Source organism: Triticum aestivum, chromosome 4A, assembly GCF_018294505.1.
Source record: "Triticum aestivum cultivar Chinese Spring chromosome 4A, IWGSC CS RefSeq v2.1, whole genome shotgun sequence".
Classification (NCBI taxonomy): domain Eukaryota; kingdom Viridiplantae; phylum Streptophyta; class Magnoliopsida; order Poales; family Poaceae; genus Triticum; species Triticum aestivum.
In genome coordinates, this window is record NC_057803.1 from 535827705 (window position 1) to 535896749 (window position 69045).

A 69045-nucleotide genomic window follows, 5' to 3' on the forward strand; every position below is an offset into this window, starting at 1 on the left:
GCAGATTGAAAACTACGCCCCTGGCCATCAGGTCAGGTTTGGAAGCTTAAGCTACACGTCCGATATCCGCGGAGACTTGATCTCCGACGGATTCGAGCCTCTGCCTTGTGCGTCACGCAGTCATGATGAGTATGATTTAGCTCTACCATCTGACAGTGTTCAGGAGATCGCACCGGCAGCCGCTCCGACCCTCAATTCGGAGCCAGTCACGTTGTCCATGGACGGGTGGATGGACCCCGCCACGGAGGCCTTACCCCCATCGGCGATCGAGCCGAACATCGACCTTACTCTGCACGAGAGCCGTGTTGACAAACTACCGGATCTCTCTCCGGCCACGGACTCCGAACCACCTGTGCCCGTTCCTAGCGAATCCAATTGGGCGCCAATCATGGAGTTTACCTCCGCAGATATTTTTCAGCACTCGCCCCTTGGCGACATACTTAACTCATTAAGGTCTCTCTCCTTGTCAGGAGAATCCTGGCTAAACTATGTCCGGCAGGATTGGGATGCAGATGGCGTCAAAATTCACCGCCCACCCACCACCCACTTAGTAGCCACTGTCGATGACCTAACCGACATGCTCGACTTCGACTCCGAAGACATCGACGGTATGGACAACGATGCAGGAGACGAACAGGAACCACTGCCCACAGGGCACTGGACGCCCACTTCATCACATGACGTATACATGGTGGACACACCAAAAGAAAATGACCACGAGGAACAGAAGGACGCAATGAAGGGTTGTCCCCTCGAGAAGCAGTCAAAGCGGCGGCGTAAGCGCCGCTCCAAATCCCGCCTCGGCAGAAACAACGATCATACAGACCCAGTGTTAGAGCAGGGTGAACCATCGCCGGACCAGGCAACCCGGAGAATCAAACCGAACAACCTGATTCTGTCAAAGATAACAGTCCGGATGACATCACACCGGACAGACACCCGGAGCAACAGAATGCCCGTCAAAGGCTCGTTGCCACCGCGAGGAGTCTAAAAAAGCAGAAGCAAAGGCTCAAGGCTGCGCAAGACACACTTAAAATCAGATGGAGTAAAGTACTCAATACAACAGCGAAGTACGATGGTAATTGCCCCACCAAGAGCTACCCGAAGCGGAAGTTGCTACCTGAATTCGATGAGGAGGCCTTAGATCCCCCACAACCAAAAATTAAAATGGCCACCTGGACGGATAGACGACCTCACGGCCAACATAGAGCGGCAAACAACGCCGCACATAAGCCAATACGCGATCCACGCGAGGGCTCACATCAAAAGGACGGCGCAACTAGATCCATCTATGGACCACGCAAGCGCGCTCCAGCATACGATGCAACACAACAAACATCCGAACAACACGATAAACCCAGATACAGGGGTGCCGCACACCCCCTATGTTTCACCGATGAGGTGCTGGACCATGAATTTCCAGAGGGATTCAAACCCGTAAACATAGAGGCATACGACGGAACAACAGACCCCAGGGTCTGGATTGAGGACTATATCCTCCATATCCATATGGCTCAAGGAGATGATCTCCACGCCATCAAGTACTTACCCCTCAAGCTCAAAGGGCCAGCTCGGCACTGACTTAAAAGCCTCCCCGAAAACTCCATTGGAAGATGGGAAGAGCTCGAAGATGCTTTTCGGGCAAATTTTCAAGGGACTTATGTCCGACCTCCGGATGCGGATGATTTGAGTCATATAACTCAACAGCCCGGAGAGTCAGCCTGAAAGCTTTGGAACAGGTTTGTTACTAAAAAGAACCAAATAGTTGACTATCCGGACGCCGAAGCCTTGACAGCTTTTAAGTATAGCGTCCGCGACGAATGGCTTGCCAGGCACCTCAGCCAAGAAAAGCCGAGAAAAATGGCAGTATTAACAAGCCTCATGACCCGCTTTTGTGCGGGTGAGGATAGCTGGCTAGCCAGATGCAGCACCAGCGACCCAAGTACATCCGAAGTTAGAGATGAAAACAGGAAATCACGATGCAGCAAAAATAGTAAACGCCGGATTCAGAAGCTCTCGGCCCGGTCAGCAAAAGCTGCCCCCTAAAGGCGCCAGAGATGAACTATCCAGCCTGAACAAAATTCTGGACCAAATATGTCAGATCCATAGCACCCTTGGTAAACCCGCTAATCATACCCACAGAGAATGTTGGGTATTCAAGCAGTCCGGCAAGCTGAACGCCGTACACAAGGGGGAGGATACACCAAGCGAAGACGAGGATGAGCCTCTCAAGCAAGACACTGGGGAACAAAAGAAATTTCCACCAGAAGTCAAAACAGTAAACGTGTTACACGTGATCAAGGGGAGAAATAAAGCGGCACTCCCAGAGAAATATGCCCAAGTGCCTATCACCGTGGAGTCCTGCCACTGGTCGGCTCAACCGATCACTTTCGACCATCGGGATTACTCAACAAATATCCAGCATGCAGGATGGGATGCCTTGGTATTAGACCCAATAATTGACGGATACCATTTCACACGAGTCCTGATGGACGGTGGCAGCAGTCTAAACCTGATATATCAGGACACAATCCGCAAAATGGCGATAGACCCAACGCAAATTTGCCACAACAATACTACCTTTAAAGGAGTAACGCCAGGCCCAGGGGCTCACTGCACGGGCTCCCTGCTACTAGAAGTTATATTCGGCTTCCCCGATAACTTCCGTAGCGAAAATTTAACCTTCCACATTGCTCCGTTCCAAAGTGGATATCAAGCACTACTTGGACGCGAAGCTTTCGCTTGCTTTAACGCAATACCGCACTACGCTTCCCTCACACTTAAGATGCCCGGTCCACGTGGCATCATTACAGTAAATGGAAATATGGAGCGATCCCTACACGCTGAAGAGAATGTGGCTGCCTGGGCAGCCGCACACTAAAACGGCCTCACCAACTAAAGTATTCGATAGGTCGTCAAGACCACGGACATGGTTAGACGAGTCCGGTGCAGCTGTATGTAATTCGTACAGGTTTGATGGCCACACCCCTATCACAAATACAAGGGGCTCAACGCGCGCAGACAAATGGCAACTTTTACTCATCTTGAATTATACATGGTTTTTTTGAAAAACCTACCTTTTTGCACGACAACTTTTCACCTAAGTTCCTCTCTTTTACAGATGACCACCGTGCTACACCCGTCCAGGATACGGCACAACGGAGATACAGGCGCAGACGTGCAGCAGGGACTCGTTCCAAGGATTCTTTTTAGATTAAGACCCTGCGTCAACCTTTTTTACTCTCTCTTGTTGATACACATCCCTCGGATTCTCAGTACAATTGAGAAGGATGCTGGCGTCTTGGCATGTGGCCACGTCAGAATAATGCATGTACCTGAACACCAGGGGCTTCTTACAAAGGGCACTGATTAGGCCTGGTTCATACCATAAAGACCGAATACCTTAGGGAGTGTTCGGCGTCGCGAGTTTGGCCCTATATGCATCAGCTCCGAATCATGTCTTTGGTCAAATGTTGGGTTTGCCCGGCTCCTATGTTTTGGTACCTTACGTTCCACTCTATCGGCTAAGGTAGCACTAGGAGAACTACTGCGATTGTGCCCCGGGTCATCCGGACGAGCACCTCAGTAGAGAAAGCCGAAAACTGACTGTCATGATATAGCGTGAGACTGGTCAACCACTCGATGACCTATCGGAATGTTAGAATTCCTCCGCCTTAACGAAGGGCCGTTTCCCGGCCAGGCATGTACGCACCCCGAATTCGGGAGAGTGCGGAGCCAACAGGGGCTACATAGTAGCCCCACCGTCAAACTCCTATGGCTAAGTGAAAGTGTTAAAGCATTATAGTCCGGTTGCCTCGTTCGCTGCGCTATCACCTCCTTAATAGGACCAAGACGTTGGGTTAAGTGTGAACACGCGTCTTCTGTGAACACCCCCGCATTATATGCGTGGGGGCTGAAGCCGACGACTGCAATCTTTCAGGTTATACACATGTATACATAAACGGCCGCACAGGAGGCATCATATTACTTTCAGGCAAAAGTATAAACACAACCTTAATGAATTTCATAAAAACATTGTGTTTACAATGGGAATACATGTCACTTAAACATAATATTCTTCGAGCACTGGGCCTCTATCAAACGAGCACCCTCGAGAACCTCTTCGAAATAGTGCTCGACAGCCACTCAGCCTATGACCGAACCCTGCGCCGCAATAGTGGTAGCATCCATCTCCGCCCAGTATGCTTTAACACGGGCAAGGGCCATCCACGAGCCTTCTATGCACGCCGACCTCTTCATCGCATTGATGCGCGGCACCGCACCAAGGAACTGCTGCACTAAGCTGAAATAGCTGTTCGGCTTCGGCTTTTCCGGCCACAGCTGATCCACGACAGACCTCATGGCGAGTCCGGACAACCTATTGAGTTCGGCCCATTCAGCTAGCTGATCAGTCAACGGAAGCAGACGCTCTGGAATGTTAAATTGCGACCAGAACAGCTTGTCCACTTCACGATCTGTTTGATCTCGGAAGTATTTGGCCGCATCGACAGCGCTCGCCGCCAAGTCCATATATGCGTCTGCCGAACTCCACAGCCAATCCAGAGGGGCATACCGCGGATCTCCGAACTTCCTCCGCAGCATAAAGGGCTTCCCAGTCGCAATATCCCCGGCTTCACGCAGCTCCTCATTCTTCGCTCTCATAGCAGAGCGGGTGTCTTTGTTCGCCATCATGGCCTTTTCAAGGTCCGTTGCCTTCGCTCGGTTTTCTTTTTCAAGGAACTGGCAATGTCCGGCAGTGTCTTTTAACTTTACGACCATCTTGGCCATCTTCTCTTTGCTCTCGCAATGCGCGGCCTTCTTGGCTTTCAACTCTTCGGCCGCCTTCAAAGCTGCCGCATTACTAATCCTTGCTTGTTCTTTGGCTCGGGCAAGTTCCGCCAGCAGGGTTTCCACGGTGGCAGCTCCATCTGCAGTCACAACATATTAAAGATACTGGCATCATGCTGCTCTTACTCTGTGGCATTCACCAGAAAATACCACTTACCCTGTGCCTCGTCAAGCCTCTTGTTAACAAGCTCGATGTCGGCATCCTCCGCATCCAGTTGCCGCTTCAGTTCGGCAAACTCATGAGTCCGGCTAGCCACCGGAGATCCCACTACCTGCACATTAAAGCGGTATGGTTATTGCCTGGGACTACGATCCTCTGTTTGCCGCCGTTCTCGGTGACAACCAGAGTCTCAGGGGCTACTATCTACACAGGGCACACCTAAAAATGTGCGGTACCATCACAAATGTACATCATTTTACGTACCTCAAAGCCCGTTAGTAGACTCATAAAGGCATCATGCAACCCGCTTTCGGCGGATGAAATCCTTTCCATCACTATACCCATCAATGTACGATGTTCTTCTGAGATGGCCGCTCGCTCCAATAGCTCTCTCAGTACGTCCGACCGCATACCAGACGGTGCCGGACTCTTCTGTTTGCTCTCTTCGAGAGCCGGACGCTGGGGACTTCGGGTGACTATAGGATTATCTTCTGGCCTCACCGGATCCGGAGAGGCCCTCCGTGACGACACTTCAAGGTCGCCTGCTTCTTGAGCGGAGGAGTCCAGGGGAGGCGTTTCGCTCTCCATCATCTTCGGAAGAAGATCCCCCGAAGACGAGCTCTGCTGAGAAGGGCTAAGATCCGAACTGCAAGATAAAAACTTCGGTTATTTTCCTCAGAGGTAAGGTAATATATCTTCACTATTAAAGTACTTTTTAATTACTTACAGCTCGTTAGAGGGCTGATCCCCGCGCGGACTTTGTGCGGCAAGAGCACCCTCCAAGGCAGGACCCTCTGGTGGAGATTTCTTCTCCCGCTTGGAAACCTTGGTTTCCGGATCTTCAGAGGTAGTCCTCTTCCTTCCCCGGGGTGAGAGAATGTCAGATTCTCCCCTCGGTTATCCTCCCTCGCGGAGGCGCTCGTTCCCTTGGTCGGAATAGGTAGCGGTGGAGGCCCGCTTTCGCCCTCATTATTCCCCCCTTTGTCTTCCTTTGAGGGCTCCGGGCAAGGTGCTAGCTCGAGCATCTTTTCCAGTACCGGATTTTCCAAACCCTCAGGAAGGGGGGCCGAACACTGAATCATCTTCGCCTTTGTTATCCAGTCCTGGTCAAAGAGCGATTCCTCAGAATAATGTCATGATAAATGAAAGACGGTGTGTTCGGCTAGAGGATAACTTACTTGGTCGGCGGTGCGGTTGCTTCTCAGGCCCATGTCCTCGGTAGTATCCGGACACTCTATATAGGGTCCGAAGAATGATCTATACATCTCCTCGTGCGTCAGGCCGAGGAAATTCTGAATAGCGCGCGGTCCTTCTGGGTTGAACTCCCACATGTGAAGAGGCCGGCGTTTGCATGGTTGGATTCGTCGAACCAGCATGACTTGCATTACCATAATCAAACTGAAATCTCCTTCGAAGAGATTTTGAATGCGGCTTTGCAGTACAGGCACGTCCTTGGCGGGACCCCAGCTCAGCCCTCTGCTAATCCATGACATCAGTTATGGTGGAGGGCCTGAGCGGAAAGCAGGGGCAGCCGCCCACTTGGCACTTCTGGGAGCTGTGATGTAAAACCACTCCCATTGCCATAATCCGGACACCTCTGGAATAGAACCCTTTGGCCATGGAGCTCCAGCGATCCTGCTTATTAATGCGCCTCCGCACGCTACATGCTGCCCCTCGACCATCTTCGCCTTCACGTCAAAGGTCTTGAGCCATAGGCCGAAGTGAGGGGTAATGCGGAGGAAAGCCTCACATACAACAATAAATGATGAGACGTGGAGAAAGGAGTCCGGGGCTATATCGTGGAAATCTAGCCCGTAATAAAATATCAGCCCCCTAACGAAGGGATCCAGAGTGAGGCCTAGACCTTGGAGGAAGTGGGAGATGAACACGACATCTTCATTGGGTTCAGGAGTAGGGACGACCTGCCCTCGGGCAGGCAGCCGATGTGAAACCTCGACGGTCAGGTATCTGGCCTCCCTCAACTTCTTGATGTCTTCTTCCGTAATGGAGGAGGGCATCCATCAGCCTTGAAGGCTAGATCCGGTCATGATTGAAGGTCCGGAGCACCTAACCTGGGCTTTGGGTGTTAGAACTCAAGGCGGGGGAAGGATTCGATTGAGCACGGGGGAGAAGAAAGTAAAAGCCTTGTACCTTTATAAAGAGGGTGAATATCAAGCGTCCTCTCCGTAGCCGTTTGGGACTTGCCTATAATCTAGGAGTCCTAGACATGGTTGGGTTACCCACGCCCGTATTGATGAGAATCCCGTGATAAGGGGACATGATCTCTGCTTTGACAAGACGTGTGGAAAAACTGCCTCGCGTTATGTGCGGGACTAGTTAAAGGAAACGGTTTAAATATTCACCGGGCCATGACATAATGCCGTGTTGCCGAAACAAGTCGGCAAATAAGATTTGCGATAATATTATTCTCTCTACAGTGGTATGTGGAACTTATTTTGCAGGGTCGGACACTATCCTTGTATTCAAATTCTTCTGTGGTGTATTCGGAGGAGGAACCCGCCTTGCAATGCCAAAGACAATACTGCGCGCCGGACTCATCGTCATTGAAACCCTGGTTCAGGGGCTACTGAGGGAGTCCTGGATTAGGGGGTATCCGAACAGCCGGACTATATCCTTTGGCCGGACTGTTAGACTATGAAGATACAAGACTGAAGACTTCTCCTCGTGTCCGGATGGGACTCTACTTGGCGTGGAAGGCAAGCTAGGCAGTACGAATATGGATATCTCCTCCTTTGTAACCGACCTTGTGTAACCCTAACCCTCTCCGGTGTCTATATAAACCGGAGGGTTTTAGTCCGTAGGACACAACAATAACATACAATCATACCATAGGCTAGCTTCTAGGGTTTAGCCTCTCTAATCTCGTGGTAGATCTACTCTTGTACTACCCATATCATCAATATTAATCAAGCAGGACGTAGGGTTTTACCTCCATCAAGAGGGCCCGAACCTGGGTAAAACTTCGTGTCCCCTGCCTCCTATTACCATCTGCCTAGACGCACAGTTCGTGACCCCCTACCCGAGATCCGTCAGTTTTGACACCGACATGGGGCGTTACAGCTTGAGAGGATAAGGTTGTGCCTCAAAACACATGTGTGGATGAAATCCTGGCAAAAACACCTAAAAGGGTGTATGAATGCAGTTAAACCCGAAAAATTCAAACACTAAGGTGCAAACACAAAAGATGAAAATTGATGAAAAAATTGGACACATAAGTGCTCCATCGGGTGCCCGTGCCTTTGGGTCCCTTTGAGGTGTATCATTCTTGCCGTCATAGCCCCTTCACTGGGGGTAATGGGGCGGAATTTTGAGCACTTGTGGGCCTAAGCGTTCCTCATAGACGCGAAGATCATGGGTAGCTTCTGCCTTGAAAGTCAAGCTGCCAAAATAGAAGATCTACCTATCGATGAAGGCAATGTCCCAGAAGCGGTTATTCATCTCTCTTGAATCAAACAAAAGATGATCGACGACTGCATCTTGACTCGGTAGAAACACCTTGGTGAAGTCAAGCACCTATCGGCAGGCGGTCTATCCCCTCACCCCTCTTATACTCTCCATGGGGTTCTTGTAATCCATTTTTAATCTTGAGTTAGTTTTCCTCTAGGCTACCACTGACAATGTGCTTGACCCCAAATGCAAAGTGAAGTGGGAGCTAGTCTATAGGCCGAAGGACAAGGGAGGACCAGGCATCTCAATATCAACAAGTTTACAAGAGCTCTCATGCCTCCAGTGACCTTGGCTTTAGTGGACCAAACCAGACTAGTCTTGGGGTGGGGCTCGACCACCCATGCGACGAGCATGGGATAGATCTTTTCTACAGCATGACCACCTTCACGATTGGCAACAGGAAAACAACATATTTTTGGTACTCTCCTTGGATTTGGGACCAAAAGCCGAAGGACATTGCTTTGTCAATCTTCGTCATCTCCATGAGGACAACAAGCTTGAGTGCGACACATAGCTTGCACCAAGACCATTTGATCCACAATATCAATCTCGGTATGGGTCTAACCATTCATCACATCATGGAATTTTATAGTCTTTGGCTTGACATTCATGATGTGCAACTCAGTGAGGAGGATTCTGATACAATTGTTTTGAATGCAAGCTCTCGGGCTCCTACTAGGTGACCTCGGTGTACAAGACGCAGCTTGCCAATGCAACCACATCTTTCTCCAACCGATTGTTTGGAGGACATGGGAGCCTCTAAAGTACAAGTACTTCACATGGCCCTTTCTACATGACCGAGTCTGTACGACCGGTCGACTTCAACGTCGTGGTTGGCTTATGTTGCCTATATAAGAGGGAATCGGAGACGATGATGCACCTCTGATCCTATTCATATGTAGATTTATTCGACACATATGCAATCAAATCTTGGCTTTGCCTTGTTGATTTTCTCACAGAGGAGTGGGGCAATTTCACCTTGGTCAAGGATTGGTGGCGTGACATGGCAATTATTAATGAGAATGGTGGTGGTGTTAGGAAGGAGATTGTTTCCCTTCTCATGCTAGTGTCCCGAGAGGTATGGAATGAGTGTAATGTAAGGCTTTAGGAGCGTTTCATCTTTGTCGGGTGTAATCGTTAGTAGAAGGAAGGAGAAGGATAGGTTGTGGGTTATAGCGGGCGCGAAACCTATGAGTTTGATCATGACGCGAGAGTTACCTTTTTTGAGTGGGTTACCTTTCTATAAAACGTTTTTTAATTAATGAATAAGGCAAACCTTTTGCCCTTGTTTCAAAAAATGTAAACCCAGGAGAGAAAAGACCAGCCAAAACAACAACAATCGGTTGGAATCCTTAAAAGTTCGTGAAATTATGGAAGATTCAGGCATATGGCATAGAACTTGACAAACACAATCCACATATAAGATAGAACCGTGAGAAACATAGTCCAAGTATAAGACACCACCGAAAAAATTGAATTGACTTAAAAACCAAGCTTCAAATTTTGTTCGCCTATATTAACCAGTAATTCCATCCGAACAAATAAACTCTAAATCAGTAGCATGGGAAAAGCCAATAATATAAATCAAACTATAGATGAATAATGGGGAAAGTATATTTTTCTTCCTTCAACTTAATCAAAAATACAAAAATGTTCCCTAAACTTCAAAACCAACAAACCTTAGTCCCTCAACATTTAAAACCAGAAGTTTAGTCCCTCGTGCAGCTTCAGGTGATCATGTGGAGTTGTTTTTTACTCAAGCTGACAAGTGTGGCCCCCACCTCATCTACACATTTTTTAACTTTAATTCTTGATCTGTATGTCTCTCACTTACCTATGGGCCCGACATGTAAGGAACATCTTCAACGTCTAAACGGCCAAACGCTATGTGGGAGTCAGGACCTCGCCGCTCCCGGAGACAGGGTCGGCCAGCGGCACCCAATGCATGCTTTTCATCAAAAAACTAGCATACATGGTATACATCTTGTTTCCATCGACGAATGGTGGCTCGTTGCAAGTCAGAATGGCTGTAGACAAAGGCAAGCATGCTGGGACCGATGATCGGAAGCGACAAGGGAGCAACTGCATGTGCACGACGCCAACTCGCTCGCCTCTATCGTCAACATCTTCGGCACCCTGGCATAGATGGAGAGCATCGACATCATGGACCATCACCACCTCGACTTGGACATCCTTGACGCATCAGACATGCAGGGCTTCGGGAGAGTGTCGCTGGGGCAGCAACAGAAGCACAACACACATGACGATGACAATGGCAGCGGGGTGAATATCTTGTTCGACGGTTGTCTGGGCAGTACCACACAAGGGGGGTTTCCTATTCTGGAGAGCAAATGAACAAACCTCGTGGTGTGCAAAGTCGCGACACTTGAGGAGTCGCCTTACAGTGGTTCCATAGCTCGCCAGCGTGTGCATTGCAGGTAGCACGCACACCCTCGGCAGCACACATCCTTCCCGACCTTCCCTGCTCCCTATTCTCCCCTGTATACCATCCATATTGGTGGGAAACCACCCAAAGTATGTAGCAGGAGGGACTGAACTTATCTGGTTTTAAAGTTGAGGAGATTTGCTAGTTTGGGGGTTAAGGGCATCTCCAACAGCATCCGTCCTCGGACAAGGGGGGCCAGTCAACGGATGCGGATGCAGAATGCCGCCATCCAACCGTAGCCGCATACATTTCAAACTCTTTTTCAACAAACCAGATGAAATTCATGCAAACTTGGCCGGATTTCTTATGAACATTGCGGATTTCTACAAACTGGACAAAAATGGTTACATTTTGGACATATTTTTAACTAAAAAGGTAGAACTATGAGCACGTACGGTCGTGCGGAGCTCCACTCCCAATACACGGACTGGCACTAGTCTAGGGCCTGATGCGGTAGATTCCTTTGTCTTCCCCTTGTCCGAAAGCCCGCTAACCGGACTGTCGGGAGTCCGGAGGCATATTCTTCCCCCATATCGTCCCTATGTCCGATTGTGCAACTCATCGGAGTGGTAAAGAGGGTGTTTCAGCCAGAGGGGAAGGGTGCTTCCGTAGAGCTCAGTGAAGGAAATATGCCCTAGAGGCAATAATAAAGTTGTTATTTTATATTTCCTTATATCATGATAAATTTGTATTATTGATGCTAGAATTGTATTAACCAGAAACTTGATACATGTGTGGATACATAGACAAAACACCGTGTCCCTAGTAAGCCTTTACTAGACTAGCTCGTTAATCAAAGATGGTTAAGTTTCCTCACCATAAACATGTGTTGTCATTTGATGAACGGGATTACATCATTAGGAGAATGATGTGATGGACAAGACCCATCCATTGGCTTAGCATATTGATCGTTCAGTTTTATTGCTACTGCTTTCTTCATGTCAAATGTATATTCCTTCGACTATGAGATTATGCAACTCCCAGATACCGGAGGAATACCTTGTATGCTATCAAACATCACAATGTATCTGGGTGATTATAAAGATGTTCTACAAGTATCTCCGAAGGTGTTTGTTGGGTTGGCATAGATCGAGATTAGGATTTGTCACTCCGAGTATCGGAGAGGTATCTCTAGGCCCTCTTGGTAATGCACATCATAAGAAGCGTTGCAAGCAAAGTGACTAATGAGTTAGTTACAAGAAGATGCATTACAGAACGAGTAAAGAGACTTGCCGGTGATCGAATCTCGGGCAAGTAACATATCGATTGGCAAAGGGAATTACGTATGCTGTCATAAAGGTTCGACCGATAAATATATTTGTAGAATATGTAGGAGCCAATATGAGCATCCAGGCTCCGCTATTGGTTATTGACCGAAGAGGTGTCTCGGTCATGTCTACATAGTTCTCGAACCCGTAGGGTCCGCACCCTTAACGTGCGATGACAATTTAGAATTATATGAGTTATGTGATTTGGTGACCGAATATTGTTCGGAGTCCCGGATGAGATCACGGACATGACGACGAGTATCGAAATGGCCGAGATGTAAAGATTGATATATAAGGCGATGGTATTCGGACACCGGAAGTGTTCTGGAGGGTATCGGGTACTTATTGGGTCACTAAAAAGGAGTTTCAGGCATCCCCGACAAAGATATGGGCTTTATTGGCCAAGTGAGCAAACACACCAGCCCTAGTGCGCCCCTATAGAGTCCAGCCCTATGAGGAGGAGAAGGAAAGAGGGCAGGGCAAGGGAAGTGTGGATTAGGATTCCTACTTTCTTCCCTATCCCCCCTCTTTCCTTCCACCTCGGTTATATATGGCAAGGGGGCGTGCGGCTTGGAGGGACTCCAAGTAGTATTCCTCCTACTTGGAAACCTCCTATGGTTGCTCCTCCCTCCCACCTATATATATGAGGAGGGGGCGCCTAGCACACAACAGACAATTGCCTAGCCGTGTGCGGTGCCCCCTCTACAATTTACACCCTCAGTCATATCTTAGTTCTTAGGCGAAGCCCTGCAAGGATCACTTCACCATCATCGTCACCATGCCGTCGTGCTGGCGGAACTCATCTACTACCTTGACGTCTTGCTAGATCAAGAAAGCGAGGGGCGTCACCGAGCTGAACGCGTGTAGAACTCAGAGGTGCCGTGCGTTCGGTACTTGATCGGTCGGAGCTAGAAGAAGTTCAACTACATCAACCGCATTGTCAAATGCTTCCGCTTATAGTCTACAAGGGTACGTAGACACGCTCTCCCCCTTGTTACTATGCATCTTCTAGATAGATGTTGTGTGAGCGTAGGAATTTTTTTGAAATTGCATGCCACGTTTACCAACAGTGGCATCAGAGCCAGGTCTATGCGTAGATGATATGCACCAGTAGAACACAAAGAGTTTTGGGCGGTGATCATCATACTGCTTACCACCAATGTCTTATTCTGATAGAGCGATATTGTTGGATGAAGCGGCCCGGACCAACCTTACATGACCACGTTCATGAGACCGGTTCCACCGACAAATACATGCAACTAGTTTTGCATAAAGGTGGCTGGCGGGTGTCTGTTTCTCCGACTTTAGTTGAATCAAATTTGACTGCGGTCGATCCTTGTTGAAGGTAAAAATAGCAAACTTGATAAATCACCGTTGTGGTTTTGATGCGTAGGTAAGAACGGTTTTTGCTAGAAGCCCGTAGCAGCCACATAAAACTTGCAACAACAAAGTAGGGCGAAGTATCGAGTGAAAACTGATTTTCAGTGAAAATCTGGAAACTTGCCGTGTGAGCCATTAGATCTACAAAGAACGGCAAAGACCAAAGGTGGGAATTCTAACTGGCCACTTAAACGTCAATTAGCAGAAACCCCCTCTTATCTCAATGATTACCAGATTACTTGGCCGTATCCAACCTAACTCGCCCCGCACCATGGCGCTGCTGCCGCGGTGAATGCCACGGAGGTAGGCGGGCATAGCTGACGGGGCTCCCAACTGTGACGACGCAGCCGCGCACCGTGCCGAAGCTCCCCTCGGCGGGGAGCGCAGTCCCGAGAAGCCGAGTCAAGGGACGCACTGGCGAGGGTGCCCGTGGTGCCGGTCCAGGGAGCCTCCCTCACCGACGACGTGGACCTTGCGGCAAGGGATTGGGACTGCATAGGAGGCGAAGAGCTCGCCGGCGCAGCCCTGGAGGTGAAGTAGAGCAACACAGCCACGCATCGCTAACAGCACCTCTGAGCTCCACGCGACGCCGTAACGGTGGCCGTGACCTGCAGTGTAGGTTGCGTGAAGCACAGCGGCGTCCGGATGTGGCAACCTCGAAGGGCAACTTGACAACCGCGGGTTGCCCCCACGCTACGTCGTTCTCTGAAGAACTGTACACTGATTTTGCAGTTCTCTGAAGAATTGTCCAGCACAAACTCTGTTCTCTGAAGTACTTTACCTGGATATGTTGAAGCTTGTGCACGGAAAGTTGCTGTTCAGTTGGTGCTGGAGCACACTCGCAAAAAGAAAAAAGTTAGTGCTGGAGTTGTGCAATTAAAAAATAGGTATTGGAGTTGTGCAACTTCCGTGTAGTTTTTGAATGTGATTGTTTGCTGGTCATCGACAAACTGAAAATACTTGAAGCTTCTCTCTGCAAATGGTGCCATGAGAGCTCAGGAAGATCAATGTGATGTGTGGCCGTTTTCCTAACTACATGTTCCAGTTCACGGGTAGTGGAAGTAACACAGTGGCTCGTGAGGTCTTAGTAATGTAGGAGTACTAATCATAGATCCGTTGATTACATCAGAAATTCGAAGAGTTGTATGTGAATATATTAGAATAGGAGACGAGGGGAAAGCCACCACACAGAATTGCAACGGCCAAAGCAAACAAAAACGAAGATACATATTACAGAGTTGGACTTTTTTTTGACGGAACTACGGCGGACTTACACCGGCCTGAACCATTTCATTATAAGATAGAGTACATTTACAAAGGTTGAGAGAGAGTTGGGGGCGAGGGTGAGATTACACTCGGTCAATGAAAATTTAATTACAAGACTTGGGTCATCACACAATAGAAAGCAGAACTGAAATAAAAGGTCAGTTTAAATTTTGCTTCTTGAAACAGAGCACTTGATCTTCAGGTAATCTTCATTTGGGGGTTTCCATCTGCTCCAATACTCTGTGATTTCTTTATAGTGGATTTCTGGGGAACTTAAATTTTTCTTTAGGCTGCACGCTGCAACATTCATTCAGCTAAGGAACTGAATATGAACAACTAACCAAAAGCTAGCCCAATCCAATTGGCTGCACTAGAATTTGGACGACAGCAAATACAGACCAATAACTTCGAAGGGCAAGCAGCGCCAAGGTCGGCGGGCTGCCATCGCACTGGGGTGGGACGGGCAGGACGGGCAGCGCCAAGGCCGTCAGACTCGTCGTCGCGTCGGAGCAGCCCCGAGGGCACCGAGTGGTCGTTGCCTGAAGTAGCGCTGAGGCCGCCGAATCACCATTGCGTGGTGCAGCACCCGCCATCGCACGGGGGCTTGCCTGGTCGCCGTCGCATAGGTTAGATGAGGCGGCGGCGAGATTTGGGTTAGAACTTGGAAGGATAGGAACGGGTAGAATAAGACAGGGAGTTACCTAATTACTGAAAGAGGGGGTTATGTGAAAAATGGAGTTACGTGGCTGGTTAGTGCTCCCACCTTTGATCTCTGCCACTCGCTATTGATCCAAGGTCCCACGATGGAAGTTTCCAAATTTGCACCGAATTTCAGTTTTCACTTGATACTTCGCCACAAAGTAGAGGACGTCTAATTTGTTTTTGCAAGGCATGTTGTGATGTGATATGGTCAAGAATGATGTGATATACGTTATTGTATGAGATGATCATGTTTTTAAAAGTTATCGGCAACCGGCAGGAGCCTTATGGTTGTCTCTTTATTGTATGAAATGCAAACGCCATGTAATTGCTTTACTTTATCACTATGTGGTAGCGATAGTTGTAAAAGCAATAGTTGGCGAGATGACCACGAAGCTACTATGGAGATCATGGTGTCAAGCCGATGACAATGGAGATCATGACGGTTCTTTGGAGATGGAGATCAAAAGCACAAGATGATGATGGCCAAATCATGTCACATATTTTGATTGCATGTGATGTTTATCTTTTATGCATCTTAGTTTGCTTAGTACGGCGGTAGCATTATAAGATGATCCCTTAACTAAAATTTCAAGGTATAAGTGTTCTCCCTGAGTATGCACTATTGCGACAGTTCGTCGTGTTGAGACACCACGTGATGATCGGGTGTGACAGACTCTACGTTCACATACAATGGGTGCAAGACAGTTTCAGAATACTCAGGTTAAACTTGACGAGCCTAGCATGTACAGACATGGCCTAGGACACTGGAGACTGAAAGGTCGAACGTGAATCATATAGTAGATATGATCAACATAGAGATGTTCACCATTGATGACTACTCCACCTCACGTGATGATCGGACATGGTTTAGTTGATTTGTATCACATTGTTGAAAATATGCCCTGGAGGCAATAATAAAATGGTTATTATTGTATTTCCTTGTTCATGATAATTGTCTATTGTTCATGCTATAATTATATTAACCGGAAACCGTAATACATGTGTGAATACATAGACCACAACATGTCCCTAGTAGGCCTCTAGTTGACTAGCTCATTGATCAATAGATGGTCATGGTTTCCTGACCATGGACATTGGATGTCATTGATAACGGGATCACATCATTAGGAGAATGATGTGATGGACAAGACCCAATCCTAAGCCTAGCACAAGATCGTATAGTTCGTCTGCTAAAGCTTTTCTAATGTCAAGTATCATTTCCTTAGACCATGAGATTGTGCAACTCCCGAATACCATAGGAATGCTTTGGGTGTACCAAACATCACAACGTAACTGGGTGGCTATAAAGGTGCACTACGGGTATCTCCGAAAGTGTCTGTTGGGTTGGCACGAATCGAGACTGGGATTTGTCACTCCGTGTAAACGGAGAGGTATCTCTGGGCCCACTCGGTAGGACATCATCATAATGTGCACAATGTGACCAAGGAGTTGATCACGAGATGATGTGTTACGGAACGAGTAAAGAGACTTGCCAGTAACGAGATTGAACAAGGTATCGGGATACCGACGATCGAATCTCGGGCAAGTACTATACCGGTAGACAAAGGGAATTATATACGTGATTGATTGAATCCTCGACATCATGGTTCATCTGATGAGATCATCGTGGAGCATGTGGGAGCCAACATGAGTATCCAGATCCCGCTGTTGGTTATTGACCAGAGAGATGTCTCGGTCATGTCTACGTGTCTCCTGAACCCGTAGGGTCTACACACTTAAGGTTCGGTGACGCTAGAGTTGTAGAGATATTAGTATGCGGTTAACCGAAAGTTGTTCGGAGTCTCGGATGAGATCCCGGACGTCACGGGGAGTTCCGGAATGGTCCGGAGGTAAAGATATATATATATATATATACATATATATATATATATATATATATATATATATATATATATAGAGAGAGAGAGAATGGATTTGCTACCCACACTAGCTCGGATGGTGCCTATCAGAACCATTCGTTTGCTTTGAGATCCGAACTTTTGAGTGGATAAGGTTATGATTTTATGATTTGTTGAATTTTGCCACTGCAATAGAGGAAAGCTTCGACGTACCTTTTGCTTGTCAGTGGCCGAAAATGGAAGCCTACTACCTGGCTTTTGCAGGTGTATTCGGGGCAAGTGACTTCGCCCCTTTATGAGCTAGCAGGGTGTGGCAGTAGCTGATTTCGGCAAGCATGTGACAACGGCTAATTTCGGATATTTGTCAAAAGTTCCACGGCGCGGTGTCCTGTGCACTGTTTTAAAAACTGCTTTTTTCGTCTGGCAAGCTGTGAAGCGGCTGGCACCGTTTGTAAATGCAGCATTTACTGTACCGGGTTTTGTAAAAGGTGGTAAGGCTTTGCCGTTTTTAGTGAACAGAGGCTGCCATGCATGCGCAGCAGAGGAGTAAAACACGCCGTGTTAAAAAGGGCATAGGACAAGCAGCATTTACTCTACCGCGCCGTGTTAACTGCAATCTGCACAGTAAAGAAAGGCTGCCATGCATGCGCAACAGGGCAGAGGGGTAAACACGCAAACAGCCACACGCAAACAGCTCGTAATTATCTGAAGCCACCGTCCATCCATTTGTTCTGTATATATCACGCGCCCTGCTCGTTGTTTGCTCCGTGCGCGCGCTCTGTACAACTTTGTATCTAGCCACCGGTGAGATGGAATATTTGGGAGATGGCGAAGGGATGAAAGGAAACCGGGGCTTGGCCGTGAGCACAGCTGGGGGTGACGACGCGTTTGCAGGAGCCGTTGTTGCTGCAGTCGAGGATGCCCAACGCGAGAGCGTTGCACTGGTCCACTACATCGGTCGGGAGGTTAGTGAATGTGTTCTTTGGCTCTTGGTTGTGAGCAGAAGTTTTCGCTGCTGTAAGGTAAACCGGTGTTTGTTTTCCAGTACGTTGATCCGCCCAACAACTTGGTGCCTCTTACTTTGAAGCAAGTTTCCATGCTAACTCCTTCAGCCAGGCATGGGGGGGCACTATCGATACATGGGATGCCTGTCAACACGGTATGCACGAGGGTGCACACATGTTTGTTTTGCTGTTTTTGGCTGTTTTCCCCATACATTTTCTTCAGTAAAAACCCCTCCACCCATTCCATTTGTCTGCAGGCACGACTGCTTGGTAGGGTGTGGAACCGTACGGAATCGTCGGAAGAGATCAGCTTCGTTCTAGGCGATGGCACTGGGTCTATCGAAGCCAAGATATGGTATTTTTCTCGCGTAATGCATGGTTAGAAATAATTTTCATGCCTTCCGCAGACGATGACAACTTTGACGACTGTTGCATTCTCAGGACAATAGACGGGGAGTACATGCGGGCGTTACGTGAAGTTAGGTTAGCTCCTGGGATATTGTCTTGTAATTTTTGCAATGGTCGCTTATGTTCTGTATAACACCTGGAAAAAATGAACCTTTCCCGTATAACGCTCGCAGGAATGGAGACTACGTTGTGGTTAACGGCTCTATAAGGACGCGGGATTCTGTCATGCATATACGAGCCTACTCAACCAGGTTTGTGTCGGACAAAAAAATGGATTCACTCCCCTCTTTTCGTCAGTTTAGAAAATGATTGTTCCATTTTGTTAACCATGTAGGGCTTTTGTTTCTGCAGGCTTGTGACTAACTACAACGAGATTACTAACCACTTCCTCCATTGCATATACGTCTCCCTCGATCTTCAGAAGCAGGCAGGCTCCATCATTTTTGTAATGCGCGTCCTGAACACCAAAACATGCCACCTTTTTTTACGTTGACGTCGATGCTTTATTTCTACAGTTGAGGGAGAGAGAAATGGATATTCGTCGGGCGAATCTGGTGGTAGCCTCAAACGAGCAGTCTCAGGCTCCCAACGGCGCGGAGAAGCTTTTTGGTGATGTTCTTCAAGTTTTCTACCGTCCAGGAATAGTGTACGTGCCTGTCTTCCAAGATAACAAAATTCTAGCACGCCCATTATCACTCCCCCCCTGACTTGCTCGGCCCCACCGTGTCAATAATATTCAGCGAGCTGGAAAACGGGGCTTCGTTCTCTTTGATTCAATCTGAGACAGGTGCAGATGCGGACCAACTCAGGTAAAGAAAATACTTTTGCAGTGCATACTAGCAGCTTACTACGTCTGGTTGGGTGCCTTACAATCTCTTCAAAACAGGACTGTTATCGGAGCTCACGTCGCTATGGGCAACCTTTTCACCACCATTGATGATGACCATTTCAAGTGCTCGTTCAACGGATAAAAGTTGGTTGAGATGTGGCGCACAGTACGTCTACTTCTTCAACGGGAATGATTTCGGTTAAAGATCTCCGAGAAATGACTATCCATTGTTTTTCCATTTTGTAGTTTCATTCTGTTGTCTCATGTGTAAGTTTTTCCCATGGTTTTGTTGACCTTGATACTAGCACAAAAAACCCTGAGTATCAACTTTTAATTCATGCAATCATCCCTGAATGCATGGGCGGGCTCCTTCAGAAAATTAATCATTTTTCAGAGTGCCCCCGGGGCTTAGCAAATTTGAAAATACAGGTTAGATCTAAGAAACCGGATTCTAAGCATGTAGAAGGGGAAATCATCAGATTCTTATTACATAACCTTGCGATAAAGTTTTAGAAGGAAAACTACTAATATCTGGCAATTATTTTTGTTAAGTTCTAATCGTTGCGACACGCCTCACAAGTCTTCGTAGATGTTCTGATGATGCTGGAAGCGACAATCCTGCGAAGCTTCCGTGTGCGCCTCTCAGCAAACATTCTGGCAAATCTTGAATTTTGTTGGGAGCTGCCCGATATTGCTGGCTAATCCCAATACTTCATAAAAAAGAATCATCCTAGATTGGTCGATCTCATCCCCCATCTGTGATAATAATAATGACAGCATGTCAGCTAAGTTGCCCGTGACAAAAAAGACTCCAGTCCACCCACGCCCCCCCACCCCACCCCCCCCCCCCTCACCACCGCCACCTTACTCCCAGCATGAGTGTTTTGATTGTACATACCGGCGATAAAGTCCTCTGTAGCTTCGTCCCCATCCACTGCCTAGCATAGTGTAGTGCCATGACCCCGCTAGAAGCCCTTTAGGTGTTTTTTAACATAACTTATTCAGCAACAGCTCATGAACTATGAAAACAGAATGAAAGAAGTTTGCATGGCGTATCTGATACCTGCTGCAGATCCAAGGTCCAGTTGTGAGTTTTGGGAACCAGTTCTGCCATCCTTTGGTCTTGGGTGTCCAACCATCGAAGTATTCAGCTATGCATTCCATTAGCGCCCCGCGTAGCTCATCTGCTATTTTTATGTGTTCGTTGCGCAATTCATCTGCTGGTCTGTCCCCGTTGTTGATCATAGGATCTAAAATGGTTGTCCTCCTCCTCGGGAAGTCGAATATATATGTTGACCAAGCGTGCGCATGATGCACTGGCAAGACCATCTGAAAAAAACATAGATGTGTTGTGTCACTGGAAAATGTCTACGAAACAACCATTAGTTTTAGGAAAAGAACACGATAAGAAATGCGAGCGAGTGTTACCATAGGGCATCTGTTGACATCATGCGAGATGTGATGCCCAACAAAAATGTTCCTTACATAGTCATTATGGATGAATCCTCCGCCTCGCAATACGTGGCTCTGTACAAACAATGGCGGGCAGACAAAAAAGAGATGTTAAACACCCTCATCTCGACACGATGATGGTTTTGTTGATAGTTTCAGGATTTTCCTTACCATGAAGTCTGGTTCCAAGTAATGCCTCCATGGTGAGTCGCCATATTTTCTGGCCCAAGCATTCTCTAGCTGCTGGAACCTCCGCATAAAAACATTCATCAAGTCTATCTCTATGAAACCTCCCACGCTCAACTGTCTTTTGAGTACGATGCCCGTCAGCTCTATGTAGCTTGGAAATGGACTAACAACCCAGTTGCTGCAACACATCATTTGACATCCAAACTTGCGTTAAATGATTCACTTGGAAAAAAGTGTAGTAGTCAGTGAATAACCGTGTTTTAGCCAACACTTACTTGCTTAGCACTGCTCCGTCCATCTGGGAGAATGTTAGATACAAATGTGTTGCATCTCCTGAAGCCCTCTCGGACAAACGATATTGCATGACAAACGGCGATTGGCCGGCAGGCCCAGGGGCAACTCTCCTTTTGGGTGGTGGTGCGGGTAGTGATATTTCCTCAACCGGTTTGTTCAGGTTTACACAGTCTGCCTCTACTTCCTCTCTGAAGTCCAAAAGGCCAGTGGCTACAGACCTAGTGCAACTAACCGGTGACACGTGTGCCACCACACGGTGTTCTTGTGTGGGATGTATAGTTGCGCTCCCTATGTGAAAGGGGGTTGATGGTGTCACCTGGTCTGCAGACCCTGTTTTATAGAGACAAAAAAACTCTGTTATTAATAATACGAAGACCCCGAAAATAGAGTTGTGTGTTATGCTGCGAAGAGGGAATGCTGTTTACCAGGAGTTTTAGTGGAGAATTCACCAGCGCCGAACAGGTCTTTCCGCGTGATGCCCTTTATGGAACCAATGCTCAACGAGGTAGGTTCTTTTGCTTTATTGCAAGGAGGTGTGAAGACGCCCAGGTCAAATGACGGCGTCTCCTCGATAAGTGGGTGTCCAGACGGGTAGTTCCATTGACGCCTGTTGTCGAAGTTGGGGTCTTGAGCACAACAAACAGAGTATGTTGCTGCACCATCCTTGACATCTTTTGCGCCAGATGATTGACCTCTACTTGCAAGTTCCAGGATGGAATCCCTGGTTGCAGTGGAACCGTCAACAATCTGCTTGCCTGACCTGCTGTACCTCTCTGCTTCTCTTATCAAGCTGTCTAGTGCGATGTTGACGACAGGCGAGCTGTCTTCCGGGTTGCCATCTTCCAGGGCAGAAGTTGAACGTATTGCTGTAGGGTGTGATAAACAATCATTCACATTATCTTCGCTGTCTGTGATGTCCATGACGCCTGATGGCCCGCACTCAAATGTTACCTTCTTCGGTTTCTTTGCTATCCTTTTGAACCGCCTAGGAGTCACCTCGACAACGTCCGGTGATGAGTTTGTGTTGCCCTGACACCCGCCGCTCGCTGGAGGTGTTGGTTTGGCATTGCAAGGCGTTGACACAGCGAGATCTGGTATTGGGGATGCGTTGCGGCAATTACCAGAATCAACATCGACACCTGAAAAATGGGCATCATGTGCCAAAACTTAGGTCACCACAGGGGCAACGATTTTTTTTTCTGTGGACGTCGTATAAAAAAACGCAAATAATTGCATTTGTTACCTGATGCACCCCTTCGCATCCTTATCGCAGCATGTTGCCTCTCGAAGTTTTTGAAGAACGAAAAGAATTCATCCCTCATTCTTTTGGCCTCCTTCTTTATTTTTTGTTGGGCAGAGTTTTCCAAGGTATTTAGTGCACTGAAATGACGGTGGTTCTCCTCTTCTTTCTTCCTTGCAGTGGAAATTAGAACCTCCTCACAACGGGCTGTGAACTTTGATATTTTGTCTAAGACGAGGTAAGAAGCCTGCTCAATAAAACAAAAAGGAGGTAATGAGTTATATGCCAATTTTTTGGTTTTTGTCGATCCTCAATTTGCGTATGCAGTGCAAGTTCCTTTCATGTTACAATGTATATACCTCCTTAATGTCTAACGAACCACGATTTGATGGAACAGAGCTTCGAGAGTCACGACCGGCTGATGTGCTTGCTGCCCGTTGCCTTGTTATAGGGTTTCTGTGATAACAGACATCTGCTGCTGGTCTTGGCTGTTTGTATCGGGAAGATTTTAGTGGGTGATTGTCATAGGAAAACGCTGCATATATGAAGGAGATGACGCAAAATTTGTGTGGGGGGAGAGGTGGAGGGGGATAACCCTTACCAGGAGTCTGCCATAGATGACTGGGTAATCTCCCTTGCGCGACTTGATGTCCTTTTCAATTATTGATCTGATAGCTGCGTAGCTGTACGCCTTCACTCTTGGGCGCGCGGTGTGGTCGATGTTCTGCTCTCCAACGTCAAGATTGTCAATATAGAACACCTGTGGAAAGCGAGTTCGGTCAAAGGTAAGGTCAAAAAACGGCATCCGTGTTAGAAAGAACACACAAAAAAATGCTGGCGTTGCCCTTGGATTTTTGTGAAGTCTTACCAGTACAAATGGGAGGCAACCTGATAGATTAGACTTCAGACGCCCTCCTAGAAGGTCTGCCTTCACCCTCTTCGCCGCAACTAACAGCTCTTCCCTTGTATATCGGCACCAGTTGTGCATATGTATGAGCTCTGCCGTTGCCAGCGCGCCCCAATAATCAGTACAGAAGTAGTCGTTCTTCATTGTTGGAGCGAGGAGGTATGTGCATGCGCATATGACCAGCCCCACTTTGAACCTGTTCTTCTCGTGTGTCGTCATAGGACGCCCGTATGTCTGCTTCACAGCTTCAACGATTGGCAGTATGCTGTGCTCTCCTGGACCAATTCCAAACATCTCTCTTATCTGTGTCACCACTGCCTCCGGAACAGCGTGGTCTGGAGGGCGAACAGGAGCAGTTCCACATGGTATGCCGATGACCAGTTTGACATCTTCATCGAAAAATTGCATGTCGCGTTTGTGATCAATTGTAATTGAACTTGCCTCCCCATCGATGTGGCTTAGGATAGACATCAAGAAATGCCTATCCGTCCTTGTTATCTTTGGTAGCTCTAGCAGCCCCCCAAACTCCATCTCGGCTACATACTGTCGTTTCTCCTCATCAAATGAGGAAATCAGGTCGTGCAACTTCTTCACGCTGCACCTTGACCCGATTGAGGGTGCTTTTCCATTGACCTGGATCTGATCTTCCTTGTCCGAATCAGACTCGGCGACCGCGCCTCCTGCAGGAAAACCAATCCCCTCTTCGTCTTCTGATTCAGATGGAACGTCATCAATCTGTCGGAGCGTGCTAGGTCCCGAAGCAGGGACCCCGTAGCCGTCCATCCTGTGACAAACGAAAATGGCAAGAGAAAAGTTAATTTTCGGATTTCCCGACAGCTAAATTACACAAATACACAGTTGCCATTCTCTAGATAGAGAAATGAAGGTGGTGCTCAGAAGTTCATGCCTAGAGAAGTAAAATGCTCTTGCTAAGAAAAAAAAGATTAAATCATAATCGTTTTGCGTGAGGAAGCGACTGTTTTTTTTCAGATTACTACTTGCTAGATTTCTTACTATCTTGTTGGCAAAAAAAAGATCTAAAAAAAATCATATTTAGAGCTCCTAGAGTTGTCATCTGCAAAATCCGTTCGTCCAAAAAAAGGCCAGATTTCCACACAAAGTATTTTATTTACATTTTTTTTGCTAGCTTGCATCATACATGTACCTAATCTAGCTGCTTCCTAGAACTAGATAAGATAGCAATTGCAATTAACGCGTTGAATGCAGAGACAAAGAAGAAAACACAGTGTCAGGCAGTGAAGAAAAAAACAGAGTCAGAAGCAGAGAATGAAAAAACAGCCTCAGTGGGTGGCCGGTTATCCCGGTTTCGGCTGCTGGACGGCAGCCCCGCAAACGGATCAGCCGGAGTCCTCCCTAGCTGATTCGAGGCTCAGGCGAGCGATGGACGACGGCGGGAGCGGCGAGCTGCAGAGGGCCTGGGATGAGCTCCCCGACAGCTCGCCTCGCTCAGACCATCGGCGCGCCCGTGGTTGACGGCGTGCGGCAGGGACGCGGCGTCCGTGGTCGTCCGCGTGCGGCAGGGATGCGGCGTCTGTGGTCGTCGGCGTGCGGCGGCTAGGTTTGGTGGCTCGCTCCTCGTGTGCGTGTCTCTTGTTTTAATCCCCGTGCGCCTGCTTGTGGCTAATTGTGCGTGATGGTGGATGCTGACTGAGCTCGTTTACATGGGCTGGCTGGGCCGAATTTCTGTTGGTAGGCTAGAACACAACTTGAAGCAAAAAAAAACACTAATACACTAGACAAAAAGAAAAGCCTAATTTGCATGAGAGGATCGAGCCTAGTTTACAGGAGATGATCGAGCCTAATTTGGTGCAGGTTCGCCGCTGCGGTTCATGATGCCTGCGAGGTGGAACAGCCCCAAAGGTGATTTTGGGATGGACGAGCTGGCATGAAAACAACCCATAACGTACGCCGTGGAAGAAAAAGTTGACCGTGATTAGAACGGATTCAGAAGCTCGTAATCAAGAACTCATATGGGCTTCAGGGTGGTCTTCCTTGCAGCGGACGACAACGGAAAACAAAAGGTGGTGGTCGACCTACTCCGCAATGCAGTGTGCAAATACGTCAACTTGTTTTCACGAAACGAATACGATTTTTGAGTGATATACCTTAGCTTTTGTGCGTGCGCCACCCCGCTAACCAACGCAGCCCGTCGATGTTCTGTTGCTCTTCAGCCTCCGTGTTCTTGGTATGGGACACGAAAATGGACTGATTGGCTTTGTGGGTGAGCCTCCCAGCTTGTATATAGCACGCCTGGCTGCGTGATGACGATCACGGGCCGGCCCTCGTGCTTCGTGCAACAAACATCCAAAAGGGAGACGGCCGAGAAAAATGTCAGCACATCTTCTGCGCCCGGGATTCGGTTAGCCAGTAGCATGGCGTGGGCGTTCTCTCGGTCCGAGCATTGACTTTTGTTTCCCAGCTCGTGGGATGTTATTTAACTGCAACCCCGTGGTAAAAATGCACAACAACCCATTTTCTCCCACCGCAGGCCAGGACCTACAGAGGCCCACGCCCCTCTTTCTCCCCCACGAGTCGTGCATCTCCTGGAACTATCAATCTCACTCTATCATATCTCAAAACGCTTCCCTCTAGCACGCTCTCTCACACTCTGAACTTCAACGCACTCGACGATGGCCGCGACCTACTCTGTCGACAGGGTGCTCTGCTGCCCCGATTCGCTTCGGCAGATATTCATCCTGTTGGGCGGCTGCTCTGACGTGGCGCGCGCCTCGGCAGTATCGCCGTTGTGGTGCGGAGGGCGGAGCCGCAAAGCTGCCTACCTTCCTCGGCGAGTTCAACAATCTCACCTATTGTGGATAACAAGTTGTTGCCCCGAAACGATCAGAGTCAGTTCGTGAAAAAAAAACATTCGAAATCAAGTCATAAAAAAAACTCATCAAGTTTCTAATGTGCGTACTCACCTCCACATGAAAAAGCGAGGCTTTATCATATAAAACCCTGGCCTAGTCCATCATTTTATATTTATTTTCCATATTGCATGCAAAAAATTCGACCGGCACGGACGATGGGCGGACCCTAATTAGTCAAACACCATCCTTCTCCCCCGGATGCTACCGCCGGAGCGGACTGTGGTGCCTTGCCCACGCGGGGGTTGGCGACCCCGGGGGTTGGAGGGGGGGGGGGATCGGGGGCTTTTTGATGGCAACTGTGGGGTTTAGCTGGAGGCTGACCGGCTGGGCGGATGCTCGGTGAGGTAGAACAGCCGTTGGCTGCGGGGGTGACGCGGTGTTTTCGGATGGCACAGCGGGGCTTCACGGGCCTCGCTGCTGCCTCGACTGGCGTTGTTATTGCCTTCCGAACACATTGTCCCCTCTTGTTTCCTACGAGTCTCGTGCCGGTGACTACAGTGAGACGACGTGGTTCCGGGCCAAGACTAAGGTGACGCATGTGTATATACCACTTCTGAATCGGCCTGAGCTCGCACGTGAAGACCAGCATGCCCCTCTTCATGTTGGGTTACGCATTTTTACAAGGAAAATGTACTCCCCAATCGTCCCGGGCAGTGCCATTTTTACAAGGCCGGGAGAATGGCTCCTCCGGCACATGAACGCATGCGGATGTCGTTGCTTATTAATGAAGGTGCTCGGGTGCACACCTCCCCTCACCTCGGCCAAAGTGTCGGTCCTGTAGGGTCGTACCGATGCGTCCACGTGTGGACGAATGTGGGTGCCTCAGATTCCTTCATGCATGGTCTCGGTTGCACCGCCTCCTAGATGCACTCCTCGCGCTAGGTGGATCCATAGGATTGGTCTGAGCAAATAAGTGGCGTCGCCACCGTCACATTGCTTTTTCTTTGAATGGGTTGCTTGGTAGATAGCGATTTGGAGCGTTACGAGCATTGCATGCCTTCTATAGACTAAATCTGGGATTGGGAGGGCAGTCTGACCTAAGGATGTCGTCTTTCTATCAAAATGTCTATCGTCCAACATGGATCTGGTGCCCCCCTTGCGTAATTGAAATGATGCGATGATCAAATTTTGTCAAAATGTGAACACCAAAAAGGGGGTGGTCATGTTTGCTGCAGTGCCCATTATCGCGGGGGGTATGCACAGTTCCGAGAATGCATTTTGGAGGTTCCTTGCAGGATGTTGATTTTGTGGGGTGACCTTTTCTCAATATTGTTGGTGCATATGTGAAACAAAAGTGTCACCTTCGTAAAGTGGTAAGATCTCTTGCTTATACGCAAGATTCTGATAGTGCAGTCTCGTGATCCACCGCCCTCCCCGCCCCTTTTGTAAAGTAACTGCATGGCCACTTCCATCTATATATCAAAAAGGGGCGCCTTCGTATCTGACGGGTGCCCCTCCTTGCGTAAATGTAGTTTGACGCGATGATCAACGTGGTCGATTTCATTCATATAAAAAAAGTTTAATTTTAGGGGGGTGCTAGTTCGTTGTATTATACACGGTTCCGGCATTGCATTTTGGAGGTTCCCAGCTTAAGCTTGCTGACGCGATGACCAACTTGATCAATGTCATCTTGATACGGGGGAGACTCGCTTTGAAATGCAGGGGGCACTCCTATGCAGGGTCGCACTGTTTCGACAATGTAAACATGGATGTTTCTCAGAGCAATTCAAGTGTTGTGGTGATGGTACGTATACATCATAAAAATGTTCACTTGCATAGACTTATATTGGATAGGGGCTCCCCCCTTGTGTAATCCAGTTTCATGCAATCAACAACATTGACAAATGACATATATAAAAAGGGATAAAAAAAGGCGACGTCCATGTTTGTTGCAGTGCCTACCGTTTGCGGTGTGCATGGTTCCAACAATGCATTTTGGGGGTTTCTTGTTTAGCTAGTTCATGCGTTGACCAACATGATCGGGATCGTCCTCCAAAATGCATTGACATCCCTATATCAATGAGGGGGGTTGGGTGCCCCCCCCTCGTGTAATAGAGTTGGCGATGATTAATGTTGTGAGATGTCGTATAAGAAATAAATAATGGAACTGGGAAGCGTCCATTTTAATATGTTGCATTCTTTTTGTGGGAATGCAGTGTCCCCTCAATGCATTTCGGAGGTCCCTTGTGTAGCTAGTTCATGCGGTGACGAGTATGATTGGTATCATCCTTATATGGTAGAGAGCCCCCGCGTTGAGATGCAGTGGGGCACTATTGTGCGTGTTTACAGGTTATGTCAATGTAAACTGGATGGTTCTTTGATCATTTTAATAGTTGCGGGAATGGTGTATATATATCGCATTGATTGGGGGGGGTTCATGATGTGGTTGACGCGGGTGATCATTGCATTCCTGCTTACAATAATCAATAAAAAAAGTCGCATACATAGTCCTATAGGGTGCCTCCTCTTCCGGTATGTACGGTTCATGCAATGCAAGCCAGAGGTTCCGTTGGTAGCATAGCTGGTTTGGTGATCAACGTTATGAATGGAATATATTAAAAACAAAATGCTCGCATTCATTTTTGAGTGGGCGGGGGGGTGCCCCCCCCAATTGTTCTTTGTATGAACAGTTCCTAAAGTGAAATTTGTCGGTTCCCCTCCTTAAATGTCGTCCCTGTTTGAAAAGAGGGATTGGGAGCACCCCCGTCGTGTAATAGAGTTGATGCGATGATCAATGTTGTGAGATGTCGTGTATAAAAATAAATAATGAAGTGGTGGGCGTCCATTTGGATATATTGCTTACTGTCGTGGGAATGCAATGTTTTAGCAATGCATTTGGGAGGTTCCTTTCCGTAGCTACTTAATGCGGTGACCAACATGAACGCCATCATCCTTATACGGGTAGGAAGACACGCGTTGAGATCCAGATGGGCACTCATGTGTGTGTATACATGTTTGGGCAATGGAAAACAAATGGTTCTTTGAGCATTTTAATTGTTCCGGTAATGGTGTATATATATCGCGTTGACTGGGTGGGGGTGGGTGCTTTTCGTGATGTGGTTGACGCGGTGATCATCGCATTGCTCCTTATATAGATGACATTGATCACGTTGGTCATCGCGTCAACAAGCTTACCCAGGGGGACTGCCAAAGTGCATGGTCGGGACCGTGCATGCTCATAATGAGAGGCACCCTACGAAAACACACCTTCGATTTTTGTCATATGCGACGTTGACCGCTTGCATGTTCTTATAGATGTCCCCTCTTGGTTTATGCACGGTTCCTAATATGCAGTCTGGAGGTTCTTCTTGTTGTGACTAATGTGAATCATAACGAAAAAACAGAGTGTATTTAGATGGGGTGCTGGTCGTAGCAGTGCGCGCGGTTCCGACGTTGCATTTTGGAGGTTCTTTGCCTGATCTTTGTTTGGCGCGATGACCAACGTGAACAAATGACATTTTGGTATGGGGGAGACTCGCATTGAAATGCAGTGGGGCACCCCTATGCGGGAATGCATGGTTTTCATGATTTAGAATGGTTATCTCTTTGAGCACTTCGATTGTGCGGCGTGATGGTACGTATAGATCTTTACAAAAGTCGAGTACATAGTCCTATAGGATACCTCCACTTCCGGTATGCACGGTTCATATAATGCGTGCGGGATGTTTCTTTTGCTAGTATATCTGCTTCGGTGATCAACACGATCAATGGCACTTATAAAAAAATGCTCGCGTCAAGTTTGGGTGGCGAGGGTGGTGCCCCCTTGTTTATTGCTGATATGCACGGTTCCGAAAGTGAAATCTAGGGGGTTCCACCACTTCTCAATTTAACTAGCTGGTCAATGTCATCCCTATATCAAGAGAGGGGTTGGGTGCCCCCCTCCTCGTGTAATGGAGTTGATCTGATAATCAACATTGTGAGATGTCATATATAAAAAAATAATGAAAATGGGAGGCGTCCATTTTGATATATTGCATACTTTTTGTGGGAATGCATTCTTCCGACAATGCAGTTTGGGGGTTCCTTGTGCAGCTAGTTCATGCGGTGACGAATATGATCGGTATCATCCTTATATATGTGTCATTGATCACGGTGGTCATCGCGTCAACAAGCGTGCCCCAGGTAATAGTGACAAAAGTGCATTGTCGGCCCCCGTGCTTGCTCGTAATGAGAGGCACCCTAGGAAACACACCTTCCATTTTTTTCGTATGCGACGTTGACCGCGCGCATCTTCTTATAGGTGTCTCGTATTGGTTCATGCACGGTTCCTAATATGCAGTCTAGAGGTTCCTCTTTGATGCGAGTAATGTGAATGATAACAAAAAAGGGGTGTATTTAGATAGCGGGCTGGGCGTTGTAGCATGCGCGGTTCTGACATTGCATTCTAGAGGTGCCTTTGTGTGAGCTTGTTTGCGGGAGTGGGGACGGGATGCCCTCTTTTTGTTGCTCATATGCATGGTTCCGAAAGTGAAATCTGGGGGTTCCACCCCTTCTTAATTTAACTACATTGTCAATGACATCACTATATCAATGATAGGGGTTGCATGCCCCTACCCACCCCCCCCGTGTAATAGACTTGGCGATGATCAACGTTGTGAGATGTCATATATGAAAAAATTAAAGGAGTTGTTCCCACAATGTGAACACCAAGTCTATTTGTGGGAATATGTTGCACTCTATTTGTGGGAATGCACTGTTCCCACAATGCATTTTGGAGGTTCCTTGTGTACCGATGATCAATCCCTAGATCTTGTGCCCCCGTTGCGTAATTTAGACGATGCGATGTTCAAATTTTGTCAAAATGTGAACACCAAAAAGGGGGTGGTCATGTTTGCTGCAGTGCCCATTATCGGGATCGTCCTCCAAAATGCATTGACATCCCTATATCAATGAGGGGGGTTGGGTGCCCCCCCCCCTCGTGTAATAGAGTTGGCGATGATTAATGTTGTGAGATGTCGTATAAGAAATAAATAATGGAACTGGGAAGCGTCCATTTTAATATGTTGCATTCTTTTTGTGGGAATGCAGTGTCCCCTCAATGCATTTCGGAGGTCCCTTGTGTAGCTAGTTCATGCGGTGACGAGTATGATTGGTATCATCCTTATATGGTAGAGAGCCCCCGCGTTGAGATGCAGTGGGGCACTATTGTGCGTGTTTACAGGTTATGTCAATGTAAACTGGATGGTTCTTTGATCATTTTAATAGTTGCGGTAATGGTGTATATATATCGCATTGACGCGGGTGATCATTGCATTCCTGCTTACAATAATGAATAAAAAAAGTCGCATACATAGTCCTATAGGGTGCCTCCTCTTCCGGTATGTACGGTTCATGCAATGCAAGCCAGAGGTTCCGTTGGTGGCATAGCTGGTTTGGTGATCAACGTTATGAATGGAATATATTAAAAACAAAATGCTCGCATTCATTTTTGAGTGGGCGGGGGGGGGGGTGCCCCCCCCGATTGTTCTTTATATGAACAGTTCCTAAAGTGAAATTTGTCGGTTCCCCTCCTTAGTTTAACTACGTGGTCAATGTCGTCCCTGTTTGAAAAGAGGGATTGGGAGCACCCCCGTCGTGTAATAGAGTTGATGCAATGATCAATGTTGTGAGATGTCGTGTATAAAAATAAATAATGAAGTGGTGGGCGTCCATTTGGATATATTGCTTACTGTCGTGGGAATGCAATGTTTTAGCAATGCATTTGGGAGGTTCCTTTCCGTAGCTACTTAATGCGGTGACCAACATGAACGCCATCATCCTTATACGGGTAGGAAGACACGCGTTGAGATCCAGATGGGCACTCATGTGTGTGTATACATGTTTGGTCAATGTAAAACAAATGGTTCTTTGAGCATTTTAATTGTTCCGGTAATGGTGTATATATATCGCGTTGACTGGGTGGGGGTGGGTGCTTTTCGTGATGTGGTTGACGCGGTGATCATCGCATTGCTCCTTATATAGATGACATTGATCATGTTGGTCATCGCGTCAACAAGCTTACCCAGGGGGACTGCCAAAGTGCATGGTCGGGACCGTGCATGCTCATAATGAGAGGCACCCTACGAAAACACACCTTCGATTTTTGTCATATGCGACGTTGACCGCTTGCATGTTCTTATAGATGTCCCCTCTTGGTTTATGCACGGTTCCTAATATGCAGTCTGGAGGTTCTTCTTGTTGTGACTAATGTGAATCATAACGAAAAAACAGAGTGTATTTAGATGGGGTGCTGGTCGTAGCAGTGCGCGCGGTTCCGACGTTGCATTTTGGAGGTTCTTTGCCTGATCTTTGTTTGGCGCGATGACCAACGTGAACAAATGACATTTTGGTATGTGGGAGACTCGCATTGAAATGCAGTGGGGCACCCCTATGCGGGAATGCATGGTTTTCATGATTTAGAATGGTTATCTCTTTGAGCACTTCGATTGTGCGGCGTGATGGTACGTATAGATCTTTAAAAAAGTCGAGTACATAGTCCTATAGGATACCTCCACTTCCGGTATGCACGGTTCATATAATGCGTGCGGGATGTTTCTTTTGCTAGTATATCTGCTTCGGTGATCAACGCGATCAATGTTGTGAGATGACGTATAAGAAATAAATAATGGAACTGGGAAGCGTCCATTTTAATATGTTGCATTCTTTTTGTGGGAATGCACTATTCCCCCAATGCATTTCGGAGGTCCCAATGCATTGCGGTGACCAGTATGATCGGTATCATCCTTATATGGTAGAGAGCCCCCGCGTTGAGATGAAGTGGGGCACTAATTTGCGTGTGTACACGTTATGTCAATGTAAACTGGATGGTTCTTTGATCATTTTAATAGTTGCGGTAATGGTGTATATATATCGCATTGATTGGGGGGGGGGTCGTGATGTGGTTGACGCGGGTGATCATCGCATTCCTGCCTACAATAATCAATAAAAAAAGTCGCGTAGATAGTCCTATAGAGTGCCTCCACTTCCGGTATGTACGGTTCATGCAATGCAAGCGAGAGGTTCCGTTGCTAGCATAGCTGGTTCGGTGCTCAACGTTATGCATGGCATATATTAAAAACAAAATGCTCGCATTCATTTTTGAGGGCTGGTCGTTTAGATAGCGGGCTGGGCGTTGTAGCATGCGCAGTTCTGACATCGCATTCTAGAGGTTCCTTTGTGTGAGCTTGTTTGCGGGACTGGGGATGGGGTGCCCCCTGTTTCTTGCTCATATGCATGGTTCCGAGAGTGAAATCTGGGGGTTCCACCCCTTCTTAATTTAACTACATTGTCAGTGACATCCCTATATCAATGAGAGGGTTGCATGCCCCTACCCCCCCCCCCCCCCGTGTAATAGAGTTGGCGATGATCAACGTTGTGAGATGTCATATATGAAAAAATTAAAGGAGCTGGGAAGCGTCCATTTTAATATGTTGCATTCTATTTGTGGGAATGCACTGTTCCCGCAATGCATTTTGGAGGTTCCTTGTCTGGCGATGATCAATCCCTAGATCTGGTGCCCCCCTTGCGTAATTTAGACGATGCGATGATCAAAATTTGACAAGATGTGAACACCGAAAAGGGGGTGGTCATTATCGCGGGGGGTATGCACAGTTCCGAGAATGCATCTTGGAGGTTCCTTGCAGGATCTTGATTTTGTGGGGTGACCAGTATGATCGGTATCATCCTTATATGGTAGAGACCCCCCGCGTTGAGATGCAGTGGGGGGTATGCACAGTTCCGAGAATGCATCTTGGAGGTTCCTTGCAGGATCTTGATTTTGTGGGGTGACCTTTTCTCAATACTGTTGGTGTATATGTCCATTATCGCGGGGGGTATGCACAGTTCCGAGAATGCATCTTGGAGGTTCCTTGCAGGATCTTGATTTCATGCGGTGACGAGTATGATCGGTATCATCCTTATATGGTAGAGACCCCCCGCGTTGAGATGCAGTGGGGGGTATGCACAGTTCCGAGAATGCATCTTGGAGGTTCCTTGCAGGATCTTGATTTTGTGGGGTGACCTTTTCTCAATACTGTTGGTGCATATGTCCATTATCGCGGGGGGTATGCACAGTTCCGAGAATGCATCTTGGAGGTTCCTTGCGGGATCTACAAAACTGCAGATGCCCGTTATCGCGGGGGGTATGCACAGTTCCGAGAATGCATCTTGGAGGTTCCTTGCAGGATCTTGATTTTGTGGGGTGACCTTTTCTCAATACTGTTGGTGCATATGTGAAACAAAAGTGTCACGTTCGTAAAGTGGTAAGGTCCTCTTGCTTATACGCAAGATTCTGATAGTGGATCGACCGGTAGTTGTCGCCGGCAAGAGGCGGTGCACCGCATGCGCGTGCTCCCGTCATAGAGTTATCAGCGTGACCGACTTATGCTAGCTCGGGCGTGTGCGCGCGCTCACATGATAGCTGTAGCGGGCGGCTCTCCCCCAGCTCCGTCAGACGCCCCGAATCCTCCGGCCATGTTCTTGACACACGGGTGTGCTATTGCTCGCCGTGTGGGGCGTTGCACGGGGCAACGCGAGGCGGTGGGCTGGAGAGTCATGTGTGGTCTGCCCACCCGTCACCAGCAGCCCGCCCCCGCCATCGCTGGAGCTGCCAGCGCCTCGACGGATGGAGCCGGAGGCAAACCAGGCCAGGGAAGGAAGGATGGGGCGGAGGGGTGCGAGACCTCGAGCGGCACACCCCGACACATTCCTCTCCAGCCACCCTCATCTCGTTGCCCCGTGCAACGCCCGACACGGCCTCTAAGTGAGATCATTGAGGAGCACGCCGAACACCCGGCCGACGATGAGGACACGCAGACCATGAGGTCCTTCCTGTAGATGACCGCATGAGGGCCCAGGCAGGGCCTTGCACATCGGTCAAGACAGACACAGCAGCCCGCAGCAGATGCACCGAGCCGCAGATCTGGCCGAGACGGACACAGCAGCCGGCCCAGCCACAAGACGCGCGCACGCCCGCGAAGCCAACTGCACCTCCTCCACGTGCTCGCGACCCCCGCAGCCAGAGCTCGTCACACCCCACCATGATGTAAATGCCCACCGCCGCCGGCCCGCGCCAGTCGCCTCCGACCCGCGCCAGCCTCACACACAGGTGCGCTATTTGCTTGCCGGCGACGTCCGCCGGCAGAGCCGCCAAACCTCGTTGTGACCACGTCGAACAGGAATTGACCCTGACAATGGATCCAATGGGCCGCACGTCTAAGAGAGGGAGGGCGGTGTGAGAGAGGGAGTCCGTTTTTTTTGTTCGTCGGCTCCACGTGTAGGTCAGCAATGCGAAGTGATCCAAGGAGTTTTATCTTTTTCCAAAAAAAAGAATCTAACTGTCTTTTTCCTCCCTCTCTTTTTTATTATTTAAGAGCAACATAAAAACATGTTTTCATAAATTTAACTACGTTAAAAAAATGGATTTTTAGTGTCTTATATTGTTAAACTATTCTGCTTTCAATTTTCACTTTAGTAAAATATGTGTGCCCTTTATCAAAACGACAGACACCTCACGCGGGCGTATCGTACCAGGCAGCTCGAGGCGAGGGCGTTCGACAGGTGTGCATGCATGGCGAACATATTCTATATGACTTTTCTAATTCCTATAACATGCGCGCCCACCCTCACGTCCATCTCTCTGTTCACACTAGTCTTCTTCTTCTCTCGCTGCCCATCCATTTGACTTTGACTCCCTTTGGCTACATGGCTGCTCATGCTGATTCCGTCGAAGCTGTCCTGGGAGACATGGAGATGCTCCGGGAGATCTTCCTGCGGGTGGGGAGCGTGTCGGCCCTGGTCCGAGCTGCCGCAGTGTCTCCAACATGGTGCGCCGCGGCGAAGCTGCCAGGCTTCCTCTCGGCCTTCCGCAAAAGGTTCGCTCCTCCGCTCATAGGCTTCGCGGTTGAGTTCGATCAGCTTCTATGGAATTTCTCCATGTATCTTGCTTCCCCTGGCATCGGGCATGGGCTAGCGCAAGTTTCCCAGACGGTGGCGCAGCATTTCCTCGACCCCGACCATAGCATCGTTGCTATCGCCTCGGGTGACTCGGGTCTAATGACGAGGGAGGAACTTCCAGCACCTGGATACATGCTCATCACGCCCGGGGGGGACGCCGCTCCAATGGGCGACGGCGTGCCCCTGTCGCCTACGGTGGCTGCGGCAACGCCGAACACCTGGGGTCATTTTGCAAAGCTTGGGGCCGAGCATGCGTTCTTCGTGCAGGACCCGGCCGCCGACTTCGACATCATGCCGAAAGGGGTTTGCATGAACGACGACTCGCCGGTTCATTACCACGTAAGTACATGCACGTGTTATAAATTTCTCATTCCAAGAAAAGCATCTACTTTTCTTGTCGTTAGCCCATGATATACCATTTCTTCTTGATTGCTTACCACTGTTTGTATTTGCTTCCCACTTGCCAGGTGAACGTGTTCGCTGAGGGTGTTTGGCAGAACATGGTTTCAGGACCCATGCACGCGGGCGATAACGTGTGCTTCCTCCGGCGCCCGTATGCGGTGGTCATCGACGGCGTCATGTACATGATGTACGAAGTCGGCAGGGTGGTGGCTTGCAACGTCAGCGCGAACACATTCGACACAGTTCAGCTGCCGGAAGATTTCGCCTTCAACATCGAAGCGGGAGGTACGGACTACAGAGTCACTAAAACCTCCTCCGGGAAGCTTTGCATTGCTCAAGTCCAGGGCATGCGAGCGCGGGTGTGGGACCGTGACCCGACGGGGGTGTGGGTGGAGAGGATCAACATGTCAATTTCCAGCGTTTTTGATGTCCCCGCTACGGATACTATGTGGATCAGAGTTGCTGAAAACGAAGGGCTGGACATTCCAATATGGGACACTGAGTTTTACTTGATTAGGATTGTGTCAGTCGACGAGGGTGCTCGCCATCTCGTCATGAGTTTTGGTTTTGACACCCGCGTGTACTGCATTGACACGGAGCTAGAGAGAGCGTTTGATCTCTTCGACTCAGCACAACACGCTTTCATGAGCAATGTGGTCCCGGTGACGGTCGCGTGGCCGCCACGCTTCCCCGACCACATTTAGATGCAATGTTGTGGTGTGGTTTTGTGCTGAAGACATGCCTTGTATTCCCGCGCTCCGCTCGCGGCCTTTATCTTAGTTGTTTCCTTATCTTAGCTACAGTTTGTTTCCATGCATAGGGCGTGTTTCCATGCATAGGGCTAGAATTATCAGTATTTTTTCTATGTTAGTTTGTTCCTTCTTTTAGTTATGGTTTCTTTTCGGCATGAGGACGCCTGTGTCCGGAAAAGTTGAAGTTCGTTGTATCCTTTAATATCAAGTCTTTCTTATATATCGAATTGGTTCAATGATGAGGAAAGGAATGTAACTGCATTTTTTCTCTCCTGATTTCCTTGTGTCCGTATGCATATGACGCTGCATTTGGCCCGAAAAAATGGGCCTTATGGGCATTAAAAAAGTTATCTCGTTAGTCTGTTGTCCAATAAAAAAACGTGACGTAAAAAGGTTATAAGCACTTTCTCGCGCGAGATAAAACTGCGGCAGAGAGAGGTGATTTTGAAGATGTGGCCTCTCAAAAATCAGTACTAGTGGCGCAGTGTCGAGCCAAGCGTAGGATGTACTGTCGGCACAGTGTCTCGCCGGAGTATGGTTTGTAGCCACCCCTCTCGCGACCCGCTCCCCCGCCTCCTTCCTCGGCTGTCTGTTGCGGCGCCACTTGGCCGGGCAGCCCCGGTGGCGGCGAGCCGCTGCCCTTCCCCCTCCTGGATTTGGGTGACCGGGGGGGGGGGGGAGCCCTAGCCCAGATGATGGTCCTCGGCTGCGACGGTTGGAACACGACGCAGGTCTCCCCTGGTGCAACTCGGATGGCAAAGGTGTTGGTGGCTGGGCGGCGGTGATGGAGCTCTGGCCTTGCAGGCCCGAACATGGGGCGACGCAGATCTGTGTCATGGGCAGCTCTGCCTCGTTTCCGATGATTGGCCTGATGAGCGGCTCGTGTCAGAGACAGCAGTGATAACCCCACACTACTCCGTGTGTGACGGTTGGGGCCTCAGGGTGGCGGCGGTCGGGCCCTACGTGCAACAACACGGCGGCGTGACCCGGGTGAGTCCGTACTGTCGTGTCCTGACGGCACCCGTAGATGGTGGGGGAGTACGTGGCGGCGGCGATACTGCCGCCCTCCAGTTCCAAGGGCTAGGCGTGCTCTTGTCTTCGCCTCCGAACGGCCACCGTTTATGACGGTGGAGGTTCTGATCATGTCTATGATGGTGTCGTATGCTCGTGGATGGCATGGTTGGTCGAGCGCCTCTAATTGTCCAGGAAAGGTGGGGGTTTGGGGGTCGTGGTGTCACCCCTCGTACATGAAGGGTCGTCGGGTGTACGTCTTTTGATATGCACCTCTTCCGATGCGTGGATCTGTCCGGGCAGCACCGTAGTTGTCGTCATTGTCGTTGTTGGTGGTGTTTCTTGGCACGCGGCGAACCAAAGTGGTAGTGTTGTGGGAGAGAACGAGAAAAAAGGCCAGTTAATTAGCTCCCGACATGCGGTTGAAAATTTTAAAAAGTGACGGTGATGTTGGACCCATGCAAAAATGGCCGTATCCTTACAAAAAAAAACATTCACTGATGTGCCGTTGTTATGAAAAAAAGCGATGACGTGTCCAGGGTGAAGTAAAAAAATACGTACTGTGCCATACACCAAGGTGTGTATGACGAGCGAGCCTGTGTGCATGCCCATGGACCATATCTATCAAATGTTGCATGCGGGTGTGAGATGTCACGGGAGATCATGATCTGTAAAGGCTGATCTGTGGTAACTTTTTGGTCTGGCGATATGGAATCTTGTAGCATACACTCGCCCTGGCGTCTGTTTATAAAAAGTAGAGCAGGGGCAGGCATTGATATCCATCGGGCCAAAACGCACCGCCCTCCCTCCTCACCTCGCAACGCACACGCAGACCCATCTCTCCTGCCCGCCCGCAGTTCCGCAGCTGCCAGCCATGTCCAGCAATAGCTCCGCCTCGTCTCGGTTCGCGCGGTGCAGGAGACCGCCTCTCCCCTACTCCGAGAACCCGCTGGAGTACGAGCCAGCTGTTTTTTGCAGCTGCGGCGCTAAGGCAGCCCGGCTGACGTCCTGGACAGACACCAACCCCGGCCGGAGATACATGTCCTGCTCACGGGCGACGGTGAGCTGCAATTCATCTCTTCCATGTCGCAGACCTGCTTAATGGGCGACGTCATTTTTATCAAAAGCTGAGCTTGTAATGGTTGCAGGGTTGCCCTCTCCCTCACTGGCGCTGGCTTGATCCCAAGCCGAGCGCGTACATGCGTGAGCTTCTTGTGGGTCTTCGCGACAGGATCCGTGTGCTGGAGGAGGAGAACGATGTACTCAGCAGTCCCGCCTTCCGAGGCAACGTTTCTGACCAACACCATGACCGGCGTTGGGGGTGCCGTCTAGGCGCCGCTTTGGTCTTGGTGCTGTTATTCGCTCTAGCTGGCTTTGCCTCCCGCCTACCGGTGGTCTGATGGCAGTTCTTGCTATGGTTTGTCTCGCGCATGTAGCAATCATTGATACGAGTATGGTTATGTTGTTACTTGTGTGCCGTTGATCTAAGATTATGTTAGTAGTCTTTGCTGGTAGCTTATTGGAAGGAAATGTTGACGTAGTCAACTCATTGGTGTGGGTCTATTTCATCGCAGGCAAACATGTGATGCGGGCCGGCCCTTGGTCAGCAAAAATTCAGCAAATGTGAATAGCAAGGTTCAGAAACACATACCTGTGTCATCGATACGCATGCAGTGCCTAGTTTCGGGACGTCTGACGCCTATTGCTCTATAGGCAACGTGTGATTGATACGCATTGCTATGCATGCATGATCCTTCATTGCATGTGCGCCAAGCAAAAAGAGACGCAGGAGCGTGCTGTTCGCCAATTCCTGCCTGACACAAACACAAATGGTAAGCTGCAGGAACCCATACTATGTCATTGTTTAGCAAACAGTGCCTAGATTGAGTCGTTCTGCAAGCTATTGCCCGCGTGCCCTTGTTTACCGGCTTTTAGGTTAGCCGCGTGCGTTGCACGCCGTCTGCGAGCCAGCCGGCTGGTCGCATTTATAACTGATGCCGTGTACATATATATATACAGTACTGCGCTGGTCAGGCCAAAAACGATAAGAAGCCTTGGTTGAGCACCGGTACAGAGCTACGAGCCAAACACAGACAATACACTGCCCACGATGGAGAACGTGTGCTCCCCAATGTCGTTTAGCTCCGACCCAAACAGCCGCCCGTTGATGTCCCACTGCGTTATCGAACGCACGCGCGACATGGTGGATGCCGAGAATCGCCTCCGAGCCACCGCACTGGTGATCACCGCGCCGTGCGCCCACCCATGCCAGGTGAAAGAGGCCCTCCTCGCCGAGTTCGCCGAGATGCCGAGGTCGGCCGTCGACGTGTCCATTCTGACTGCGCGTTGCTTCCTCGTCCGTTTCACGGACAGGGGGTGGCGTGATCTGGTGGCGCTGACGACGGTGTTCCATGACGACCAGGCCACGCCGTTCCGCGTCCAGGAGTGGACGCCCGACATCGACGCCGAGCTCTTACAGCCACTGTACCATGTGCGCGTCCTACTGGAGCGTGTCCCTCCTCAGGCTTGGTCGCTGGAGACGGCGAAGAAACTCCTTCCCATGTGCCGGATAGTCTCGATCGAGCGCGAGACGTACATGCGCAGGGGCATGTCGTTCTACGTCCTACACGCAGAGGTTGATCACCCCGACATCATCCCGCGTGTTGGGCGTCTCGACATCGCCCATGACTGGGCGCTGGATGAGGAGCTCGACGACATCGATCTGCCAGATTGGTTTGTGGAAGTGGAGCAGCTGCAAAACCAGGTGTACGGGAGCGGACTCCTTCGAAGGCGGCACGTCCTCATCCATGTGGACGGCGTGCTTGAGATCCTCCCTGCTCCTCCGTCACTGCACACTGGCCGGCGTCCCGCACGGCGCCCCCTGGTGAGCGAGCCCGTGCCGTCTACCACTCCGTGGGTTGCAGGGTACGTAGATGGCACGGGTCTCGACTCATCTATGCTTGGGTTGCAGCAAGTTTACCGTCTGCATTATGTAAGCGGGAGTGATGGCGTCGTCGTGCCGTGCATGGTCCCTGTGACTGACGGCTATGCGTGGCTGTTGTCCGACTCAATGGCCCCTCGTCATGGGTAGCTGTTCTTTTTGCTTCCTGTTGTCGTTGCTACCTGTAATGGTAGGGCTATCGCTTGTCGCTGAAACCTTGTATCTTGATTTCCTGTAGTTTTTTTAACACCCCCCCCCCCCCACTTTACTAGAGCGGGGGCGTTTGAGTGTTTTTCTTACGTTTTGCTACTTGCCATCTTTATATTTTTCATCTGACAAAAGCTGATTTAGATCTGGTTATTTTCAATATTATTATTTTGGTTTTTAGATTCCATGTATCGTACTACCGGAAGAATGTACTGCTCGTCTGTTTGCCGTCGTCCATACCTGATATGAATTAAGGATGTTATCGCATTTCAAATATTTTATCATTTTTGATGCATCATTTAAAAAATCTTTTCGCACTCATACCTCTTCCCAATCACGCCCATCAAAAAAGTTGAGGGGAATAAGGTATTTCAGTAACATGCTACATTCTGAGTACTAAAACAAATAAAGATAGCCTTGTCTGCAACGAAAACAAACCATATGTAAAGTGAAACAAACAAACCTACAAACTGATTGAAAACTTCAACTCATAGTCTAATAAAAATGTTTGGCTTATTTCCGATTATTTTTAGTCAAAAAAGTTCATGAAAAAAATCATTTGTTGGTATTGAAGGGGACTAAATTTTGCAGTGCATGCAAGGCGAATTTTTTGGTGGCACATTTGGGAAAAGCGAGTCAGGTCACGGACAATGATTTGTTGATGGATTTTAAGGGGAAAATAAATCAATGGGGAGAAACATTAATGGCAAACACCATCTCAATAGAGAACATTGATGTCAAAAGGAAAAGTGCCGAACAGCCCAAAATTGACAAGAACGGGCACTTCTGTGCTATTTTTGTGCGATTCTAAAATGCGAGCTCCAAGGTAGTGCCTTCAAGAAGGGCACGACACCGGAGTGACGAAACCATCCCATCCGAAGATCGAGATTTTAATCCGAAGCACCACGAAGAATCAGGATAGACCACGACGGATCCTACAGGAGGGGGGCGACGCCCGCGGACGCCGCCATAGTCGGTCTGACCATGGTCAGACAACGATTTCACCCCGGTATACCTCTCCATCTCCGATCAACACGGGGCGCCGAGCCGCGAGGCACCCCGCCGCCCATGTGACCAAGGTCACCGGTCCGCATCCCGTGCCGCGAGCTCTGCTCACGAAAACCGCAAACTATCACCACACAGCCGCCACCCCTGCAGCCCAACACCCCCAACGACAGCCCCAAGGAACGTATCACCACCAGCGGCACGCCCCCGCCGTCGCTAGAGCTGCCAGCATATAAAAAGTGATAGAATTTATAATAAAAATGAGCGGTGTGGAATTCCGTTGCGTGCATATATTTTTTCTTGCTCCTTGTCGGCGGAAATGATAGAGAGGATCTCCATCCCATGCGGTGGACATCCCACCGTAATTCCTGGACGAACTATTTCTTGCCGGTGCACCGTACGCAAAAATAAAACAATTTTGTACGGCCTCGGAAAAGGTACGTAGAAAAATATTAATATTTGCGAGGTGGATGGACGAAAAACTGTCGAAATTACGGTGGTCAGAAGCAATAGCCCTTATATTATTAGGTACATATAGAAAATAATTTTGGGAATTGCGTGCAACTAAGAAACCGGATGTAAAAAAAAGGTCTGGATAAACATTCGTGAAAAACGGATGAGTGTCTATTACAATAATGGATAAAAAATGCAAAATGCATGTGCCATAGTTTAGCTTACAAATTCTCAAATCAAATCTTATAGTTCTGCTGACAGAGCAGTTCGGTAAATCATACTAAAAAGGATAAAACGCTTGATGCGTTGTACCGTACGAGGGAGACGCCGCGTATCAGGTGTTGCCGGGGTTGATCGTCGGTAGGTGAATTCTGAATCCTTTGCTTGCTTCTAAGATGCATGCTTGCGCTTGTAGGTTGTGTCGCCTCCGCAGGTGGTGCTATAGTGGCCCCATAGCGTGCATGTCGTGCATCTGACCTCTTTTGGTGGCTTCTTGGGCCCTTCGTATGTTGGACACGTACTGACGTAGTGCCCAGGTAGCCCACAGTTCTTGCATCTCCTTGTGGCAGACGGTGGTTTTTGCTGATTGTTCCTCTGATTTGCTGGCTTTGTGATGCTTTGCTCTGCATCTGGGTTTTCTGAAGTAACGTTGCTCCCAACCGGACTGAACATACTCTCGCCTGCCTCCATGTTTTGTGATGCATGAGTTTCTTGAGCATTCGTTCCTTCATGATCGGCTCCACCTGCCGCCGTGCATGGACACGAGATTGTGATGTGACCGTCCGAGCCACATATGCAGCATTTCCTTTTGCTGTTCTTGGTAGCAATCTCTGATGTGGTTCTGATGCGCTTTGTTTTGGGCCTGCCCTTGGATCTTTTCCTTTCGGGTGGTAGCACGTCCTCAGAAAAGTCTTGATCACTATGCCCTCCTGCTTGATCAGGATGTGCTATGCCATTTGTGGCATCAGGTTTCTCTGAGCTCCCTCCATTTTGCGTTGAACCTCCGCAGCTCTTGTTCTGATTTTGGGGATCTGATAACGCCTCAGTAGCAATCATTTTGTTGAGCTCTTCTTGCATTTCGTGAAACTTTTGGATTGCGTACTGGAATGTGGGGACTGATGTGTTCGCCAACTTAACTAACTCAAGAGCTTTTACGTAAACGATGTTGTGCCTGAATGTCTTGGAGACTTGAACACTTGCATCATTCTGGTAGCACTTGAGATGTTCTGGTAGCATGTCGCGGGCATCCCTTGTCCACCTCTTCATTATGTATTTGTCCGGGATTACTTGAAGCTTGACGTGAAGCATCACCTAAAAATAAACCAACAAAAAATGAGGGGGCTGAGTTCTTGCAAAATCTGTTGGCTGCTCAAATAAGATGTGGGCAAAAATGGGTGGTAATACTGACCTTGAGAATGTGTCTGCACAGTATTCCTGAATGTTGAAACATGCCACACTCACATGTGTATGTGTCACTCTCTCTGTCTACGTCTACTTCATATGTGACTTTGCACCAGCGTTTCCTGATTTCAGCGTTCACATGCTCAACTATCATCTTTCCGTCGAGCTGTTGTCCTATAACTTCGTACGGGCCAGATTGATACAACTCCTCTGAGAAGATCCTAAACATGGTTCTTGTGTAGACATTCGATGCATGGCGTTCTATTGGAATATTGAATTTGATAACTGCCTTGTCCTGCACAGTGAAAACACACAAAAGGGTAGATAGAGTTATTTTCCAAATATTTTCAAAAAAATAGGGGGGGGGGGGGCAGGTGGAGGGGTACATCGCTTAATGTTGCACAATACATACCTTGTTTGTATGGGCATGCTCGTAGTCCTCTTCGGCACATCTGTCGGCATACATTTTATTGAATTGGATGACGAAACTGTTGAGAGGTGCTGATCTTGCGACATAGCTTTTTAAAACATTGTTCGTGCACTCGCTTCTTTGAGTGCTGCACATCTTTGCGCAGAAGTTGTCCTTCAGGTATGGTTTCGCCCACTTTACCCTAACCTCATAAACTTGCTTCATGAATGAGTTTCTGTCGAGACCATATGTATACATTAATACATCCCACTCTTTTTCAAACTCATCCACGGTCATCATCTCATTGATGAGCATGTCAAACTCTATGCGGAATGCAGAACCCTTTCTGTATACGTTGCCCACTTTTTCCTTCATCTTTTTGAAAACGTGCCATTTGCACCATCTGTGGATAGTGGTTGGCATGACTGAAGCAATTGCAAGCTCCATCTGCCTGCTTTGATCTGGAAAAATGTAGACACAAAGTGATTAGTACATATATATGTCGGTGATAAAGGTAAAAATTACTTTGTACATACAACAAGAATTTCTTACCTGTCAAGAACGTCTTGGGTACTTTGTTGTCCACTGAAGATAAGAAAGTTTCGTATGCCCACTCGAAAGATTCTACAGTTTCTTCACGAAGCACAACACAGCCAAAAACACAACATTGATAATGATTGTTTACGCCGATGAACATGCCTACAGGCATCTCGTATAGGTTGCTCTTATATGTTGTATCAAAAGTCACAACATCACCAAAACATGTATAATCTGCCCTGCTTTTTTGATGGCACCAATACAATCCAGATACCCTTCTTTCATCGTCAGTCTTCACCGCAAAGTAAAAACCTTTGTTCTCGGCTTGCATGCTTGAAAACAAAGCGAGAGTTTTGTTGATGTCGTCTTGGCTGGACTCGTATGCGATTGCTGCACACATGTTGCGGAGAGACCTCTTCCGGAAAGGCACATCTTCATAACGGCCGTGCATATCTGACATGACGCCGTAAACCTTGGTCAGTGATACATTGTTTAGGCGCAGGTGGCCTACTAAATCTTTGATTGATGAATCAATGTGGTTGTGGCACTTCCAAATTTCCTTTCTCCTATTGTTTCAGCCATTCTGTGATTGTGCTCCAACACAACTGTGGCATAATACCAACCGTCGTCTTGAGTCCGCAGCAGTCTGACCATGGCGCGGCACTGTGTCCTGGAAGATCTTGAGAATTGCTTACTGTCTTTGCCCTACATGTGACATAAACAACCGCGTGTCTTTTAGCCGTTGTTATATTTATTCTCTATTTATACTACAGATCGCAAGTTGTTTTACTAACCTCACACGAGCACAGCAAATCTTGTTTAGATTTGTAATTGTTGCCGTTGACATACTTGTTCCCACGCTTGATGCCGAACCCTAGTTCCCACGAGTATGCGTTGTAAAATTCATAAGCCTCCTGCTCAGAATTGAAGGTCATGCCCACAGCTGGTTCGAACACGACTTTCTTTCCGAGTTTGACCGCATCTTCCATCGCCCGCTCTATCGCACCAAGGCTTCCCTCTGCTGCTACTCTGAATGACCTCCCGTCTCGGTTCCTGTAAGATTAAAAGTTTATGAGTATTCATAGTAATCTAAACCTCTCATCCAGTAACAAAATGGGATTGGGTACTCGCTTATGTATGGTTACTGCGAAAAATCTGACCGTCAAAATGTTAAGCGTTTTGTCGGGATGGTTTCCTTGTGTGAGTATTACCTTTGCCGTCTTGTCCATCCCTCTTCGTCCTCCTCCGCTTCGACGTTGATGGTTGGTTCGACCCCTTCCGCTGGATTGCTGTCGTTCTCATCGTTCTTACGACCCCCATCGATGTTCTGAGCCACGGGTGTGCTCTGGCTACATGGTTGTGGTTCATTCCGATCTAACCCAGGGTCTGCGTTCGGCGCACCTAGTGCAACGAAAAAAGTACGAAAATGGGATCAAATGTGATAACAAAAATTTAGTAGTATTGCATCTAAGGAACTCACACGAACGGGCAGCTATGCCATTGCATGAAGCAGCTTCATAAAAAAGCGACGGAATGGTTTAAGAAAGCTTACTTTTGAGGTCGTCGGCGTGCTGCGACTGCCCTGCGCCGCCGTTCTCCGCCATAGGAAAACACGCAGTTCCCTCGACAGCGCAATGTTGCTTGTGCGTGGAGACTGTATCTCTTCCTCTCTCTCCCATCTTCGGCCTCTTTCCTTTGTGCTGGTGAGCTAGGGAAGAAGACGCAAGCGTCACGCAGTAGCTGTACCGCTTTAAGTCACGGGGGGTGCTTTTTCTCCCTGTGGCCGGCGCATGCTGTGACCTGTTCACGGGTGTTTCATTGAGCATATCTCATGATGATACACACCAAAAAGCAATAAGGATGGGTGGGGCCGACTAAAAATGACACGCATGACTGATGTAGTTGTATGGGGGAAGGGAATAGGTGTCCACAAAGAAATAGCTCGAAAAATGAAATTAAAAAAAGCATTAGTTAATTTAACGCTCTCGTTGTCTCCAAAATTGACAAAAACGGGGACTTCTGTGCTATAGGTGCGATTCTAAAATGCAAGCTTCAAGGTAGTGTCTTCAGGAAGGGCACGACACCGGAGCGCCGAAAGCACCCCGTTCGAAGATCAAGATTTTCATCCGGAGCACCACGAATAATCGGGATAGACCACGACGGAGCCTACAAGAGGGGGACGACGCCCCCGGATGCAGCCATCGTTGGTGTGACCGTGGTCAGACAATGATTTCACCCCCCGGTATACCTCTACGTCTATGATCAACATGGGGCGCCCAGCCCGAGCCACCCCGCCGCCCACGCGACCAAGGTCACCAGTCTACATCCCGTGCTACGAGCTCCGCTCACGAACACCTCAACTCTCACCGCGGAGCCGCCGCCCCTGGCGCCGGACACCCCCAGCGACAGCCACAAGGAACCTATCACCAGCAGCAGCAACCCCCCGCCATCGTTGCAGCTGCCAGCGCCTCGATATATGGAGTCGGAGGCAAACCAGGCCAGGGAAGGGGGGATGGGGCGGAGCGATGCTAGACCTCGACCGGCACACCCCCACGCTGGTGACGGGTGGACAGACCACTCATTCCTCTCCAGCCACCCTCTTAACGTTACCCCGTGCAACACCCCCACACGGCCTCTGGGTGAGATCAGCGAGGAGCACGCCGAACACCCGGCCGACGACAAGGATGCGCAGACGGTCAGATCCTTCATGGAGACGACCACATGAGGGGCCACGCATAGCATTGCGCATCAGCCGCCAGCAGCGGCGCGAGCCCCAGCAGATGCACCGCGCCCTGCCGACAAGATGGCTCGCATCGTCCAAGGGCGTCGATCAGCAGACCTGGCCGAGGCAGACCCAGCCGCCGCCCCAGACCCAGCCGCCGCCGCAGCCCAGGACGCGCGCACGCCCGTGAAGCAGGCGCCCGGCACAGCCGTCGTGGGTCACCTCCGACGACAAAGAGTAGCTAGAGTAGTACGTAGGATTCCTTCTGCATGTTTGGTATGGATATATGAGACTAAATTTGAGGGTGTTCCCGGTCAGTACCCACGGACGCCACTAGGCACGTTCGCGCGCGTCTGAGGGCCCAGTTTTACGGAACTCTGCCTGTAGACTCACGGGGTGTTTCAAGCCGATTAATCGGGTACTGACCCGTTACGGGATCCTCATCCAACAAAAAAGCCCAAATGTTTAACTCGTAACCAACACCTTACTCCCCCCTCCCCCAACCACCCCCTCCCCCCAAAAAAAGCCCGCTCATACCAAATGTAGGGGTAGCCCTCCTCCGCACCCCTCCCGCAACCCTCGCCCCCTCTCGATCCATGGTTGCTAGCCAAGACCCAAGACCTAACTTGGTTGGCAGGAGTAGATGAAGCGGCGGCAAACAGGGGATGGGGGGGGGGGAGGAGAATAAAGATGGATCCACGGACGTGCATTGCTTTAATACCTTTATTGTATATTTTTTTAGGGGGCTTTTTTCGTCCAATTCTTTGATATACGTTGCATTGCTTTCTTTAATACCTTTTTTTATTCCTTCCAAATGTTTAAACTGATCATCCAATACCAATTATTTGGTCAAATGGCGAACGAAAACTTCCGTCCGAATAAACGTTACATAGATGGAGAAGTTCGAAAACGGGACATCCCGGCAAATACAAATATCATCACATTAGTAATGGCTACGCGATACCGGATTAAACTTGCAAATTGGAAAAAGGTCTAGAACACAAACAAACCATGGTGAAAACGAAAAAATGCCGCTGTGCTTTTCCCTAGCCAAGATGTGCGAATGCTTGATCGAACTTGGGCGGCCACCTGACAGTGACAGGCAACACTTGGGTCAACACTTGGTGAGGGCTCCTGTCGAAGAGGTCGGATGACTGAAGTGTCTCGGTGTTGATTGTGTACGCGCGAGTCATGAAGCCGAAGCTCACAGAAACGTGACGCGCACACTCATCTGCTGATAATACCTTGATGCAGTAGAACGACGTGCATGCAGGGTAGCTGTTTGTGCCTGCATACAGAACTCTTACCCACAAAGATGTGGTGAGTGGGACACCGAGGGTTATTGGGATGGATATTGTAGCCCTTGCAACCCATGCTCCATACTGATCACGATCCCATATGTGAAGATCAACGCCTTGGGTTTGAACGATGCATATCGTGCCGGGAGTGCATCTGCTGACCTTGTAGTCCGATCCTCCTTTGTCCGCGTTGTCCCGGAAATCCGCCGGCAGAACCAACAAGGAGAAGCTGCCGTTGGTGACATCGTATGACATCACCTTCCCGACCTCATACATGATGAACACCATGCCTCTCTTGATGATGGCGTACGGGTTCTCAAGGAAGTATACTTGGCGTCCACGATGAACTGGTTCTGACGCATCACGGCTCCAAGCCCCGTCCCTCTCAATGTTAACCTGGAACGTGCGAAAAAAGGAGGAGATAAAAAATGTATTGAGACTCAGCGCAAAAAGCAGTATTGAAAAAAAAACACATGCCAAAAAAAAGTACGGATAAAAGGAGCGTGGGCGTACGTAGTACTGCATTGGCGCGTTCGTGTTGAAGTAGACCCCTTTGTGGCAGCGCTCGGCCTGGCCGACCGGACGGCGTATGAAAACTGCAAACTCGCCTCCGACGACAGCGAAGTAGCCAAATGTGTTAGGCGTGGGCACCTCCATAGGTTGTGCCATTGGATGGATCTCCCTAATGCCCATTTGTTCGTCAGCGGGGGCTAACTCGTGAAACGAAGGTGCCGGCACCTCGTCTTTCACAAGCAAGCGCGAGTCGCACGAACCTAGGACCGTGTACGTGCGATCTGGGTCGGAAAAGGCCTGCATGACCCGTTGGGAAATTTGTGCAAGCTCCCCGCCAATGCCAGCTAGAGGGACGAAAATGGAAGAGGACCACATATTCTGCTTCTCAAACTCCACTACGTGACCTATGACAGGCAGGACGCACCTCTCGCGGAATGCCGTCAGGAAGCCGGGGAGCTTTGCGGCGGCGTACCATGTAGGGTTTACTGCAGCGGCGGATAGGAGGTTTCCAACGCTCCCAAGCCGGAGGAAGATCTCCTGAAGCAAGTTCGCGTCGCCGAGCACCTTGTCTATCGGGCAGCTGCCGTCCATCTCTTGCTCCTTTGGGTGGGTGGTGTGGGGAGTGTCTGGTTTAAGAGGTAGCTGGCTGGGGCGAACAATGGAGGTATATGGTGCATGGAGAGGGTGCCGTTCTATTTTGCCGTCTCGTGGCTGTAGATCTGCAAGCATCATGAATACGTCGCAGAGCGTTGAGCCGCGTGCAACGGATAGGCAAAAAGCCTAGCTGATGGGGCGGTGGCATAGCCACCAGGGCCTACGTTTGTTTTATAGTTGCATGAAAAAAAGGATGCATGCTCGTTATTGCTAGTCTTTGGGACATCGGTTTTTGTGCATGACCGTTGCGCTCATTTGGCCGGCGGGTTCCGGGGGTGGCCCAGATGGCGCACAGCCTTTTTTTCCCGTCGATATTTTCTTCCGTTTTGTAACCCCTCCTGTACTAAACACAAGTCTTTTTGCGAATTACAATATGGATACATTGAGAGCAAAGATGTTACCTAAACTCTAAACTATGTATATATACATCCATACATTGTTTCGTAATGAAAATCTCTAGAAGAAGTTTTGTTTGGAACGGAGGAAATGGTATCCTGTTAGAACGCCTAATGTGGAATTTTGTTCGTGCTCCATCAATTATTGTTTACTGAATGTGTTAGGTTTGTCTGAATTAAGCATCTTATAAAATTTCCACAAAGATTATTTCGAAAGAAGAAGTCATATATGCGTCCCTGAAAATCTATCATTGGATTTATCATTGCGTATATTTTTTTGCATCATGTAAAAATGTTGCCAAAAAAAATTGTATTGTTCTCTACAAACTTAAGAAAAAGGGTTCCCCTTTATATTGTAAAGCAAACACCCGATACATCCAGCTTGCTGGGACCACAGCACCGAAAAGCCCAATAGAAAAAAAAGAAGAAAAAAGAGAAAATAATGCCGACACCGGCAAATCAATGAAGAAAGGAATACCGGCAACCGCTGCACCCTTCGAAGAAGTACCACCATGCTTCCAGCATCCCGAAGCGCCGCGTACGAAGCAACACCTTCAAGAAGGAATATGACGGATGCCGTCGCTGTTGCCCGAACAAGTTCTAGGGTTTCCCCGGTACGCGAGGGAACCCATGCAAGGGATATACCCGATGCCCCTCAGGAAGGTCCGACGGCACCCGCAGGCGTCATCGCATCGGTGTTGACAGGGCGACAAGGGTTTCTCGCGATCCACAACCACCACAACCACTCCAGACAATTCGTGGTGCACCGCCCACGCAGCCGCCCGCCAGCATGTCCCAGCACGGTTACTGGACCATCTTCCCTGTCTCTCTGGAGCTGCCAACACGAGGCCTGGAGGGGGAAAGGAGACAACGGCCACTAGAGCGGGCAATACTCGACCTGTGGGAGGGAAAAGCCTCCATCGCAAGAGCGAAGCCGAGCGGACGCGGCGACGAGGACTTGCCGGGCCCTACGGCCCGGTCGGGCCCACATGGATCCGGAAAGTCCATGTCACCGCGCTGCAACACGCCGACCAACGAAGTACTCGCTGCCCGTAGACCGCCGCCGCCTCGCCACACCCACCAGGAAGCTACGCCGCCGGATTCATGCCGCCGGCCCGACCCAACCCGGACGGGGCCAAAACGGGCCCAGGTCTTGGCTTGGTGGGCGCCGCCGGCCAACAGCGCCACCGTGCCGGCCCACAACCAACGGTCGTGCCGCCGCGTCGAGGGCCACCGTGGCAACCAGCATCGCCGCCCCCTTGCCACACCGCAGCCGGCCGAAGGGCACCATCGCTGGTAACCACGCCCGAGCAGGAGGGACAGCGCGCGGGGAAGGACAGGCCTGCCACCGCTGGCAGCACCATGCAGGCAAGGCCCGGCGCCGCCCCCCGGCGGCGGCGGGAGGAGGGAGAGCGAGGGGAGCTCGTAGGAGAGATGGGTCGAGGCCCCCGGGCGCCCCGCTTGGGGGGGGGGGTACAGGGGAGGGAGGGGGGACGGAGGGGAGGGGGAGGAGGGGGTGGGTGGAGGGGACCGTCAGCCACCCTTTGGCGGGGCATCGACATCGCCATGAATGGTGAGAACGAGAATGACATCGTCTGAAGATGGCCACAGAGGTGACGGCTGGATTAGGGTTTTAGTGTTTAAGTTTTATTAAAAAAACAAAAGAGCTTTGCTTGAAACCATGCTGCCGTCACTTTATGGAATTATTAATTTCAATGTGTCGTTATTTTAATTATTCACGAAACGACTACCTGATTTAATTGTAGACACGGCGAATGGACAACCGTAAAAAAATATGCCTGTTTAAACAAAGAGGTATTTTCCCGTTTCCGTTGTTGAGGTACAAAATCCGTATTTGCCGGGCTGTCCCATTTTCAAACTTCCCCATCTATGTAACATTCACTCAGGTGCAAGTGTTTGTTAGGCATTCGTTTTTTTGAAAACCTTGTTATGAGAAGCCGCAAAGAAATAAAGTGACAGAGAGAACAATGGGCTCAGTTGTGGACCGGTCGTACCTCTTCTGGGTTAATAAGAATACCCTGGATTTTATGGATTTAAACTCTTTATATGAACAAACTTGCATTTGCATTACCAATTTACAAAAATGACCACACAGAGAAAACATCCGACAAAAAATGCCACCAGTGACAAAGCTCCGCTACCCATCGCCACGGCGGATGGACCGGACAAGAGGTGAACGGGTACGTACGAGAACATACCACTTGCTTCCTTGATGCTTCTTATCTCTTGGTAGTTGTGGATGAGAGAAATGCGTGGATCTTTCGTAATACTTTCTATTTTGAACAACATAAATTACTTTGCGAGAAAAAAGTTTTCTTCGCATCACCAACCATCCATACCACAAAAAAAGTGCCTTATTTTTGTTTCCCTCGCATGAACGGGGGACGAGAATTACATGTATGGAAATGCGTTGGGACAAAAAGGCATTACTTTCAACCGCAGCAAAAAAGGCGTACTTCAACAGAAAAAGGAAAATCTCTCAAAAACGTTGCAAGTAAAATGCAGTTAGGCACACGGTTACAGAGATATTAAAGAATAGTGCCTGCATAATTAAAAGTGCCAACTGGTCTTTCGGGCTTACATGCTGATCAAGGAGTTAAAAAGTACATATTAAGAAAAACACAGGGTCCGCTAGAAAAGATAAAAAAATTACTGCATACATAGCTTGGAAGCTAGATAGCAACTGGAAATGGTGCTCCTAAGCACGGGGGAATGCATTCGGCCATGGCATGCAGACGGCTGTTACCGACATCACAGCTTGCGGGTTGAATGAGTTCATGACTTCAACGACCTCGCGTTTGCCTGTGTCAACTAGGTATATCAATGGGCAACAATCGAACGTGATTATTGCATATGCAAAGTTCTCTCCAACAGCTCTAATCCTGATGTTGTAAGAATCGGCCCCCACGGAAGAAGATGCCCCCCCGTTGACTCTTCCCTCCCAAAATGATGGGAAAATATGACCATCGAACAACAGCTGCAGGTTGTATGTGCTGTGGAAAATCCAACTCTTCTCTTGGCTAGCCATGTCACAGGACCAATGCTCCATATGAGCACCAACCAAATGAATGATGGAAAGACCTGACTTCCCAGACCTTGCAATCGTGTAATCCATGTCCCCGGCGGTGCTAAATGATTCGGGCAGCTCCACTATTCCAAACACCCCCGACGACAGAACAAACGTAAAAAGCAAGCCCACGGCATACATCATGTACAGTATGCCGTCTATAATTATAGCCCGGGGGGTTGCATGAGGAATGCATGGAATGTTGAGGTCGATAGGAAAAGATACATTGACGAACCATTGCTCCTCCATCAGTGTGCAGACGCGAAGACGATAAGGGCCTTGGTGGATGTATGGACCGGCGTGAGTTTCGGGGTAGCCGTCGAAAAATGCCTTCACACCGTCGACGACGACGAAGCATGCACAAATAGCTGCAGGGGCTTCTTGGAAGAAGTCATCGGGAGGGAGAAGGTGGCGACTTGTGGTAACCGGCTCAAGGATTGAGCGCTTGGCATACCCTCTCGGTTCCGCCTTCTCTCTTACGATGACTTCGCCGTAGCCTGAGAACAGCACAGTGTCGAAGCTGAAGTCGCCGGCGAATGCAGCCTCCACCTCCCAGGCATGCGCACGGAGGGCCTCGTCCATGTCCGGCATGGGGGTAAACTCGACGTACGTCGTGTCGTGCCCCAACACGCCGAACTCGGTGACGATGCCAAGAAGAGGAGGCGAGATGTCCGCCATGAACTTGACAAGCATTTCCTCCCTTAGAGCTGCGCTTGCCCACGCTTTAGACACGACGCCACAACGAAGGATGGTTTTTACACTATCTACCCTAACAAGGACATCTTCTAGCAAATGGTCTAGGCCTAACACTTGGGACATGGAGTCCTCAAAACAAGCGCTGGTGATGGTGGCCATGGCTAGGCTGGGTGGTGGTGGAAGCGTAGGCTCAAGGAAGAAGAAGGAACGGGTGTGTGGAGAAATGAATCTGCCTCACATACGTCTGCTGCAGTAGTCAATATGACGGGTCCAAAAAATCACTCCGGAACGGCTGGTGGCTGCCTCACCGAGAGATTGAAAAAAAAAGCCGTGCTGAATTAATCCGCGCTAGGCCGTGTGGCAGTTTGCGCTCTAGCAAGCATAGCATAGGGCTGCAGCCTGCGAGCGGACAAGTGGAGGCAAAAGCTCCATCATTTCGCGTTGCGTCGAGCAGGTTGTCCGCTATTGCTGGAAAAGTTGACCCATGGCTTTCATGTTACTGATGTAAAAAGCAGGGTGCATGGGCGAAGTGCTTCTTTAAAACCAACGGAGACTAAACCAACGTCCAGACGTGATGCCGTCCCACCCAACGGACACTGCGGTAAGCCGTCCATGCACTGTCGGCATGCATGGGCTGTGCTGCCACGCCGGTGCGCCCGCGTGCCACCGGTTTTTAACATGCCCACGCATGTGGCTTGGGGGCACGAGTAGGTGCATTGAGTTCTGTTCAGGGGCGCCCCCTCTGCTCTGGTCCGTTCTATTATATCAAACACATCACTCTCACGGTCTCGCCGCCCACCTGCCCAAAACTCCCGTTTCCCCCACCGCCCCCATCGCTGCTAGCTCCGCTGGTGATCCTCAATCGTCAGCTGGACATATTCTTCCGGCTGAGCAGGCTCTTCGCTGCCCTGAAAAGATGGGGAACGCAGCTGGTCGTCCTGTAAGTTATCCGTTCCGATTCCAATTTTCGTGTGAATAAAGCGGGGATAAATGTTGAATCCGCCGTTCGATCTCTTCAATGGCAGGTGCCCGGAGCGACAGTGAAGGCGGAGGACGGCATGGTTCGTCTTCGAGTTGGACGCCTGCACTCTGAATCCTCCTACAGCACCTTTCGCTTCAGGGTGAAGGATGACGAGCTGCCCTGGATGAGGATTCCGGGCGGATGGGAAGAGCAGATGAAGGGGCCGTGCCCCAGGAGAATCAAGCTCTGGACTTGGGAGGGCGTGTGGTCAGTCCGGATGGATAAGCGGGATGGGCATGATGCAAAGTACCTGATGGACGGGTGGGACGACTTCGTCGACGCTCATGGCGTGGAAGCAGACGACCTGCTAACCTTCCAGATCGTGGAGCCTGACGGCTGGTATGTTCGAATCTACGCTCCCTGTGGCAAGGAGAGGCCGATTGGACGACTGCTGCTCTAGCCAGCGCATCCGCCCATGATGATTCGCCGGGATGCTAGTATCGTAGACTGTCGTAGTATGCTATGTTCTCGTATGTGATGCCTCGTGCTTTACTGTTTTATGTTCTGGTATGATCTTTGCTGTCCTAGTAGGCTCTGTTCTTTGCTGCCAGGTTATCAAGTTACTTATTCCGTGTTGATCTATGTAACAGAACTATGATCCGGAAACATTTTTCAGATTTTATGTGTTTCCTTTCAATATTAATATCTGCAGCATCCATGTGTTATTAAGTTACTACACATTCTTATACCCCGACGCTCAGATGCGTAATATGAATCAGCCTCTGTTTTGGCTAGATAATTTGTTTAGCCATTTTCCAAAAAATACGCACAAAGCGTGTTCGCTTTCATCGACTAGTGCTCCGTTGAGTAAACTAGTTATTATTCAGATATATATCAGAAAAGGAGCTCATTTATGAAGTTTTTGACCTTGAATAAAATTTGGCAATTCAGTTCTCACATATTATTTGGCGCGGGGACTGTGTAGCTTGCGGTGTCGAAAAGGCAACACACCTCTGAAGGAGTAGTTTAAATAGGGAGCCAATCCTTTTTCATTTGGTGGTGGGAATTTTAAACTTGAACACAATGTGGCGTTTTCGGTTCTCGCACATTAATTGGCATCTCGAGTTGTGGTTTCTACCTTCTTGATCCAAATATAGATCATACACTGCATATTAAGCTTAACAAAAATACGGCCGAGGAAGAGCTGCAGCATCACACCGCACACATACACGGGTAGGTTGGGTTGAGAAACTCATAACTCCCTGCGCCAAGTAATGTGGGCTGTGTTTTTCATGGGCATGGACTCGACGACCGTCAACAGCCTCTGAGTCGATCGTGCCCCCATCTAGCACACCGATGATTGTGTGAGGGCGAAGATGTCGGTGTCCGCTACGACGGGAGGCACCTACCCAGACTCAGGGGCTAGTGTCGAGCTAAAGCATAAAAAGTACCGTCGTTGCTCCACCTAAAAGCTACAGTGTGTGGTTGCGGGGTGATGCCGCGGCTCTTCCTCGAGCTTAATTTTATTAAGCTCGGCATGCTTTGTATGATCTATTTGTGGATCCTTTTTGCAAGAAGGGAGAAATCATAGCGCCAAGTAATGTGGGCGCGGGGGATGAAAATGCGTAGCAACTTAAAAAACACATGCATGCTGTAGATATCTATATATATATAAGAACATAGAATCTAGAAAATGTCTCGGATCATAGATCTGTTACATGCCCATTATAAATGACTAGATAAAAATTAAAGGAAATAATCCATCAGACAAAGAAGATTTCCCAAGATACATGAATTTGTAGGAAACAAATCCTAGCAGCACATAACACTTCTACAATCTTGTGAATGACCGTGGCCATGGCATGCAGACCGGGGTCACCATCGTGACAACATTAGGGTTCATGACATGTCCGATTTTCATAGCCCGTCCAGACATTGTATCAACTAAGAAAATGTGTGGGCAAAAACCAAATGTGATGATGGCGTAAGAGCCATTTCTTCCGACGGCTCTAATCTTCATGGAGAAAAAGTCCCCCCCGCCGCCGGCTACATCCCAGAAAGACGATACTATATACCCATCGAAGATGAGCTTAAGGTTGTGGCTCGCATGTAGCTGCCAATCATATGATCTGGCCTTCATCGTGCAAGTCCAGTTCTCCAGCACGCCCCCCCCGGCGAAGAAGGATACATATGCCGGACTGGCCCGACCGTGCCATCATGTAATCCATGTCCTTAGCGTTGCTAAAGGCAGCCGGAAGCTTGGCCATGCCGAACTTACGAGACGCTAGATCGTACGAAAACAGAAAACCTACGACATACATCATGTACAACACGCCGTCTACCACTATGGCGCATGGATCATCGTGCGGGATGCATGGTTTCTTTGAGAATATAGGCTCAGATACCTCCACGAACCACCGGTCGCCGCGGTCCATAGTTACGCGAAGATGGAACGCGCCGAGCTCGCCGCCTGCCTTCGCGTGCGTCTGATGATAGCCGTCGAAGAAGGGCTTCTCGCCGTCGATGACGACGAAGCAGGCGCAGATGGCAGACGGGATGGCCTCGATGATGTTATCTCGAGGAAGCCGGTGGCGACTTGCAGAGACTGGCCCAAGGATTGTACGCTTAGCGTAACCCCTTGGGGATTCTCTTTCTCTCATGACGAGCTCGACGGCGACGCATGCCAGCACCGTCTCGTAGCTGGCTTGCCCGGCGAGAGCCGCCGCGACTTCTGACGCCTTTGGAGCTAAGGCCTGGTCCAGCCCTTCCACCGGGGCGAACTCCAGGTGCCTCCAGTCGGTGCCAACCACGGCGAACTGCAGAATGATCCCAAGCAAAGGCGGATCGTGGTTTGCCATGAATTGCTGACGGAACTCCTTCCTTGATGCAATACTCAGCCACTCCCTCGACAACGTGCTAGACCGCAGAAGGCTCTTCAAGCCATCAACACGGAGAAGCACCTGCTCTAGAAGCTCACCTAAGCGAAGAACTGTAGTCATGGATTCCTCGCCATCACTTGTGGGGGGTGGGTTGATGGCGGCCATGGATGCTTGGGAAGGGCGCATACGCGTGTGTGATGAAAGAGAAGGGTGTGCTGCCTGCTGATGCCTGGAATGGTGGTCTTTGACTATCCGCAGCTGAGTGTATAGAAACGACATGGGTTGAAAATCGAAAATCTGGTCTGTCGCCAGCAGGGAGGCACCTGCGCGCGGGAGGCCCGAGGGGCATGGGCGGGAGCAGAGGGTTGGGCGGCTTTTGACTTCGCATCACATGCATGCGGGCGCATGCACAGGGGGAGGGGGGGGGGCACGGACATGCCCGGAGCCAAAACAAAGACAAGCTACAAACCACGCCCCGACGGCGGCCGTCTCTATGTTGGCGCGTCTGTCTTCCGGTTAAAAAGGCGGGCTCAAACCAAGCTACAAGTACAGGGATACGCTGATTGAGAGCACGAGCTAGGAGCTAGATCGACGGCACAGTTAGGATAGAGATGGCCGTGTCACGGCGGCCGGGGTGGATCGCCGCCGGCCTCCTGGCGCGCCTGCTCATGGTGGTCGTCCTGCTCATGTCCGTGCGCTTCGTTCTCGCCAACTACATCCATTGGGACTATACGCAGGGCACCTACAAGCTGCAGAGCTACACGTATGAATCTGTTTCCGACTGTCCAATACCTCATGCGTCTTTTTGGGTGTCAGCTGGCGAATTTGCTCCTGCATGGACTGTAAAAAAATAGTACATGGACTAAAAAGGTTCGAACCTTCCCCAAACAGTTCTCCATTTGCCGTACAGGAACCTTTGCTTTTGGGCGCCGGTGGTCCTGTCTGCTAGACTGCCACAACCACAGCCTAGTGCCTGCCGGTCCCCTCCCCCTTGCATGCAGCGTGGTCCACCCCCTTGCTATAAGAGGAAAAGAACATCAAAAGAATAAAAAGAGAAAAAAGCAAATGGGGTAAGAGGAGGGACCAGATCCCAACACCAACGAGCGCGCGTGATTGCATCCACCCCAGAGAAGCTTCATAGGTTTGCTTTTCTATATATATATATATATATATATATATATATATATATATATATATATATATATATATATATATATATATATATATATAGGAAGTCCAGTTTCGGCCACCGGGAGAGTTTCGGGGTCACCAGTATTGTACCGGGACCACCGGAAGGGTCCCGGGGGTCCACCGGGTGGGGCCACCTGTCCTGGAGGGCCCCATGGGCTGAAGTGACGTGGGAACCAGCCCCTAGTTGGCTGGTGCGCCACCCTTGGGCCTCCCTTGCGCCTAGGGTTGGAAACCCTAAAGGGGTGGGGGCGCCTCCACCTGGCTTGGGGGCCAAGCCACCCCCTAGGCCGTCGGCCATCCCATTAGATGGGATCTCTAGGGGACGGCGCCCCCCAGGGCCCTTATATATAGTGGAAGGGAGGGAGGGCAGCAGGACCCAAGCCCTAGCGCCTCCCTCCCTCCCGTGACACCTCTTCCTCCCCGCTTGCGCTTGGCGAAGCCCTGCCGGGATCCCGCTACTTCCACCACCACACCGTCGTGCTTCTGGATCTCCTTCAATTTCTCCACCCCCCTTGCTGGATCAAGATGGAGGAGACATCTACGCTCCGTATGTGTGTTGAACGCGGAGGTGCCGTCCGTTCGGCGTTAGGATCATCGGTTATTTGGATCACGACGATTACGACTCCATCAACCCCGTTCTCTTGAACGCTTCCTATTAGCGATCTACAAGGGTATGTAGATGCACTCCTCTCCCTCTCATTGCTATATGACTCCATAGATTGATCTTGGTGATGCGTAGAAAATTTTAAATTCTGCTACGATCCCCAACAGTGGCATCATGAGCTAGGTCTATGCGTAGATTCTATGCACGAGTAGAACACAAAGTAGTTGTGGGCGATGATTTGTTCAATTTTCTTGCCGTTACTAGTCTTATCTTGATTCGGCGGCATTGTGGGATGAAGCGGCCCAGACCGACCTTACACGTACACTTACGTGAGACAGGTTCAACCGACTGACATGCACTTGATGCATAAGGTGGCTGGCGGGTGTCTGTCTCTCCCACTTTAGTCGGATCGGATTTGATGAAAAGGGTCCTTATGAAGGGTAAATAGCAATTGGCATATCACCATTATGGTTTTGCGTAGGTAAGAAACGTTCTTGCTAGAAACCCATAACAGCCACGTAAAACATGCAACAACAATTAGAGGACGTCTAACTTGTTTTTGCAGGGTATGCTATGTGATGTGATATGGCCAAAAGGACATGATGAATGATATATGTGATGTATGAGATTGATCATGTTCTTGTAATAGGAATCACGACTTGCATGTCGATGAGTATGACAACCGGTAGGAGCCATAGGAGTTGTCTTAATTTATTTATGACCTTCGTGTCAATGAAAACGCCATGTAATTACTTTACTTTATTGCTAAACGTTATCCATAGTAGTAGAAGTAATAGTTGGCGAGGCAACTTCATGAAGACACGATGATGGAGATCATGATGATGGAGATCATGGTGTCATGCCGGTGACGATGGTGTTCATGCTGCGCCTCGAAGATGGAGATCAAAGGCGCAAGATGATATTGGCCATATCATGTCACTTTATGATTTGCATGTGATGTTTGTCATGTTTACATCTTATTTGCTTAGAATGACGGTAGCATAAATAAGATGATCCCTCACAATAATTTCAAGAAAGTGTCCCCCCCCCCTAAATGTGCACCGTTGCTAAGGTCCATTGTTCCGAAGCACCACGTGATGATCGGGTGTGATAGGTTCTAACGTTCGCATACAACGGGTGTAAGCCAGATTTACACATGCAATACACTTAGGTTAACTTGACGAGCCTAGCATGTACAGACATGGCCTCGGAACATGGAAGACCGAAAGGTCAAACATGAGTCGTATAGTGGATACGATCAACATGAAGATGTTCACCGATGATCTCTAGTCCGTCTCACGTGATGATCGGACACGGCCTAGTTGACTCGGATCATGTATCACTTAGATGACTAGAGGGATGTCTATCTAAGTGGGAGTTCATTGAATAATTTGATTATATGAACTTAATTATCATGAACATAGTCAAAAGGTCTTTACAAATTATGTCGCAGCTCACGCTTTGGTTCTACTGTTTTAGATATGTTCCTAGAGAAAATTTAGTTGAGAGTTAACAGTAGCAATTATGCGGACTGGGTCCATGAACTGAGGATCGTCCTCATTGCTGCACAGAAGGGTTATGTCCTTAATGCACCGCTCAGTGTGTTGAACCTCGAGAATCGTCTGTAGATGTTGGGAAACATCTGACATACACGTTTTGATGACTACGCGATAGTTCAGTACGTAATACTAACGGTTTAGAATTGTGGCACCAAAGACGTTTTTGAAACGTCGCAGAACATATGAGATGTTCCAAAGACTTAAATTGGAATTTCAGACTAGTGCCCACGTCAAGAGGTATGAGACCTCTGACAAGTTTCTTAAGCCTGCAAACTAAGGGAGAAAAACTCAATCGTTGAGCATGTGCTCAGATTGTCTGAGTACTGCAATCGCTTGAATCGAGTGGGAGTTAATCTTCCAGATGAGATAGTGATGGTTCTCCATAGTCACTGCCACCAAGCTATTGGAGCTTCGTGATTAACTATAACATATTAGGGATAGACATGATGATCCTTAAGCAACTCGCGATGTTTGACACCGCGAAAGTAGAAATCAAGTAGGAGCATCAATTGTTGATGGTTAAACCACTAGTTTCAAGAAGGGCAAGGGAAAGAAGGGATACTTCATGAACCCAAGGTTGAACCAAACCCGAGACTAAGTGCTTCTATAATGAGGGGAACGGTCACTGAAGCGGAACTACCCTAGGTACTTGGTAGATGAGAAGGCTGGCAAGGTCGACAGAAGTATTTTGGATATACGTCATATTATTGTGTACTTTACTAGTACTCCTAGTAGCACCAGGGTAATAAATACCGGTTCGGTTGCTAAGCGTTAGTAACTCGAAATAAAAGGCTGCGGAGACTAGCTAAAGGTGAGATGACGATATGTGTTGGAAGTGTTTCCAAGGTTGATGTGATCAAACATCGCACGCTCCCTCTACCATCGGGATTGGTGTTAAACCGAAATAATTGTTATTTGGTGTTTGCGTTGAGCATATACATGATTGGATTATGTTTATCGCCACACAGTTATTCATTTAAGGAGAATAATGATTACTCTGTTTATTTGAATAATACCTTCAATGGTCTTGCACCTAAAATGAATGGTTTATTGAATCTCGATCGTAGTGATACACATGTTCATGCCAAAAGATATAAGATAGCAATGATAGTACCACGTACTTGTGGCACTCCATTTGAGTCATGTTGGTATAAAACGCATGAAGAAGCTCCATGTTGATGGATCTTTGGACTCACTTGTTTTTGAAAAGATTGAGACATGCGAACCATGTCTATTCGTAGATATGCATGAAGAAACTCCATGCAGATGGATCATTTGGACTCACTTGATTTTGAATCACTTGAGACATGCAAATCATACCACATGGGCAAGATGACTGAAAGGCCTCGTTTTCAGTAAAATGGAACAAGAAAGCAACTTGTTGGAAGTAATACATTTTGATGTGTGCAGTCCAATGAGTGCTGAGGCACGCAGTGGATATCGTTATGTTCTTACTTCACAGATGATTTGAGTTGATGCTGAGTATAATTACTTGATGAAACACAAATCTGAATTATTAAAAGGTTTAAGTAATTTCAGAGTGAAGTTGAAGATCATCATGACAAGATGATAAAATGTCTATGATATGATCATAGAGATGAATATCTGAGTTACGAGTTTAGCACACAATTAAGACAATGTGGAAATTGTTTCACAACTAATACCGCCTGGATCACCATAGTGTGATGGTGTGTCCGAACATCATAACTGCACCCTATTGGATATGGTGCATACCATGATGTCTCTTATCGAATTACCACTATCGTTTATGGGTTAGGCATTAGAGACAACTGCATTCACTTTAAATAGGGCACCACACAATTCCGTTGAGACGACACCGTATGAACTATGGTTTAGAGAAACCTAAGTTGTCGTTTCTTAAAAGTTTGGGGCTGTGATGCTTATGTGAAAAAGGTTCAGGCTGATAAGCTCGAACCCAAAGCGGATAAATGCATCTTCATAGAATACCCAAAAAATAGTTGAGTATACCTCCTACTTCAGATCCGGAAGCAAAAGTGATTGTTTCTAGAAACGGGTCCTTTCTCGAGGAAAAGTTTCTCTCCAAAGAATTGAGTGGGAGGATGGTGGAGACTTGATGAGGTAATTGAACCGTCACTTCAACTAGTGTGTAGCAGGACACAGGAAGTTGTTCCTGTGGCACCTACACCAATTGAAGTGGAAGCTTATGATAATGATCATGAAACTTCGGATCAAGTCACTACCAAACCTCATAGGTCGACAAGGATGTGTACTACTTCAGAGTGGTACGTAATCCTGTCTTGGAAGTCATGTTGCTAGACAACAATGAACCTACGAGCTATGGAGAAGCGATGGTGGGCCCGGATTCCGACGAATGGCTCGAGGCCATAAAATCCGAGAGAGGATCCATGTAGAAAACAAAGTATAGACTTTGAAAGAACTACTTGATGGTCGCAAGGCTATTGGGTGCAGATGGATTTTAAAAGGAAGATGGACAATGATGGTAAGTGTCACCATTAAGAAAGCTTGACTTGTCGTTAAGATGTTTCCCGACAAGTTCAAGGAGTTGACTACGATGAGACTTTCTCACTCGTAGCGATGCTAAGAGTCTGTTGGAATTATGTTAGCAGTTACTGCATTATTTATGAAATCTTGCAGATAGGATGTCAAAACATTGTTTCCTCAACAATTTTCTTGAGGAAAGGTTGTATCTGATACGACCAGAAGGTTTTGTCAATCCTAAAAGATGCTGACAAGTATGCAAAGCTCCAGCAATCCTTCTAAGGACTGGAGTAAGCATCTCGGAGTTGGAATGTACACTTTGATGAGATGATCAAAGATTTTGGGTTTATATAAAGTTTATGAGAAACTTGTATTTCCAATGAAGTGAGTGGGAGCACTATAGAATTTTTGATGAGTATATGTTGTTAACATATTGTTGGTCAGAAATGATGTAGAATTTCTGGAAAGCATGCAGGGTTATTTGAAAAGTGTTTTTCAATGGAAAATCTAGATTAAGCTACTTAAACATTGAGCATCAAGATCTATAAGGATAGATCAAAAACGCTTAATAGTACTTTCAAATGAATACATACCATGACAAGATTTTGAAGGAGTTCAAAACAGATCAGCAAAGAAGGAGTTCTTAGCTGTGTTACAAGGTGTGAATATTGAGTAAGACTCAAGATATGACCACGGTAGAAGAGAGAGAAAGGACGAAGGTCGTCCCCTATGCTTTAGACGTAGGCTCTATAGTATGCTATGATGTGTACCGCACCTGAAGTGTGTCTTGCCATGAGTCAGTCAAGGGGTACAAGAGTGATCCAGGAATGGATCACACGACAGCGGTCGAACTTATCCTTAGTAACTAGTGGACTAAGGAATTTTCTCGATTATGGAGGTGGTAAAAGAGTTCGTCGTAAAGGGTTACATCGATGCAAACTTTGACACTAATCGGGATGACTCTGAGTAGTAAACCGGATTCGTATAGTAGAACAGTTATTTGGAATAGCTCCAAGTAGCGCGCGGTAGCTGCATCTACAAGATGACATAGATATTTGTAAAGCACACATGGATCTGAAAGGTTCAGACTCATTGACTCATCTACTACCTCGACGTCTTGCTAGATGAAGAAGGCGAGGGACGTCACCGAGCTGAAAGCGTGTAGAACTCAGAGGTGTCGTGTGTTCGGTACTTGATCGGTCGGAGCTAGAAGAAGTTCAACTACATCAACCGCGTTGACAAATGCTTCCGCTTACAGTCTACAAGGGTACGTAGACACGCTCTCCCCCTTGTTACTATGCATCTTCTAGATAGATCTTGTGTGAGCGTAGGAAGTTTTTTGAAATTGCATGCCACGTTTCCCAATAGTGGCATCACAGCCAGGTCTATGCATAGATGATATGCACCAGTAGAACACAAAGAGTTTTGGGCGGTGATCATCATACTGCTTACCACCAATGTCTTATTTTTATTGAGCGGTATTGTTGGATGAAGCGTCCCGGACCAACCTTACATGACCACGTTCATGAGACCGGTTCCACCGACAAATACATGCAACTAGTTTTGCATAAAGGTGGCTGGTGGGTGTCTGTTTCTCCGACTTTAGTTGAATCAAATTTGACTGCGATCAATCCTTGTTGAAGGTAAAAATAGCAAACTTGATAAATCACCGTTGTGGTTTTGATGCGTAGGTAAGAACGTTTCTTGCTAGAAGCCCGTAGCAGCCACGTAAAACTTGCAACAACAAAGTAGAGGACGTCTAACTTGTTTTTGCAAGGCATGTTGTGATGTGATATGGTCAAGAATGATGTGATATACGTTATTGTATGAGATGATCATGTTTTTAAAAGTTATCGGCAACCGGCAGGAGCCTTATGGTTGTCCCTTTATTGTATGAAATGCAAACGCCATGTAATTGCTTTACTTTATCACTATGCGTTAGCGATAGTTGTAGAAGCAATAGTTGGCGAGACGACCACGAAGCTACTGTGGAGATCATCGTGTCAAGCCGATGACAATGGAGATCATGAAGGTTCTTTGGAGATGGAGATCAAAAGCACAAGATGATGATGGCCAAATCATGTCACATATTTTTATTGCATGTGATGTTTATCTTTTATGCATCTTAGTTTGCTTAGTATGGCAGTAGCATTATAAGATGATCCCTTAACTAAAATTTCAAGGTATAAGTGTTCTCCCTGAGTATGCACTATTGCGACAGTTCGTCGTGTTGAGACACCACGTGATGATCGGGTGTGACAGACTCTACGTTCACATACAATGGGTGCAAGACAGTTTCAGAATACTCGGGTTAAACTTGACGAGCCTAGCATGTACTGACATGGCCTAGGACACTGGAGACTGAAAGGTCGAACGTGAATCATATAGTAGATATGATCAACATAGAGATGTTCACCATTGATGACTACTCCATCTCACGTGATGATCAGACATGGTTTAGTTGATTTGTATCACGTTGTTGGAAATATGCCCTAGAGGCAATAATAAAATGGTTATTATTGTATTTCCTTGTTCATGATAATTGTCTATTTTTCATGCTATAATTGTATTAACCGGAAACCGTAATACATGTGTGAATACATAGACCACAACATGTCCCTAGTAGGCCTCTGGTTGACTAGCTCGTCGATCAATAGATGGTCATGGTTTCCTGACCATGGATATTGGATGTCATTGATAACGGGATCACATCATTAGGAGAATGATGTGATGGACAAGACCCAATCCTAAGCCTAGCACAAGATCATATAGTTCGTCTTCTAAAGCTTTTCTAATGTCAAGTATCATTTCCTTAGACCATGAGATTGTGCAACTCCCGCATACCGTAGGAATACTTTGGGTGTACCAAACATCACAACGTAACTGGGTGGCTATAAAGGTGCACTACGGGTATCTCCGAAAGTGTCTGTTGGGTTGGCACGAATCGAGACTGGGATTTGTCACTCCGTGTAAACGGAGAGGTATCTCTGGGCCCACTCGGTAGGACATCATCATAATGTGCACAATGTGACCAAGGAGTTGATCACGGGATGATGTGTTACGGAACGAGTAAAGAGACTTGCCAGTAACGAGATTGAACAAGGTATCGGGATACCGACGATCGAATCTCGGGCAAGTACTATACCGGTAGACAAAGGGAATTGTATACATGACTGATTGAATTCTCTACATCGTGGTTCATCTGATGAGATCATCGTGGAGCATGTGGGAGCCAACATGGGTATCCAGATCCCACTGTTGGTTATTGACCAGAGAGATGCCTCGGTCATGTCTACGTGTCTCCCGAACCCGTAGGGTCTACACACTTAAGGTTCGGTGACGCTAGAGTTGTAGAGATATTAGTATGCGGTTAACCGAAAGTTGTTCGGAGTCCCGGATGAGATCCCGAACGTCACGAGGAGTTTCGGAATGGTCCGGAGGTATATATATATATATATATATATATATATATATATATATATATATATATATATATATATATATAGGAAGTCCAGTTTCGGCCACCGGCTAGAGTTTCGGGGTCACCGGTATTGTACCGGGACCACCGGAAGGGTCCCGGGGGTCCACCGGGTGGGGCCACCTGTCCCGGAGGGCCCCATGGGCTGAAGTGACGTGGGAACCAGCCCCTAGTGGGCTGGTGCGCCACCCTTGGGCCTCCCTTGCGCCTAGGGTTGGAAACCCTAAAGGGGTGGGGGCGCCTCCACCTGGCTTGGGGGCCAAGCCACCCCCTAGGCCGCCGCCCATCCCATTAGATGGGATCTCTAGGGGCCGGCGCCCCCCCAGGGCCCCTATATATAGTGGAGGGGAGGGAGGGCAGCAGGACCCAAGCCCTGGCGCCTCCCTCCCTCCCGTGACACCTCTTCCTCCCCGCTTGCGCTTGGCGAAGCCGTGCCGGGATCCCGCTACTTCCACCACCACACCGTCGTGCTGCTGGATCTCCTTCAACTTCTCCTCCCCCCTTGCTGGATCAAGAAGATGGAGACGTCTCCGCTCCGTACGTGTGTTGCACGCGGAGGTGCCGCCCATTCAACGCTAGGATCATCGATGATTTGGATCACAACAAGTATGACTCCATCAACCCCGTTGTCTTGAACTCTTCCGCTTAGCGATCCACAAGGGTATGTAGATGCACTCCTCTCCCTCTCGTTGCTAGACAACTCCATAGATTGATCTTGGTGATGCGTAGAAAATTTTAAATTTCTGCTACGATCCCCAACACACGTATCATTTAGATGACTTGAGGGATGTCTATCTAAGTGGGAGTTCTTAAGTAATTTGATTAATTGAACTTTAATTTACCATGAGCTTAGTCCTGATAGTA

General features: G+C 48.6%; 7 protein-coding genes across 9 annotated transcripts; 3 read left to right on the forward strand and 4 right to left on the reverse strand.

The window, feature by feature from the left end:
- Nucleotides 1-18190: 18190 nt before the first annotated feature.
- On the forward strand, nt 18191-19937 carry LOC123086766 (replication protein A 32 kDa subunit B). The gene is made up of 8 exons (XM_044508559.1): nt 18191-18362; nt 18443-18556; nt 18659-18756; nt 18843-18884; nt 18983-19060; nt 19161-19455; nt 19550-19618; nt 19696-19937. The coding sequence occupies exons 1-6, from the start codon at nt 18207-18209 to the stop codon at nt 19300-19302; spliced, it is 630 nt and encodes a 209-aa protein (XP_044364494.1). The 5' UTR covers nt 18191-18206; the 3' UTR covers nt 19303-19455; nt 19550-19618; nt 19696-19937.
- A 71-nt stretch (nt 19938-20008) lies between these two features.
- LOC123086765 (uncharacterized) lies at nt 20009-25963 on the reverse strand. Of its 3 annotated transcripts, none has more exons than XM_044508558.1 (12): nt 25847-25963; nt 23682-24504; nt 23415-23573; nt 23173-23301; nt 22817-23060; nt 21999-22712; nt 21555-21903; nt 21262-21457; nt 21067-21165; nt 20702-20967; nt 20537-20612; nt 20009-20394 (listed from the first exon to the last, which is right to left on the reverse strand). In XM_044508558.1, the coding sequence occupies exons 2-12, from the start codon at nt 24501-24503 to the stop codon at nt 20281-20283; spliced, it is 3168 nt and encodes a 1055-aa protein (XP_044364493.1). In that variant the 5' UTR covers nt 24504; nt 25847-25963; the 3' UTR covers nt 20009-20280. The 3 variants fall into 3 exon arrangements, with proteins under 3 accessions (XP_044364493.1, XP_044364492.1, XP_044364491.1); XM_044508557.1 differs by lacking the exon at nt 25847-25963 and adding an exon at nt 25021-25366; XM_044508556.1 differs by lacking the exon at nt 25847-25963 and having other exon boundaries at nt 23682-25366.
- Nucleotides 25964-36263: 10300 nt separating this feature from the next.
- On the forward strand, nt 36264-37650 carry LOC123083887 (uncharacterized). The gene is made up of 2 exons (XM_044505765.1): nt 36264-36883; nt 37012-37650. The coding sequence occupies exons 1-2, from the start codon at nt 36293-36295 to the stop codon at nt 37648-37650; spliced, it is 1230 nt and encodes a 409-aa protein (XP_044361700.1). The 5' UTR covers nt 36264-36292.
- Nucleotides 37651-43439: 5789 nt separating this feature from the next.
- Nucleotides 43440-46189, reverse strand: LOC123086767 (protein FAR1-RELATED SEQUENCE 5). The gene is made up of 4 exons (XM_044508560.1): nt 45678-46189; nt 45129-45586; nt 44724-45011; nt 43440-44626 (listed from the first exon to the last, which is right to left on the reverse strand). Exons 1-4 carry the CDS (start codon nt 46120-46122, stop codon nt 43706-43708), a joined length of 2112 nt encoding a protein of 703 aa, XP_044364495.1. The 5' UTR covers nt 46123-46189; the 3' UTR covers nt 43440-43705.
- On the reverse strand, nt 46173-47432 carry LOC123083888 (protein FAR1-RELATED SEQUENCE 8). The gene is made up of 4 exons (XM_044505766.1): nt 47215-47432; nt 46874-47063; nt 46457-46715; nt 46173-46367 (listed from the first exon to the last, which is right to left on the reverse strand). The coding sequence occupies exons 1-4, from the start codon at nt 47339-47341 to the stop codon at nt 46173-46175; spliced, it is 771 nt and encodes a 256-aa protein (XP_044361701.1). The 5' UTR covers nt 47342-47432.
- Nucleotides 47433-49228: 1796 nt separating this feature from the next.
- On the reverse strand, nt 49229-50871 carry LOC123082225 (uncharacterized). The gene is made up of 2 exons (XM_044504600.1): nt 50196-50871; nt 49229-50078 (listed from the first exon to the last, which is right to left on the reverse strand). Exons 1-2 carry the CDS (start codon nt 50784-50786, stop codon nt 49431-49433), a joined length of 1239 nt encoding a protein of 412 aa, XP_044360535.1. The 5' UTR covers nt 50787-50871; the 3' UTR covers nt 49229-49430.
- A 4859-nt stretch (nt 50872-55730) lies between these two features.
- On the forward strand, nt 55731-56692 carry LOC123082226 (uncharacterized). The gene is made up of 2 exons (XM_044504601.1): nt 55731-55968; nt 56054-56692. The coding sequence occupies exons 1-2, from the start codon at nt 55945-55947 to the stop codon at nt 56447-56449; spliced, it is 420 nt and encodes a 139-aa protein (XP_044360536.1). The 5' UTR covers nt 55731-55944; the 3' UTR covers nt 56450-56692.
- Nucleotides 56693-69045: the final 12353 nt, after the last annotated feature.

What these genes read in the sequence shown, in the direction of transcription:
- LOC123086766 (XM_044508559.1), top strand. Translation starts at nt 18,207, where the DNA reads ATGGAATATTTGGGAGATGGCGAAGGGATGAAAGGAAACCGGGGCTTG. An exon ending in TCTATCGAAGCCAAGATATG is followed by an intron (nt 18,757 to 18,842) that starts GTATTTTTCTCG and finishes TTGCATTCTCAG; the next exon opens with GACAATAGACGGGGAGTACA. An exon ending in ATACGAGCCTACTCAACCAG is followed by an intron (nt 19,061 to 19,160) that starts GTTTGTGTCGGA and finishes TTGTTTCTGCAG; the next exon opens with GCTTGTGACTAACTACAACG.
- LOC123086765 (XM_044508558.1), bottom strand. Translation starts at nt 24,503, where the DNA reads ATGGACGGCTACGGGGTCCCTGCTTCGGGACCTAGCACGCTCCGACAG. An exon ending in GTTGCCTCCCATTTGTACTG is followed by an intron (nt 23,574 to 23,681) that starts GTAAGACTTCAC and finishes CGCTTTCCACAG; the next exon opens with GTGTTCTATATTGACAATCT. An exon ending in GATGCGAAGGGGTGCATCAG is followed by an intron (nt 22,713 to 22,816) that starts GTAACAAATGCA and finishes CCCATTTTTCAG; the next exon opens with GTGTCGATGTTGATTCTGGT.
- LOC123083887 (XM_044505765.1), top strand. Translation starts at nt 36,293, where the DNA reads ATGGCTGCTCATGCTGATTCCGTCGAAGCTGTCCTGGGAGACATGGAG. An exon ending in ACTCGCCGGTTCATTACCAC is followed by an intron (nt 36,884 to 37,011) that starts GTAAGTACATGC and finishes CCCACTTGCCAG; the next exon opens with GTGAACGTGTTCGCTGAGGG.
- LOC123086767 (XM_044508560.1), bottom strand. Translation starts at nt 46,122, where the DNA reads ATGTCAGATATGCACGGCCGTTATGAAGATGTGCCTTTCCGGAAGAGG. An exon ending in ACCCAAGACGTTCTTGACAG is followed by an intron (nt 45,587 to 45,677) that starts GTAAGAAATTCT and finishes ACATTTTTCCAG; the next exon opens with ATCAAAGCAGGCAGATGGAG. An exon ending in TGTGCAGACACATTCTCAAG is followed by an intron (nt 44,627 to 44,723) that starts GTCAGTATTACC and finishes GTTTATTTTTAG; the next exon opens with GTGATGCTTCACGTCAAGCT.
- LOC123083888 (XM_044505766.1), bottom strand. Translation starts at nt 47,341, where the DNA reads ATGGGAGAGAGAGGAAGAGATACAGTCTCCACGCACAAGCAACATTGC. An exon ending in GCACGCCGACGACCTCAAAA is followed by an intron (nt 47,064 to 47,214) that starts GTAAGCTTTCTT and finishes TCGTTGCACTAG; the next exon opens with GTGCGCCGAACGCAGACCCT. An exon ending in ATTTGCTGTGCTCGTGTGAG is followed by an intron (nt 46,368 to 46,456) that starts GTTAGTAAAACA and finishes TGTCACATGTAG; the next exon opens with GGCAAAGACAGTAAGCAATT.
- LOC123082225 (XM_044504600.1), bottom strand. Translation starts at nt 50,786, where the DNA reads ATGGACGGCAGCTGCCCGATAGACAAGGTGCTCGGCGACGCGAACTTG. An exon ending in ACGCGCCAATGCAGTACTAC is followed by an intron (nt 50,079 to 50,195) that starts GTACGCCCACGC and finishes CGCACGTTCCAG; the next exon opens with GTTAACATTGAGAGGGACGG.
- LOC123082226 (XM_044504601.1), top strand. Translation starts at nt 55,945, where the DNA reads ATGGGGAACGCAGCTGGTCGTCCT. An exon ending in GGAACGCAGCTGGTCGTCCT is followed by an intron (nt 55,969 to 56,053) that starts GTAAGTTATCCG and finishes CTTCAATGGCAG; the next exon opens with GTGCCCGGAGCGACAGTGAA.